The sequence below is a fragment of the Pteronotus mesoamericanus genome, unplaced genomic scaffold, assembly GCF_021234165.1.
Source record: "Pteronotus mesoamericanus isolate MK-2021 breed Mesoamerican mustached bat unplaced genomic scaffold, CSHL_Meso_final contig_98, whole genome shotgun sequence".
Taxonomy (NCBI): Eukaryota; Metazoa; Chordata; class Mammalia; order Chiroptera; family Mormoopidae; genus Pteronotus; species Pteronotus mesoamericanus.
The window spans coordinates 5,739,528-5,800,942 of NW_026555295.1; the positions used below are offsets into that span (position 1 = coordinate 5,739,528).

General features: G+C 37.2%; 1 protein-coding gene across 2 annotated transcripts; it reads right to left on the bottom strand.

Moving 5' to 3' along the window:
* Positions 1-2,475: 2,475 nt before the first annotated feature.
* Positions 2,476-35,000, bottom strand: ACTR2 (actin related protein 2). 2 transcript variants are annotated; one of them, XM_054586878.1, is made up of 10 exons: positions 34,821-35,000; positions 27,581-27,691; positions 25,537-25,551; positions 21,408-21,623; positions 18,521-18,593; positions 16,897-17,033; positions 14,798-14,947; positions 12,138-12,283; positions 8,527-8,659; positions 2,476-5,109 (listed from the first exon to the last, which is right to left on the bottom strand). In XM_054586878.1, the coding sequence occupies exons 1-10, from the start codon at positions 34,866-34,868 to the stop codon at positions 4,939-4,941; spliced, it is 1,200 nt and encodes a 399-aa protein (XP_054442853.1). In that variant the 5' UTR covers positions 34,869-35,000; the 3' UTR covers positions 2,476-4,938. The 2 variants fall into 2 exon arrangements, with proteins under 2 accessions (XP_054442853.1, XP_054442854.1); XM_054586879.1 differs by lacking the exon at positions 25,537-25,551.
* Positions 35,001-61,415: the final 26,415 nt, after the last annotated feature.

Genomic DNA, 61,415 nt, shown 5'->3' on the forward strand with positions numbered 1-61,415 from the left:
AATCTCATTGGTGGAAACCGTGCAGGTCAATCTACAAAAAACTATGTAATTGCACGAACCCATAAAGCATTGCAGTTACATTGTATTTTGGTCATTCGACCCTGGCCTATGTCTTAGAGATTTCTATGCGGTACACAATGTATTAATATCCTACCACCGGGGAGTGAGAGCTTTGGCGGGGTCAGGCCCATCAGCGCAGCTGGAGAACAAGCAAATCCTCAGCCCTGGAGTCAAATTTAGTAGGTCCACTGTGGGGCTTGGGAACCGCCACTTTTAAACACTCCACACGATTTGGACTTCATACTGAGAAAGACATTGAATGCAAATTTTACTATTTTTAAAATTTAGGTAATTATACTCTAACTACATCATTTCCTGTAGGATATGTAACATATTAAATCCCACCTAAATCGCTCAATTAAAACAAGCAAATTGGCCTCCCTAACTGATCATCAAGGCCCTTTGAATTGTACTTCATCACCAGTTTTAAGTTTCAAACTTACATTCCTTTTTCAACAGTTCTTAAATTTAATGCCAGAAGCCTTCCTATGTAAATCTAAGGAAACACACAAACATTTGTAGGTATATTGATGATTTGAAATCAAAAGGTCAAGTGTGTATTATCAACCTATTTTTGACATTTGAGGCCAAATTTCTTACTCTTCAAGCACAAAGTTGGCATGAAATATGTAAATAAGGGCTGCTAATATAATTCTCACTTGGAAATCCTTAGTTTCCTAAAGTAAGATGAACCTTGAAATATCTTATGCATATTTTTTGATAGGTCTAAAAAAAAAAAAGAAATCCCAACCCCTGCACACTATCAAGGTACTCATTTAACAAAAAGAGTGAACTAATATTGTGGCAGGTCTTAACTTCAGAATTTCCTGAACTAATTGCTTAAAATGTCCATCTTTATTTGATAGTATTTCAAAAAATTGTAGTTAAATATCAAAATATATAAATTCAAATATTTATCAATATTTATCATCTTTTTTATGAATAGAATTATTGTTCTTGAGTCAGAGTCCGCTTTTTCAAACCCCCATTCAAGGAAGGGCAAAGCAGCTCAGTAGTTTTCTTTTCACTAATTTGGCGGGGGGAGGCATTCACTAGGCAAAAGCTCAATTTGATGGTTAACAGCAGAAGGCACTGTTCTCAGGAGTCAAACGTGGACTTGAAAACTATACTGTATTAACCTTGTGACTGGTTTCTGCACTTCCCAAATTAAACCGGTCAACTGATCAACACAAACATAAAGTACTTCTTCTCTTTCAAGAAAAATTATCTGCAGTCCTTTCCAGTTCTTTTTTCCTCTTGTGGGTGAAAGAAACTGAGTGTGGAACCGAGGCAGGACAGGAATTGTTCTGCCAAAGAGAAGTGAGAAATCATTTGGATTCCCTCTACCCAGTCAGAGATCTTCCATCTGTACATGACACAAATTGGAGTATTTACAATAGATACGAATATGCTTTCCCAGGTACTCCTCACTTCTGCCACTTACCTTTGATGTATATAGCATTTTCAATCTTTTAATAGGTCACAAAATTTGAGCTGAAGTTAAAAAATGAACCTACAAATACCCCATGTACTGTGGGCAGCTGGCCAGTTAGTATAAGGTTGGACAGCATGTTAAATACTGAATTAAAATCAGTCCTTGAGTTTCCCGTTCACTTTAATTGACCATCTTCTTTGATTCAGGTTCTAAAATTAGTAGAGTTAATAAATGCATTCAATTGTACAGTGGGTGAAGAAGAAAATTGAGACTTTCATTCCATCCACAAAGACACTTCATGCAGTGCCCAATATTTTCTTCCTGTTAACATATGGAGAAAGCTGTCACACTATATGTCCCACAACTAAGGAGAGGCTGAATAAGACACCAGAGGGAAACCTCAGGAGGTCCTGGGGGACTCTGGCCATGGAGGTAACAATGGGGTTCAAGCATGCCAGTTTCTGAAGGAAACACAAACACCTGAGTCTATTCCCCAGCCCCATCCTCAAAGGCAAGTATAAAAGCAACAAAGGGTCAGTTTAATTTTCATCCTTCTTTAGTTATTTTGTTAAAAATAATACACCTAAAAGTCTGCAGATGAGCTGAAATATCCTTGGAAAGAGGCATATTACATGCAGGTCTATCTACCATTCCTACTATTGCAAAAGCCACAGCATATTGTCTGGGAAACTAAACAGTCTCTACTTGAGGAAAAAAACAATCTCTAATACAGCTGTAGCTCTAATTTGCTCTTATTTCATTTGTCCCTTCCACTTCTTTTGTGTTTAAAATCATACCAGAAATTAAAGAGGGTTTTTTTTGGTCAAATAATAGAACACTGAACTTGGCCTAACAACTAGCATACAGTTGTTGATCCATTTGCACTACCAAAAATAAAAATGTAAGAAAATGAAACTAAAGAGAAAAACTAAAGAGAAAAACACAGACAAAATTCAAATTACTTTGAAAAATCTGATTTTATTTTCTGAATCAAAAAGTGTAGTCATGTTAAGTTCAGAATGTTTAACTCGCCACTGAGCTCTCAAAATACTTGCCTGATACTGTTAACAGGGCTCAGAACTGTGTAAAAGTTAACGTCCAATACCACATTTTAAAGAAAAAGATTTAAATATAGGGTCAAGGTATTGGTAACTCTAATTTTAAAATAATTTTAATCATTTTTGGAAATTTAAATGACAATGGTTTAAGAGCTAAAAATCAGATCTCTTTTAAAATAGAAAAAATTTGAGAAACTCATACCAGACAATTCCAATTAAACATAACCCCCGCCCCCACCCACCCCCCAAACTACTAAATGCATTATTTCATCTTGGAATAGGAAAATTATAAAATGAAAATTTAAAATTATACTATATATATTAATATACCATTTTAATGTCATGTTTGCTAGCAGATTATGAAATTAAAACCAGATTCTACATTCAAGGGACAGATGATAAATGCTCTTCCACTGTTTTATTTAAGAGCCCATCCCATTTTTTGTTGTTTTCTGCCCCCGTATTATAAAGTCATGGCCAAGGGCCAAGAGTCAATCCATTTACCTGAAATGAACAGCTTAGTTGGTACTGGTCCTATATTTGTGTCCTTTAGACAGTCCAGTACTCAAAACGCTGGGGGGATTTCTAAGAACATGATTCAGGAACACTTTAGAATTCCAAAGTACTCTTGACATCCAGGTTCCTAAAATCTAGTAGATGTTATTCATAGGCTATTCACATGTACTGAAGCATGTCCAGCATGCAGGCAAACTTCTTTTATTTGTTCAAATTGAGGTAAAACAGAGAAAAAATACTTAATATTAACAGAAGCTGCATAATGAAAACTAAAATAAATTGACTTTTTCAGTTTTCTCACAAGAGACTTTCTGAAGCCAATAATTTCTCCAATTTGTTATCCAAAAAAAATTTTTAAAAAAGCTTCTCCTTTCAAAGCAAAGCTCTTTTTTCATTAATAAAAATCTTCTTGAAATGAAAAAACAAAAACATTTTTTTCAGAATCTGCATTTTGTACTTAGTGCAATACAATTTATTACTTTATTTTTCGAATTTAGAAAGAATTCAGGCCTGAGTACTATTTGATATTTTTTTCAGATACCAAGAAATTCTGACAGGATTCATAAATATGATTTTCTGAAATAGGCAGGGAAGTTTGCTAACATTTAAAAATTACCAAATCTCTTTCTTTCAAGTGTAACATAGGATGGCTGAGATTTAGTCATTATGATTAATTTTTCAGTACAGATACAAATTTAAATCTTGATTTTCTTTTTCCTGGCCAACATTTTACATACTCAAATTTTACTCCACTTCCAGGTTTCAAATCAAACCAAACAGAAAATCACCCAACTGGCAACAAGTCCCACATTTCAATGTTATTTTTTATCCCACAATTATAACCTACTGCCAGTAGTTGTTTATATGTATCTACTTGTTTTTATTAAATAAGCACTGGTCAGTTACTTACTAAAAGAATAATTTTTTTGCAAGTATGGTACTTGGCACTGGGTTACCTTAATGCTTCTGGTATAAGCAGAAGAAGCACTTAGAAAACACCCGCTCTTAAGGACTTTTTAAATCTGTAATTTAAATCGCCAACAGTATTTTTAAAATGTTACTTTTCCATTGATAGATTTTAGGGAGTCTAGTTCCAGATAACATGGTTGATGCTAAAAAATCAAATCCCTAAGCCACATGGTAATGGGATACTATCCTGGTTTTTTGTACCATAGAGAAACAGTTCCAGGCAGACCAAAAGTAAAAGAAAACCTGCCAAATCAAAGTACTGTAAATAAGGTTCATTATTTGAGCAACAAAGCTCAAAAATAAAAAAATCAAAAGACAACATCCCCTCACCCCTACACAAAAATCCACACAAAACACTTTAGTTCTGAGCCTAATATTTCTCTCAAATGTTAATACTAGAGCTTTAAGGTACTTAAGACGGTACCAAGAACTGTTGAAAGCGCCACACTACAGAGGAAATGCCATAAAGGGTTCAGCAGCTGCCCACCCATCCCTCACCACCCCCACCCCAATAACTAGTAAAAGCTCCTGGTAGTTTTTTCTTATGCTAATAAAGGCATACCACCTAGTGTGCTAAAACTAGCAGCATTAGAGCAGTAAAGTGAAAATAGGAAGCCTACAGGAATGATCTAAATGCCTACAGGAAGAAACAAAGCAGCAGACAGGACCCTTTGCCCTCTCCTTGTGTTTGTAAGGAAGTGGTTGAATTAAACAGTCAGATTTACCCACTGAACAAAAACTTAACAAAGCTTCCCCAAGACACCAGAATAAAACCTGACCTTTCCAGTCAAAGGCCAAAGAGAGGCCCTCCTTCCATGTCCTGGAATTTAGTGAGTTCAAAGATTGGCAATAAAGGAAAAAAGAAAGCGTTAGGGGTGTGATGGGAACACGCTTTGGAGTTTATCGAACAGTCACGCCGAGTTTCTCCAGCACGCGGACGCCCTTTTCTTGGTACTCCTGTCGGGTCATCCAGAAGTTGTCTTTGTCTTTCATGATATCTGCTAGAACTGCGCCGCCCAGGAACACCATGTGCTTCCTGCGGGGCGGGTCTTCGATGCGGATCTTAAATTTCTAAAGAAGAAAGAGACGATAAAATGTCACATGTGCACTGTGCTTTCTGCTTTGTAAAAATGACTTTTTCATATATTCTCCTGCTGAATTCTCACAAAGTCCTGTGATATACAGAGGACAGCAGGATTTGGTATCTGAGACATTCTGTAATTTGCCCAAAACTCATAGCCAATGTGCTTAGAAACAGTCCTGATTTACACCTGTTACCCAATCACTGTTAACAGCACCTATCACCAGTGTCCTCCTCTGGGCCCAAATACCAGAGTTCTGTCTGCGGCAGCTCTCCCCATCGGATGGCGAATGAGCCGAGGGGTCAATCACTGAGCCAGCTAGCTGTTAAATGAAGAGTTTGGATAAGAGGATGTCTATGGTTTCAAGGTCTAAAGCTGCTATGATTGTAGTCTCAAGCAACAGAGAAAGATTTAAGTTCTTATAAGCAAAACCCACTTTCTACTGTACCAAATTCAAATAAAATATTCTCAGAATGAAAAAAAATCAAATACAGTCAAAATAAGTCATGGGAATATTGAAAAAAATGAACAAGTAACCAAAATGAAAGACAAGTTGGAAAATGTCATCCTTATGGTCAGTATTAACTGTCTAACAAGGACACACCTCAATCTGTATGGTCAGTTAAGGCTTAAAAAGAGAAATCTTAAAATGATGTAGCAGTTTTGTCTCAAATCCTGCAAAAGGGCTCAAAATAACCATGCTATGCTAAACTCTCTTTATGTCACATAAATGAACGGGAGGATCTGATAATATACGACATAGAAAAACAGAAGATATCAACTCTGAAGCTAACCTGTTTTAATTGTTTGAATTACTATTTTGCTATTAGGCAGGGATCAGCAAACTTTTTCTATAAAGGGCCAGACAGTGAATACCTGAAGCTCTGCGGGTCTCTCTGGCAGCTAGACAGTACGTGACGATAGGTGACACTATATAAAAGAACAGTGCTGACTGTGCTCCCAAAAAACTATTACCAAACAGCCGGTCTTGGCCCCAGGCTGTGGCCTGGCCAGTCCTGCCCTAAGGGACGCTGGGGCTGCCCTGAAGACACTGCTGCCCTTGAAGCTTTCTCAGCTGGCTGCTGTTTCTCTCACATACCTTCTTGACTGTGGAGATTTGATAACAGGACTTCTTACTCTTCACAGCGGCTTCTCCCACACGCTCCCCCCTCCCCCCTCCCCAGCCCTGAACTCCTGTCAGGCTACTCCATCCACGACTCCTGGCCCAAGTCACCCATAGGTCCCCAGGATGAAGGCTCCTCACACCTGCGTGTACTACTTGGGTGCGTGTGCCCTCTCCATCATTTCCTGACTTTATTCTTGGTGACTCTGTCCTCTCTCTCACATGCACTCAGCAAAACTGCAATTCAGGTGATCAGCTCTCTACTTGCACCTGCCCTAAAGCAACTGAACACTATAGGAGAGAAACTCAGCATCAGACTTCACACATATCATTTAGTACAACTGAGCCTCTTAGTCTGCTCAGCAACCCCCTTAGACAGGTCTGGCACAAATAACGCCCCTTTTAATTACAAAGTCTTTTATTACAAAATCATACGCAAGCAATTCTGTAACATAACATTATCACACTGAAGCACATCATATGACATTTTAGATGAAATATTCAAATTAAAACTATAAATTATTACACCCATATTAGTGCCCCACCAACCGTACTCAAGCAGGCCTTCTGCCGGACCCTGTATTTCTCCTCTCCCCCACTCTCCAAGACAGTGCATTTCACTCCTCCTCCTCCTTTCTGCCACCTCCTCCCTCCTCTCAGAGCCTCTTAATCTTTCTCCCTTCTCTCAACAGCCTATTCAAACCAGACTTAACAATCCTTTAAGAACAAATCACATCCTATCGTTTCTCTGCTCAAAATCCAACTTTCTATTTCAGTAAAGCCAAACTCTACTGTGGCGGAAAACCCCCTGCATCCCGACTGCCTCTCTGACCTCACTCTCTAGCCCTCTCCATTGCTCACAGGCGCCAGCCCTACCTGCCTGCTCCCACCGACTTGGGGCTTTTGCACTTGCTGTTCCTGCCTAGAAGGTTCTTCCCCCAGAGTCATGCGGCTCACTTCCTCACTCCATTCAAGTCTCTGCTCAAGTTTTCTCACCAGAGAAGACTTCCCTGATCACTCTACGTAAAGGAACACACCATCTCCCCAACTCCTACCACTTTCTAACCCAACCTTACTTTACCTCTCTTCTGAGTGCTTATTACTACTGATATATTCTTCTTAAGCAGGGATTTAGTTTTTGTTTACCACTGTTTTGTTTATCTCAGCATCTAGGCCAGCGTTTGCCTCCCAGGAGTTCAACAAATACAGGGTGGGGCTAACAGGCAAAAGTAGGACATTTAGTTGTTCATATGGAAAATAATTGATGAGTAATAATATAAGAATAAATTCTATGTTTCACATACTCACAACTGTAAACCTACTTTTGCCCCACCCTTCATATGCTGAATAAATGATCACCTGAAACTGACTTTAAATTATATTTATATTGCAATAAAATCAGACGAGTGATGTACTTAGACAATATGGCTCCTTTTCAGGCCTTTAATTTGTTTAATGTATGTGTTCATACTCAACTTAATTGCACCAATTTTGAGTCACATATGAGAAATGTAACATTAGTGTCTCCAATGTGTATTCTTCTAATGTGTAATCTCATTATCTAATACAATTGATCAAAGTCAGTGAGACAAACCTCAGAGATTAATTCAGAATTAAACGACTATTGGTTGAGAGCACAGTATATAATGCACTTCACACAGTGCCGTTTATAGAAAAGAAAATCAATGTCAAACAACTATCGATGATTACATACTAGCTAAAAAATTTCCTTCTACTATACACATCAACAACTACCAATTAAAATTTGTTTCAGGAGTTGTGATAGTTGATCGGCATGCAAAAGAATTGGAGACATAATGTTTTATAATCTGGGGAGGTAAGACACGTGCAATAGCTAGAAAATAACTTGAGAATCAGAAATACGAGACAGTCCAGGAGTAGCCCTGAAGGCTTACTAAAAACACCCCAAAACAAAACCAACCAAGTGGTGTATTTCTCCCTCCACAGTACAGAAAGTTCTTCCCATACATTTAGAGACAACTCAACTCTAGGCTACTTGTAAAACAATCTAAAATGTTTGGACCTGGACCTAGTCATTTCCATCCACTGAATACACAGGCGACCACAGAGTATAACCATTCTCGGACACAGCTTATGACCCTGAACCATTGAGCTCTTCCTATCTCTTTAAGGCTGTACTTGACTGCATTAGAAATTTGTTTAGAAAGACTTTCTGCGCCCTCTGGTGGCTGTCAAGATGAAAAAGCCACTCTATTGGGTTTTAAAAGTAAGTTAACAATTGGACTATTGATTGATACTTACAGAAAGTTTTTCCACATCTCCTTTTAAAACTCGTTCTAAGTAAAGCTGTTTTAGTTCTCGTTCCAACCGTGATGGCAGCCCAGGATACATAGTAGACCCTCCAGAAAGCACAATGTGCTTATAGAATTCAGATCTAGAAAGACACAATAGGTATTCATTTGGGGATTCGGATTAGTAAAACAGTATCTCAAGAGTTCTTGTTATTTATGTCAGCCTCAGGGAGGTTGCCGGGAGAATTAAATGAAATTCAGTATGTAAATCAGAGCTGAATGTTTGCAATTACTATTGTTATTTGATTACAAATCTTTTCACATGTTATAACGTTGATGAAAAACTTCTAAAGCATGACACATTTTCTTGCAAATGAAATTTAGTCTTTAAGTAATGACCAGTTTGTATTACAAACTCCCAGCATTTGGGCTGTGTTATTACAGTGCTTCCCTGCAGCCTCTGAAATGCTTATTGTTTAATAAGCATATTCTATGTTTGCAGTCCTGGCTTTTCTTTTTCCATTTGCCTTTTGTGGTTTCCCCTTTTGTCCCTTTGCTTTGAGGCTGTTGATGTTATTTTTAGTTAGATTGGTGTGTTAGCTTCCTATACCAATCCTCTCTTCTTTCCTTAAATATGTGTAGGCTATGATATGAAATAATCAAATCTAAAATAACTGCACATGTAGTAAAAGGAACATAATCTGAGTGAGGGTTGAGGAACTTTTCTCACAGTAAAGTTCAGGAGCTGAGTCACATCTGTTTTGGCTTCATTCAAAATGGTGTCCATGTTTTTACTTCCAAGTTCGGAGTGGCTCGGGCTACTGTTAATTCTAGCTTCGAGAAGAACAGTGTTTTTGTTTTTAATTGCAGAAGTAGGCACTTTAGTGAAGCCTAAGCCAAACAGTTGAAATATGGCTACATGTGATATGCACCCACGAGCATTTATATGTATACTTTGAATATACAGAATACATAAAGAAACAGAATTTTGAGTTGTGCTACTTTCCAATGCCAGGTCTATGGAGAGGGTACTGAACTTGACGCCAGTGTTTTAGGAATGCCTAATTCCTAAATAGGAATGCACTTTTAAATATAATTTTGCTATTAATCATCATTAAATCAAAGGACAAAAGCATCTATCTAATTCCTCTTATGAGAATTTACCATAATTATGATGTCTGGATTAGACTTTTTATCATCTTTCATTAGATTTATAATTTTATAAGCCGATTGCTATTTTTATTAATTTCCATTGTTATCCTGCTCCCCAGCCATCCCACAAAAATTAGGTGGGTATTTAATTCAGGGTTAAATAAACAAGTAAGCAATCACTTGCTTTACAAAATGCTCCTGAGTGAACTCCTCAATAACCTTTGTGGAGAGGAGATCTTTCTAATAACTATGACTCAAACTCTAGATGCAATAAAAGATTACATATCTTTTTTATACAACTAAATAAAAACAAATTTCTGTATGGCTAAAAACACCATAAGCAAGAGACAAATCGTAAATTAGGAGAATATATCTGTAAGAGATAACATAGAGCTAATATAAAAAGAACTTTTAAAAACCAAGGGAAAATAATTACAAAAATTCTATAGAACAGGCAAAAGCCATGGACAGATAATTTACCAGAAGAATATATAAAAATGAAAAATTATGTTCAACTTCACTATCTCATAAGTGAAGCTGAATATAAAACTACACTGGGTTACCATTTCTCACTCATCAGACCAGCATAAAAGTAAAAAGGCTGACAAATGAACAAGTTGTGGGGACACAGGTGACCTTCTATGTTACTGGTGGGAACAATGAGCAATAACAAAACTACATACATTTATCCTTTGACCCCAAAATTCCCCCTCTACGAATAGTTTCAGGCTATACATGCCCAATACTACAAAAATAGAGTGTGCACAAGGTTACTGACTGCAGCTTTATTTGTCAACACAAATAATGGAATTTACCTAACCAACTAAGATTCACTGAATAAACTACGGTACAAATACACTGGGGGGAGGAGGGGAAGGAATGAATGTAACCGGAAAAAAGAATGAGGACAATGTCTAGGAAATGGCATAGGATTAAGATACAATAAGCAAAAAAAAAAAAAAAAAAGGCAAAGTGCAAGAATATTTAATAGTATACTATCTTCTGTGTAAGAGAAAATACGAACCACAGAAAGGATAAATCTGAACACTACTGAGACGACGTACCTATCTATACAAGGGAGGAGAGGACTAGGGTGGGAGACAGGGTGGGGAGAGCACTACTTCTACATATGCTTTTTAATGTAGTTTTGACTATATTGTTAACGTCTACATATTCAAAAACCAAAATTAAAGATGAGCCAGGACTATGTTGTGCCCCAAAAGAGAACGTGCTCAACAAAAGAATGGAGACACACACATCAAAGGACACAAAGCCATTGTGAAGGGGCTGTAATTGGCCAAATAAGGAATAATTTGAGCAGCAAAATACAGTATAATAAATTATAATCCACTAGGGGAAAAAAAATCACGAATCCATACTGATAATAAACAAAACAAGGGAGAAGGAAAAGCACTTCATTTTGCTAGAACGGCCAACTAATAAAATATAGGATGATGGAATTAGAAAATCACCTTCTTGCAAAAATCATAATAAAAATAGATTCAGGCAAGAATCACCAATAAATGCGAAAAGAGGTGGAGGGCAGAGTTTGGAGAGGAACAAGAGATTTACAAAATCTCAAAGTCTTTTCCTAATATTACTTATAAATTAGGAAGGGAGAAAAAGACACTATACAGTAGAGCAAAAAAGCAACTTCATTAAGAGCTTAACACTAACATCTCCAATAAGAAACAGTCAGGTATCACCTCTGGATATGATACCTTGAGAGGGACACATCATGTAAGCACTATTTCTGCCCAAATGCATAAGCTGAATCCAATCATGAGAAACTGTTCAAACCCGAATTGAGAAAAATTCTCTAAAATAATTGGCCTGCACTCTGCAAAGACATCAATGTGATGAACAACTGAGGCCTGGGAGCAGATAAAAGGTGACTAAGAGATGTGCCAGCTATTACGATGTGTGATGCTAGATTTGATCCTTTACTGGGGAAAAGAACAAAACTGTAGAAAGGACATTATTAGGACAGTGAACAAAACTGAAATATGGATGGTAGATAAAGGAATTACCAATAATCAATCTCCTGTACTTGATAACTACACTGTGGCTATCAAGGGAACATTTTCATTCTTAGAAACTACAAAATGAGTTAGGGGTAATGAGGATTTATACATTCATCCTACTCTCAAATAGCCCAAGGGAAAAAGAGAAGGGATAATAAACATGTAGAAGGTCAGTAAAACAGGAAAGTGCATAAAGAATATGCATGAATTCTCTTTATTATTCTAACAACTTTTAAGTTTTAAATTACCTCAAAATAAAAAGTTTAAAATGGCTTCTGAGACACAAGGATATGATGTGGTAAACATCGACTGCCACCCTAACAAAAAATTATTTTGCCTATCTATTCAAAAACGTGCGTGAGATAACAAGCAACTTGGTCATTCCAACTATTTATATTCCATCTATTTCTGATAAATAACTTTGAAACCACCATTTCTAACATACCTGGTATCAATGTCAGCTGCCTGGATTGTGTTAAAAAGCAATTCAGCAACGCCCACTCCCTCAACATTAATCAAGTGAGGCTGGAATAAAGCTTCGGGTGCTTCAAATCTCTCTCCTCCAACTTTGATAATGCGGCCATCGGGGAGCTAGAAACCGAGATTAACCAGGTATTAGTCAGCAAAAATTAAAAAATTTTCCAGTGTTCTCTAGAGCACTAATACTTTTAAACACATACCAGCAACATATTTCTCCCAAAATACATTTTTGAAAAAAAGGTAAAATAAAATACATGTAGATAAATTGTTTTTACAATCATACTCTGCTGCTTTTTAAAATGGTATGTCTTGCCCCAAGGTGCCAGGAATTCCTTGAGGAAACTACCAATGCGCGAGTGCAGGATGTCCCTTCCACTGGTGTGCAGCCGAGCATCAACAGGCGGCATCAATCAGCCACTGATTTCGATCACACCTGGTGTCAATGCCGCCTCTGCTTCTCTTATTAACACATTTGCAATTTTATAAATATTTTTACCATGTAACAAACACATTCAATTAAAAATTTTAAATAATTTCTTTCGCTGAATAATTTCTCTGTGAAACTATTTTACTAGCAAAACACTTTATACCACATGTCAAACTTCTGTCAAACCATTTAATCTGAAAAATATTTTATGATCATGGAAGTATAAGGAACACTGATCTAAACTATTTTTTATTAGGTAATTCTTTTGTATTCTACTTACTAGGTCCTATTAAATTTGAAATAATATTGGACAAATACAATTTTAATTTAAGCAAATAAGATTGAAACGCAGGTCAGAAATCGTTACATGACATTGAGCAGGAAACTCCTTAGTCACGTCTTGTTTACATTTAATTAAAGGACAAATGTTAAAGAAAAACTCCCTCTCTTAAACTACCTCATAATTCATTGGACTGATGTAAGTAACAAGGATGCTTGTGTATGGCTGCATTTGACACATTTCTTTTGAGATAACAGAATTAGTTTTATACTAACATTTCAAACAGTATATTTATTTATAATAATTACAATTATATTTCGATTTCAAAACTGACTTTCCAATATAACTCATACAAAGCAAGTTCTTTAAAACATTTACTCCGTGCTTTATTTACAGATATGTGCAATCATTTTTTAAAAACTCAAAAATTATCTTTTTATAAATTCTATCAAATTTCTTAAAAAAAAAAAAAAAAGTTACTGATCCAAACATTTACCCTTAAAAAAATAAAACCAGCAGGTGAGTTTAAAAACCACATGAAATCACTCAAGACATCTGGAAAAATTCACATGACAGACTGTTTTTAGCAAAATCTCTTTACCTTACACTGCCAGCCTGTCTGATGGTGTGACTTCTCTGGACACTCCGGCTACTGGCCACACTGGGGCCACCTACCCACTCCTACGAACTGTTAAGACTGTACAATTCCCATTTCTTTGCATCAAATCTCATCCTATCCTTTACTTGTTCACCCATACCCCTCTTCACTTATCAGCTGGCTGTTTCTTTTCTGTTACATACATATTTGTAACTTGCCTCAAACTCTTTGAAAAAGGAGGAAATTAATAAAACATGTCTTACAGTTTTAGTTCCCTTGTCCTTTACCTCATGACACTTTCTTCCAAAAAAGGTAGATAAAAAGTTATAAATCTAAAGATGTGTCAAGAAAGCTTTGGCAAAGAATCTCCAAGGCAAATCTGGAGATCATTAAGTTGCAAAGTATTGAACTGCTGACTATGTGAATTAGTATCTTTTAAAAATAAAACAATGTAACTTACACAAAGCTAGAAAGTATTTTTAAAATGACTATTTCATACATATTTGTGATACATAGAGCTTACATGAATTAAATGGTTTAAGAATATTTGCTTTGACTGCCTATTAATTTCATTTTAGTAATAACTAGGTCAAAGATGAGATCTGGAAGTACTTGATACCCAGATGAATATGATAGACTTTAAGATAGCAATACATTAAAAATTCAGGTAGGATCAACTCCCCTGGTGCAAGCTATAACAAGGTTCTAAGTCTCATTAGTTACAATTTCAAGTTCACATTTGTTTTCAGCATCTGATTAAGAAAATACTAAGTCAGGAAAAGACTGCCACCTACTGAATAATTGAAGCAATACTACTCTAGTATGACCACTCTCCAAAGAATGTTTCTAGTTCCATGAAATGCTAGAGTCCTGCAGTCTAACAAGACTGAGAAACAGGTAAACTATTTTCTCAGTCATGCACATTAACAGATTAAAAGCTCTGAGAGGCCTTGCAGAAAAGCAAAACTGACTCCCAAATGACAATGTAACCCCTACTTTAATTTTCTGTAAAGTACTATTAACATTTCAGGGACATAACATTCTGCAAAATACATGTTGAAATGCTATTCCACATAACAGAATCTCAAAATAACATCTCATACCTAATTGTATCTTAATGTGGAAAAGCAATTTATGTTTCTTGCTTTATTTCACATTGTATGAGGTCCTAGAATCTTAATGGAGGAAGACATTAAAGGACACGCATATACATATTAGTACAATCCCAAACAAAAATACTGGATTCCAAGAAAACCTCCTTTAGCAAACACCAATAACCATGGCTGTTCATTTTAAAACCACATATATGGAAATACTTACTGTGTAAGATTCAACTAATACTGTGGTTTCTAAGGCCAGTTTCTGCTCTTGCTCAATGTTATACCCCACATAACACAATTTTTCTTTAATCATGCGAACCGTTTCAAAATCTGCAGAATGGTTGAAGGCATATCCTCGCAACAGAAGCAGCTGACACATAAAAAAAATAGCAGTAAATTCACAATTAATCTGAATGAGTTCAATTTGGCAAAGCTATTATTATTAAATAGGTCACACCAATAACAAATGCAACAGATAGTAGATCCTTAGTTCTTACTGAATATTTCAGAAGCAGGGATAGTACTCTGCCATAGAAGAATTTATATTTGTTTCACAGAAAAGTTTCAGAGTAACAAAATCAAAAGTTCACAAATAATAAACAGGTTAAACAAGCTAGTTTTTAAAAAGGGTACTGTTTGAGTACTTATTCTTAGACAGGTTTGATAAACATTCAATAGTCCAATAATAAATATTATTTTAGTACTAAATTCCTATTATCTGCATTTTTCTCAATCAATACCATATTCATGATATTCCTAGGTCTTAGAAAGTTTTATCCCTAGCCTCTATTGATATAGTTTAATGTCTGACACATATCAGATGGGCAATGACACGTTAAACAAATGAGTAAGAAAATTCAACCTGCTGACAGGAAAAAAAAAAAACCCAACCATAGGGAGCAATTGAGATTGTGTTTCCTGGCAGATCATCAGCTTGGCACAAAAAACTTATAAAAAGTCAAGAGAAAGGAAAAAGAAAAGAAAGAAAAACCATGATATGCACATAAACACAGTGAACTTTTCATATAAAAACTCTTAAAATGCAAATCCTCTATTCTTTGTGTTTATGTTCAGAAGAACCCCCTTGGAAATTCCTTTGGTGGTACCCCAAAGACAGAATTTTGGCCTAGAGTAAGTATATTGTAACTCTCATTAACTCAATCTCATTATTACTCTCAATTGAAACTAAAGGAACCCACCATCGAAGCGAAGACTTAACACAACCCAATTTTTTGCACACACACCGCCACCATACACCAGAGTTTCTCGATAGCACCATACACCGGAGTTTCTCGATAGCAGCACCAATGACATTTTGGACTTTGCAATTCTTTGTTGTGGGGGCTGTTCATTGTAGGATGTCTTACTCGTAGGATGTTTCATAGCATTCTTGCAGTTGTAAGATCCAGAAAATATCCCCAGACATTGCAAAATGTTTCTGTAAGGGAGCATCATCCCTGCTTGAGAGCCACTGACCCAGAGAAGATATACTAACCACAGAATTCTGGTACAGACAACACTCTAAACCTTTTTTAACATTAAAAAAAATACACATAATGTTTTAAAGAAAATAATAATTACAGCCAGAAGTAAACTTTAAAATAGTAAACACTGAAAATTGAATATATTCCATGAAAACTACTAAATATTAAAGTCAAGCACATCTGGGCCCTATTTTTCATCAAATATCATTAATTTGCTATCAGTATATTTTGCAGGGAAGGACAAGAACAGCCAACCCAACCAAGGTTACAGCTTTAACATATATCTATTCAAAGAAAGGTTTTATGGGAGAAAAGGCTGCCTACGTTGTTCAAGGCAGTTTCAGGGTCTCTCCTATATTTGAAATACCTGTCTACCCCTTCCTTAGGAATAGCAATATAATTATGTAATAAGATAATATATTCTCATTAGTATACCTGAGATCATGTGTATAACTCTCATACGGATTTTTAAGTGAATAATGGGGTAGTTGGGCCATTTCTCTAGTGATGAAGATTTGCTAGAATCCTGAGATGATACATTCAACTTTGTGTTAAGTCAAGTAAACACAAACTACAAAATCTAATTTCTTTTTTAATTTATTTTTTAGAGAGAGGTGAAATGAGGGAGAAAGAGAGGAAGAAAAGAATCAATGTGTGAGAGAAACATCCATTGGCTGCCTCTTGCACGCCCCCAACAGGGGGCCTGGCCCACACCCAGGCATGTGCCCTGACCAGGAATAGAACCAGTGATCTTTTAGTTTGCAGGCCGTTGTTCAATCCACTGAGCCACACCAGCCAGGGCCAAAATCTAAGTTCTACATTTTCTTTTACTTACCTTGATAAGATATCTGGTAATATCTCTCCCAGCAATATCCAGTCTTCTGGTAAGGTGAGGGAGAGAAAAGCCTTCATAAACTGGGCAAATGTGAGTCACACCATCTCCAGAGTCCACTACTACTCCAGTCAATAAACCTGTATTAGAATTGTGATGTTTTATATTATGCCAAATCAGAAAAATCAAAGCAGCAAATTTCAAGTACTAGTATAGAAGCCAAACAAGAAACTTCACCAATGGTAATGGTATAGAAGCCAGCATTTCTTTGTTATTTTGAAATGTGTTATTAATGCAGACACTAAAATCAGTATTCTCTTACATGTCCCTTGTGACTTTTAGTCTAATCATGTGTTACCCCAGAAAATGGAAAGAAACAGACCCCGAGACCCAGGAATGAAAAACACCCGTTCTCAACACTCAGTGCAATTCTTTATTTTTCTTTTCATCTTAATCTTGATGCCCACATATAGCTACACATTGCCCTATCCTCTACATTAAGCAGAGTGTAAGGTACATGCCACACTTAGTTCCCCTAAGTATTTTCTAAGTATCTACCTGTAGTACTAAAGACAACTTTTAAAAACACAGTATGTATGTATTTTTACAAAGTGATTTTTACTAATCCACGAATACAATCAGATTTAACATTAAAGGGTGTTTCCTAAGTATGTCATACACACAGCTTAAGTACTACGGCTTGAGACTTAGCTCAGGGTCACCTCCTTCAGAAACCTTCTCTAATTTGCTGAATCAAAATTATCTGTTTCTTCATCTTTTTCCCAGATAGACTTGAGGTTATGTTTACATTTCAAGCATCTAACAAGGCTTGTGGTACCTATCTGACAGCTCCACAATTCTCAATAAGACCATCAAAATATAAAGAGCTCTCCCCCACATGGCCAAGACTTTAATCCTCTCCTAAGTATGTTTTTAAAAATTCATTTGAAGAGGGTGGAGGGAGGGGTGTGGAGAGAGAGACAGAGACAGAGACAGAGACAGAGAGACAACAGACATCGACTGGCGGCCTCCTGTGCCCTGACCCAGAATCGAACCCACAACCTTCCTGGTGTACAGGACGATGCTCCAGTCAACTGAGCCACCCAACCAGGGTGGCCAATGTTTTATTTCCGAAAGATAGGGAGGCAGCTGCTCATAGCAGCCCCAAGAAAACATAGTAACCCCCTTCATTAAATCTATACTTCAAAAGTTAGGAGGGCACTCCCAAATGTCTACCTTCTTCTTTGTATTTATCATGTATCTCACAAGCATGCTTTTATATGAACCTTTTTAGATCTGTATTATTTGTTTAACTGCCAATTCTGAGGGCAAATTCCATGTTCATTCTCCACTGAATACAAAATTTTTATTTTAAAATATCCTAAAAGAGGGAACCTGCTACTTTTTAAAAACCAAGAAATCCTTTTATACTTAGGAAATTAAAATGTATGTATTTTATTTGACAAATTTTAGAAATTGTGAAAATATCTGAATACATATTTGAAAATATCTAAATAAGTATATAATTACTGTGCTTTTACAACTTACTGAAAAAGCAAATTACTTTGATATAAAACATAATAAATGTTTGCTGCATTGATCATTCTAAAAGTTAAGCTTCACCTACCTTGAGCATATAAAGTCAGAACTGCTTGAATGGCTACATACACACCAGAAAACTGGTAAGTTTCAAACATTACCTGAAAATGCAAAAGGAAAAAAATATTGGTGCTTACAAGTTACATATTCAATTATTTATATTTTTGGCCAAAATACAATCAAGAGACTTAAAGAGTTCTCCCTTCTCTTCAGCTCTCTTCACCTCTATTAACTTCTACTGTTGCAGAGCTCCAATTTTAGGGGCAGATTTTTAGATACATCCTGAGTCCCCAAGCATTTCCTAAGTGCTACAAAAGCAAAGATTTCTGAGTGTTTTAGTTAATGGCTAATTAAGAGTGAAAGAAAGCTTTCTGTATTTGATGTCCCTTAAGAGAATTATCTTTTAATTCAAAGACAAACTACCTCCAGCAGTTAAAAAAAAAAAGTAGGGCAGAAAGACAAAAAAATGCAGCAATTCCCCTGAATGCTGGCAGATACAAAACTGCCTAGCTGCTGAGCCCGCCTTCCCGACCTGAGCCAAGGCTGCAGATCCACTCTCAGCTCAACTACACCCCAGGGAGGAGTTTCCTAGAGTCCTCTCTAGTCAAAATCATGCGTCACTCCCTGCAATTCAGGTTGGCTGGCAACATCGTGCAGGATTTTTTCTGTCAACTATACTAAGCATTCCTTGACTAGTAGGGCTGACTACCATTCTGAATATCTAGATATTTAGAAGTTTTACAACTGACCACAATTACAATTATACAGATTTTAAATTTTACAACTCTGAAACACATATTCATCAGTAAGCAACTAGACATTCTAACGAGTACTCTACTCCATCATCCTTTATTCCCCCTCTCCAGGGATGAAAATGCCCTCTTGCAATTATGAACTTGAAAGTCTGTGAGAATTTTTTACTTATAAGACCATTAAAAAGTATTTGTAGTACTAAAACAACATTCTGGATTTAAAGTAGGGTATTATTAGCCATAGCCAAACTCGCACTCTCAAGGAAAAAAACAAAGAGGTATTAAAATAAGGTGAGACCTTAGAGCATAGAGACCAATTCTTGTTATTTTTGCACAGATGTATCTCAGTCAAATAGTAAAAGGGATCCAGGTATAACGTCATCTCCCTAACTTTTTATCTGAAAGACATTTTTGGTTTTCATTTAGACATCACGTCCCATTCCTAAAGAGCTTTCTGTGTCTAGAAACCTTTCGGTTTAATGCAAAAATGTCTCTATGCTCTAATTTTGAATATGTTGCTAAAAAAATAGCAATTACAAATGACCACTTATCCATCACAAAGTAGTGGTTGTCAATAATTCAGAAAGTATAAAATAAAGTACATTAATATAACAAAGCCCGTCTTTCACATTTTTAGGGGCAACTAGAGGGGGAAAAAATATGAACCATAAAGAATGACATGGATTCTGTACCTAAAACCATGATTTCACATTTTTAAAACACTTAATACAAAAACTGAGTTTTAACCCAGACTTTAGAAATATTGTCTAAAAAACAATCTCTCCTAAACCCCTTTCAAAATTTCCATCAACATCTAAACACAGACACAGAATAATACAAAACATTTATATTAAGCAGTAACCGAAAGCTACCGGAATACAAAGTTATTAAAAGTTCCTGCCTCATATAACAAAATGAAAAACGACCTTGAAAGGTTACTTACCCGAACTACTAAGAACAGGGACTTCTTGCTCTCCAACTGCCTACCCCAGCGACCTTTCCATCCCCTCCTCCTCTCTCCCGGCCCGTGGCCCTCTCACCACTGGCCACTCTCGCTTCCTTGGGGAACCATATTATCTGTACCCTGATGACTCTGAAGTTCATATCCTCAGCCTCATACTTTTCTCTCGAACCTAACCACCGTCCCCCACACAGACGTTTCTGCTTACATGTCTAGTGAGGACCCAACACGTACAAAACTGAACTTCTGATCTATCTCTGCCCCCACTCCCAACCGCGTTCTTCCTATCTCAGTCTTTTCCAACGAACTTAGGATGGTAACCCATTCTCCAGTTGCTCAAGTCAGATTCTTTGGGGTCACCCCCTCCCTTACCCATATCTAATACATTAGAAAACTCTTGGCCCTACCTTCAAAACAGAGCCACTTCTGGCCACTCCTCATTACTTCCACTGCGATTACCCCCAATCCTAACAATGGTTATCTTTTGCCTAGATAGTTGAAAAAGTTTCCGAACTGGTCTCTCTCCTACCCTTGCCTTCTCATGATCTCCTCTCAACACAGCAGCCACAAAAACCTAAATCGGAACATGTCCCTTCCCTGTAACAGCCCTTCATTTTACTCAAAGTACAAGTCTGGTTCCCTCTAAGAACCTAGGTGATCTGGGCCTGTTACTTCTTTGACCTCAGCTCCTGTTGCTCTCCCACACTAGCTTCCCCGCTGACTCTAAAATGCCAGGCTTGCCCTCATTTTAAGACCTTTGCTCTGACTCCTCCCTCCGCCCGAAATGCTCTTCCCCCACAGACCCTAGCTAACTCCCGTACTGTCTTTGCTTAAACATCACCTGCTCACACAGAGCTATGGCCACACCCTATGTATAAATGCTACCTTCCCTCACTCCCCACCACCTCTTTTTTCCTCTTTAGCATTTATTATCTTCTAACAAACCACTCCATTATTAAATCACTTTTTTTGGGTCTGTTTTTCCCTGCTATATGTAAGCTCCATGGCAGCAGGCTTCTGTTTCATTTACCAATATAGCCTACTTAGACATAATGATTAGCACATTGTTAGGTGCTCAGTAAACAGGATCTGGAAGACAACAACAATGATTTTTATTACCTTTATTTTTACAACAACAGTGAAAGAAAGCACATTTTCAGGAAAAAGAAAGAAACATACGCATATCCTATGTAGAAACTTACCTCTACAATCTTCTCTCTGTTTTTGGTTGGGTTCATCGGGGGCTCTGTGAGTAAGATTTTACAGTTCCTGGTATCTATGTTAAGTTTCTCCGGTCCAAACGTATAGTCCCACAGGTGTTTCATGTCATCCCAGTTGCGAACTATGCCATTTTCCATAGGGTAGTTAACTTCTAACATTGAGCGTAATTCACTTGCCTCATCACCAACCATAAGATCCTAGAAAATTATAATATCAAAGCTTTTGACCAGTCCAATTTTGTATAAAATGCCTTCAGAAAATTATATCCCCATATTTCAAACATTCGGGAATAATTAATTTTAATCTTTGTGGCTCTTTCAGATAAAGTATTTCATTCCACAATTTAAAAAATCTTTTCTTTCAAGAACAATGCCTTGCAAAGTTTAATGCATTTTTATGTACAGTGTGGTTTAAATTAGTAAATTGACCTTACCTTTAATACATATGTTTCCAAAAGAAGAGCAAGAGCACAAATAAACCCCACATTTTCATATTTTGGAGGGTTTTGTATGAGGTTTCATCTGTTTTTTTTGCTCAAATGTTAAAAAAATAAGGCCTGTGATATGTGAAATAGCACATCAGGGGGAAAAAAACTTGTAGAAAAATGCTCAATGCATGCAGCACATTTCTTTGTACTAAATAGCAAAATGACAAGTGTATGTATTATAAAGCATAATGAAAGAAGCAAAAAAAATGATTCTTTAATACACTACAATAATGCATATATGTACCATATAACTTGTAAATTTCATAAACTACCTACATGTCTAAATTAGAATTGAAATGAAGTTTTTTTAACATGTCTCACCAAAAGGAATGAAAACTTGTAGATATAAAAAAAATAAGACACAGGGAAGCAATTCTTTAAAATTAGAACTCATGAGCAACATTTTTTATCTTAAAGTGTAAGATTAGGAAACTATGTTATTACACACAAAGCAGAATACTCACAAGTCTTGTCTCCAATGAGCGCATACTTAAGATCACCCATATTTGAAAAGCAAAATTTTGTATGTAAATAAGGCTAATGATGTCTTAGAACTTTAACTTCTTTTAGAAATCAGCTAATAAAGATATTAAGTAATCCTAACTTCTATATGTGCTGATGAATTTTTAAAAACTAGCACCAGATATAGTAACTATTTGCTACAATACTTTAAATTTAAAACATGGGGAAATGACAAGAAACAGCAGAATTAACATGTCTTAAAACAGAGGTTTAAATATTTATGAGTTTAAAACTTTCAAAAGTAACAAATTTTTTAAAGATCAGAGGTAAAACCATAGTAAAGGCTCTATTTTTAAAAAACACACAGGTTTCTGCAATATCTACTGAAGCAACAACAAAAGGGTAAAACAAAGTAGATACTAGAAATGTTCTCTAAAGCTTCTGTGTTGCAACCAGTTCTTTTATAAAGTTAATTTACCACAACTTTATACTCAAATTTCTTTTTTTAATTTTTAAAAAAGATTTTTATTTATTTATTTTTTAGAGAGAAGGGAAGAAAGGGAGAAAGAAAGGGGAGACACATCAACGTGCGAGAGAAATACCGATTGGTTGCCTCTCACACGCCCCCAGCTGGGGACCTGGCCCACAACCCAGGCATGTGCCCCATCTGGAATTGAACCAGCAATCTGTAGGCTTGCAGGCTGGGGCTCAATCACTGAGCCACACCAGCCAGGGCTACTCAAATTTCTTAAATATCAACAATTTGGAATCATCTGATAGAGAACTGCAAAACTAAATATCCGTATTTGTGAATTCAAGGACATGCATATACTGAATTACTTAGGGAGAAGTATACCGATACTTTGAAATGCATCAAAAAACAGGACAGACTGATGGGTGGATAGATTGATAAATACGTGTTATATCAGTATAGCAAATATTAATGTCAGAATCTAAATGATATGTGTATGGGTTGTACTGTAAAATTCTCTCAACCTTGCTCTATATCCTAAACACTCTTTAATAAAATGTTAAGGGAAATATCTATACGTACAAGTACATACCGTGATTTTCCCTTGTATAATGCGCACCCCCCTCCAATTTTTGAGGGGGGAATAAGGATGCGCATTACTACATGAGTAGTATCTGTTGCTGTGTTTTGTAATTATCTGTTACATAAAATTTCTTGTACCATATGTTCAAAAATAAATGCTGAAATTATTTTATAATACAAAAAACAAGTATCAATAAATAAATAAATAAATAAATAAATAAATAAATAAATAAATGCATTGAAATGGAAGATTTTTTCCCCCCCTAAAAGTTTGGGTCAAAAACATGGGTGCACATTATACACAGCAAAATATGGTATATCACTTTGGCCATTAACAAATATAATTTAATACACAATTTTGTTACTTTCCTTTATACTATATCTTTGCGTTCTACAAGGTAATACACTAGATAATTAGATGGTTTATATAAATCAATATACATTCACAACATTTCAATAGATCTCATTAGAATATTTACTTTTAATACATGCAGGAATAGGGGCTTGCCTATGTCTGACCCAATGCCAACTAAAAACAAAAGCCTCATGTGTATATTTCTAGGACATACATACTCTAAAGCAGGGGTCCCCACCCCCAGGCCACGGACTGGTAAAAACTGTCTTCCATGATACAGATCCCTGGTGCCAGAAAGGCTGGGGGCCGCTGCTCTAAAGGACTAACCGAAAGAAATGTCTGGCATTGAGTATCTGAACAAGACAACATTTAAAATGGAAGAAAACAATTTTTAACTTATTAAGTTAGCGCAAAATTTGAGTAGCTCAAGCTACTTAAATTTATCTGCATCTAGAATTATAATTAAAAAAATCCTAAAACATATAATATGCTTCAGAACATTTCAACTTCCAAAAAACCAAAAATTTTAAGAGCTTTATGAACCTCGCCCTCATACCTCAGAACCAAGTTACAAGTGATCAGATCAGGCCTTAGATTTTTACCACCCACCTCATCAATGGACCTCAAGCCTAAACCATCACCTATTACCTGAAAGAATGAAAAATTATAGTAACTGTTCTGAGATACTGTTTCAAAATAATTCATATATTATGAAAAGCAAGCAGTATAGATATTTGCCGAGAATCATTTGACCAATGTCACTTAAAAATAAAAAACTGAGCAAACACACTTTGAAACCACAATTAAAGTCCTAGAAAGAAATTCCTTAAAGAACATTGGTGAAATTAAATCTACATTATTCTCTGCAAGCAGACTCTCAAATCTCCTTAGGATTTTAAGTGAAAGGCCTGATGTTTCATTTAGGATAAATACAGGAATTTCTACTTTTAAATGTTTTTGCTTATTCAAAAGAAAACTCCTCAAAGTTTCTGTTATTATTTAATATATATATCATTAGAAATGCCTGATAGTCATCTTTTTCAAAGTTGCTTACAAATATAGAACTTAGACTAACACAGAAAAATATTACGAAAGAGTAAATTGTCTGGGATGCACTCAGTAAGTTTCTAGTTCAAAATATAAAAGTGCCACATTTATTTAGGGGGGAAAGCCATTGTTTATGGTAAAGCCTTATAAGACTTTCATTTTTTAAATTCATCCTCAAATAATATTGTAAACTCTGCTCATCAATAGGGATAGTATAGGAAATCCCTACCCCCCCCACTTTACTATCTATATTTCATTTGCATATTAAAATTTTACTCAGTTTATTAAAAACACAGGATATTCTACTGGATTCAAATATATATACAGGCTATGTATGATAGGTGATGTTCAATTTAACATCAATCAATATAGTGAATTTATCCAAATGTAGTAACTTCACCCCAATTTTCTGGATCACACATATCCTACACAAAGCCACTTGGTTTCTAATGTTATGCACACACCACATTCCAGTTTAATTATAACATTTATCTATAAGAAACACAAGGAAAACAGTTCAAAACTATGTTAGTAATCAGTTCTGGTTTGGTCCATTGTATGCAATCAGGAAAGTATAAGATGAAAGTAATTAAAATTAAAACACAGAAATACCCCCCTCCCCAATACTAAGGGGACACAAAACAACAACTACGGTCCCACCAAGCAAAAGTGGAAAACAAACAGCATGTGTGTAACCTCACTTACCATCTTTTTGTTATTCTACTTCAACAGGTCAAGAAAGGTGAAGAGAGAGAAGGTAGAAGTAAGAGTCAGAAAAGGCCTAAATAAAATCCTCACTGAAATTTTTAAACATACAAGCAATAGAGAAAAATTAGGTTGAGGTCAGATGCAGTACCACTATATTTTACGGAGTTAATAATTAGGGCCATATTAACATGGACAGTTATTACTCCTAAATGAAAATAATTAACTTATTAAACAATTTAAATTTCCATTTTTTAGTCTACCACCACATTTTAGCTAGTAAGACACAAAAAGTATAAGTCAATCCACTGGACAGAGAAATTCCAAAAAGTCAAGTTTCTTTAAATTCATTACTGAATTTAAGAACCTTAATTAAGGAAAATAAATGATAATAGGAAAGATTTAGCTGGATAAGCAAAGGGTAAGTTTAGGATTGTTTTTCCAAGCTCTAGCAATCAAGTTAAATTTGACACAGGTCTCTGTGTTTTCTATCAGAAGAACAATTTAACTTGAAAGGCTTAAAAGACTAAGCAGATTTAACAGAACTGAGCCAACGGAACACAGAATGACCAACCATACAAGTAACGTTATTGGGAATTCCTTAGCAAAAAATGTCTCATTAGTATATTGACTAGTTCTCTTCTATCACTTGGCCTTAAAAAGCAAGAAAGTCGGAGTTAAAAGATATATAATTATCTATGCCTATGTGGAAGAATAACAATAGCTGTATGTGATATATCTTAATACCTCAAAAATGTTAATAAAGTACATTAAAAAATAATTCTTTAAAAGTCTGATTCTGAATGAAAAGACTTTCAACTCCATTCAAAAGCTTATCTTTATCACTATAATTAACTAAATTTTAAGTCAAAGTTCCTTTAAGACTGAATTCAATCAGAATGAAAGGAGTTCACAAAAAGAGAACAAGGAATCCCGTAAGTTCCCCCTACAAAAAGACTCCAAAATAAATCATGTCGAGCATCCCATCTGATTATCTGTAACATAACAAGAGGCCAGAATAATTCACTATTTTAAGTCTTTAGAGAATTAACAAAGATCCTAAGTTTCAGTTTGTATTTTTATTCATTGTGTAATTTAACTCTCTAATCCCAAGAGCAGAGAGCTTTCAAGTAGCAAATCTCTACCATCTATTACCGCCTTCCTAGAGAGTTCAAACAATGTTCCAAAGAGGTTCACCTTAACTCATATTTCAAATGACTCAATCTAACAGCTCACCGAAGTCTTGCCAGAGACTGTCCAGGTAGGACCAACAATGCTAGCTTGTTTACAAATAATTCAATATGCCCCAAAATTCTGCATTTGGTACAGCCTGACCCCTAGGCCATCTACAGTATTTAAATCAATTGGTGACCACAGTCCTTTTGATTGATTTGCTTTTTTCTTCTAAAATATAATTCCCACTTATTTCCAATCCCTTTAATATGGAAAAAAAAAATCCATCATTCTTAATGGTGAAGTCTCCATGTCAAGTACAGTGAGTGGGCAATGACAGATAGCCTTCCTTCCTTTCTCTTTCTGCTAAAATAAATAATGCAAGGCCAAATAAAGACTTGCACGGCTTCTTCCTGCACGTTATGGAAATCAGTTATCCCGTTAGTGAAAAGAAGAAACAGTAAGATTTACATCCGGAGTTTTCCTGACTAGCTATATAAAAAGGCATGGGGATCAGGCCATGAGAACATGGGAAGGAAAAGTCTAAGGTCCCAAAGGAACATATATGACAAATATATGGAATTGAAAAACATAAAAATGCCAGGCTGATTTCTTTAAAAAATTATAATTCACATTCATATAAAAATCTTAAGTATTTTACTACACTCAGAGAGTAATGGCACCAAGCCATACTTCTAAGTCAGATGAAATTAACTTCAGTTTTTGTGCCTTTCTTCAAGTGTTAATATAAATTAAAAAAATTCGAAATTCTGCCCTCCCTCTTTGCTTTTCATGGCATCATATTTTAAAACTAAATTCAAAGAACATTTCATAGGTTTCGATGCTTATTTATCAATAAATAAAATATTACCTTGATTTCAATGTTTCCCACTTTGGTGGTTGATCTGATAATAGGTCTTCCAACCAAAGCTGGGAAGATGTGTTCTGGAAAGTTAGAGCCTGCATATCCACACTTCACAAACTGGAAGAGAAGAGCAAGAGTGGGTTAGTCAAAGTATTTACTATATCCATTAAAAACAGTATCTGAAAAATATCACTTTGCATTTATACAATATTTTAAACTTTTGGTGGTTTCAAATCACCCAAACTAGTTATCCAATCTATCACATCTCATTTTACATCCTTTATGGCACTGACTACTAGGGGAGCTCATGTGTATTCACCAGTCAACTGCCTATTTAGTGCCTCAGTGCCCCCACTACAGGGAAAGCCTCAGAGAGCAGGGAGCCCAGCAGCGCAGGTCATGCTGGAACCTGACGCTTCAAAGAGGTCCTGCACACAGTGGTCACACAAGGAGTATTAGGGGAATGGACAAATGCACTCAACAACTGCTAAGAGCTTTTGAGAGAGAAATGTCAGAAAGTGAACAGAGTTAAAGTTTTAATTCTAGGGCACACTTCCATTCATCTCTAGCAGTTCACCGAAGCAACCTCATTTTCCAAAATGCGAGAGATCAAATGGCATCTGGACTAGCATCATGTTAAAATTAAAATTGATTAGGTATTTTGAGCAATTTGGAGTTCAGTATTTAGATAAATGTTATTTAGTCATAGCAGGTGACATAATTTCATATTCAGATAGTGCACTTCTCCAATGAGGGCATATCGTTGATTCTAATGATACTTCCATTTTATGCGTGAGGAACTGTTTTGTATACTAGGAGATTAAACAACTAGTAAAACTGAAAATAGAACCAAGGATTTTTCAATTCTTATACCAATAATATAGTCTGTTTAGCATTATTTTTAAGAGTAGATATTGCAAGAAAAACGCAATTAAAAACTTCAGGGTGGAAGGAAGAGTTAGCAGGGAGGCTGTTGAGAAATGTTTTGGCTTCAGCTGCTGCCTTTTGGTAGCACAGATATACTGCTGATGGCCTCTCAGCCACCAGGACTCCATCTCTGACACACTGTCAACATAGCTTTTTGGTGCTGTGTGGTCGTGGTGGAAAGAGAGGGCTCTGGAAACCTGGTACCCACCAGTGAAGTGATTCTCTTCCCTGCAGGGGCCTAAATTTGGGAGCTTTTAGGTTACCTCTCCTGTGTGCTACCCCTCCCATCTCCAGAATGTAGGCGTCTGCTGTGTGCGGAGGAGCTCTGGGAAAGCGTTCAGGCCAGCGGCAGCAGAGGCTGGGAACGGGCTTGTGGAGATGAGTTGAGCTAGAGATCTGCATCTTTGGCATTCGGCATCACTGCCTTCTGTTTCTGGTGGGGAACCTGGCTCCTTTGTCTTCACTGGGTTCTGATGGAGAAGGTGAAGGACTCCCTGTTCTTGCAAGGGCCATACTGGGCGGCTCTGCCCTGCCTGGGACTGAGGCCTAAGCTCTGTGACTTGCTCTGAAAACCAAGTACCAGAGCCTCCATCTCCCTCTTTTTATTCTATCATAATTATAATTACTAACATCCTTGTAACAGAAATAAGTCTGTACATAAGAAATAAAAAAAAAAACAACCAGCCAGGGTGAGAGGAAAAAGCTATAAAAGAAAGGCAAATAATCATAGTCTATACCCTCCCCTTAACATGTCTTTATTCATTGTAAGCCCCATTGTGCACAGATTTTTTTTTTCTTTTTTTTCCTTTTTGGTATACTGATGAGTCCCAAGTGACTAGAACAGTGCCTGGCACACAGTAAGTGCATATTAAATAAATTAATCCACAAATATTAAAAATTCTGCTGATTTCAGAGTATGATAGCATGACTATTTTAACATAGAGAATATGTTTAATAACGAAAACAAGTCTAGTTCTACGGCACTAGGCACCACACCTTCTCTCAGAAGAGCTGAGAAAACCAGCATCTGAATGTGACCCCCCCCCAACAGTAACAACACAAAGGTGGGCAGAGACTATCAACCTACTCTTTGACAGAAACCTACTGTGTACAAGGAACTGTTTTGTTTGATGGTGTTAAAACTCAGCAAAAATCTTAAACTCATGGACTTTTGACTAACTGTCTAAAATATAAAATGTTTATTTCGTTTGTGAACCACATTTAATTATAAATAGCCTAGAACATTCTGCTATCCAATGTCAAGTGAACTTCAAGTCTTTTATAAACAGGGCTTTTAAAATATGTAGTCATGACTTAAGCAGATTAAAGCTACTTTTATGAAAAAAATCTGTCTGAAATTAGTAAATTTCACATTCCCAATGCCACCTGAATTCCTATGCTCTCAGTTCACATTTATATTTTAGAACCTACATAAAGCATACTATTCAGATGTGTTTTCTTCCAAACCAACAAAACCTAGTCCTAGTCAGTTTACCATTGAGCCCCCAAGGCCAGGTCATTTTTCAGGTATAGCTACCTATTTCTGAAACTCTAATATAATTCTTACTGAATTACCTTTCAAGGTAGAAGTTAATGTGATATAATGGCATATATAATAATAACCTGCTTGCTCATTCGTATCTCTCCATTTGAATAGTTGATAGTGAAGCACCCTAAAAGAATGTTGAAATAACAGAGTTCAAAAGCTCTAGCCAATTTTTCCAAAATGTTTTCTGAAAAAACTTATCAACACGATCCAGAAAAAGATGGAGATAATTATCACAGAGGAAAAGAATAATACCTAGTATTTTTTTAGTGTATCAAATGAAAAGAAAAAGAAACCTCTCACACTCTTTTCTAAATCATAAACTCTCTTTTGTTTTTAAGTCAAAATCCAGTTCACTTGATATGAAATGAAATGATATGGAAGGGCAGGGAATGTCATTATCCTGACCATACTGAAATTTCAACAAAAATAAAATTTGTCATGATAACCGGCCTAATGTATACATATATTCCAAATATAGAAAGTAAACACTTTCTGGATATTAAGTTCTTATGTCTACCTCAAAGTAATGAATAGATGTGGACAACCGGCTGGGTCGAAAGTGTCCATACTCTACGCTAAAAATGCTCACTTATATGAATATAAATGTAATTAAAGAAAATTATAAAATGAATGACTGAAAAAAGAATCATTAAGTTTGTAAAGGCCATTTTTGGCATATTAAGTGTAAACAAATCACTTAAAAAAGGAATCTTAATAGAAGTTGAAGGTGGAAGAAAACGCTTGGGAAGGGGGCAAGGGGCGAAGGGGCGTGAGGCAAGTCCCGGGGCAGGGGGCAGGGAGGAGGCCGGGAAGGCTGACATGCCTCTCCTTACTCTGAGCCACACATTCAGAAATATGCAACGTGGCAAATCTGGAAACAATCACATCACTCAATACTTTTTTATTATAATTGCTCAAATAGGAAGTTCATATCTTAAAATTCTCGTCTGAGTATATCTTAAGGGAGAAAATATTTGCCAAGTGCCTGAAGTAGACAAAAATTGACACCCTCCACCCCTAAATAACAAAAACCAAAACCTACCATTCCTGTGTTTTACAAAAAAGGGAAATTTGGCCTTTAATTTAAAGATATCACTCACTTGTTAATTAAATTATTCTGCTAAAGTAGTAGTTTATTGGAAGCATTTGCAGCCATAGTAATCTAGGGCTAGCATTCCTACAGGGTATTAGATATTCATTAGGTCAAAATGGGAATAAGCACACTATTTCACATTATTTTAAATGTGAAAGCACTGACAGCTATAATAACAAGAATATAACCAAAACGACCTATTTCTCAATAGTATAAACTAATAGACAATCTGGCATTTCCTTTCTTGCAAAAAAAATCAGTATTTTAAAAATTTAAATCTAAACCATTATGTGATAAAATGCAAATAAAATATTCTTTTCTGAACTACTCATCTGGTATCATTTTAACCTTTGAAATTCCTCCCCCACTCATCATTTTAAGACTTGGAGACTTAGTTCTCTCATTGTGTGCAGTAAGGCTGTGTTTAAGAAATAGATTTTTACCATATATAGCTTCCTCTTCATAGCACTGTGGTTTAAACTGGCTCTCTTACTTCCTACTGAGTCATCAAATGGTAAGAACATGAACAGTATAATGTTCTTTCAAGCAAAAATGAAAAAAGTTCATCTATATTTGTTCTAAAAGTACCTTTCTCATCTCAAAAAATAAACAGATTTCTAAAGCTTCACTTGAGCTTACTGTATTTGTATCTGCTGGTACTGATGCATTAATTTAATTGTACAGTGATTTTTCTGATCTTATACAACCAAAATATTTATGCTATTTATTCCAAAGCATTTTGCAGGGTAACCCAAACTGGCTTTTATTTCTATTCCAAACATGTCTGAATTCGACATATGAATTAGCATAAGCCTAATAAAGCAGGTCATACACAACAAATGAGAATTACAAATGAAAATAATTATCCTAGCATTATAAGCTACTTTGTATCACTAGACCCTAAAAACGACCAGTCACGCAGTAGACAGTTGTCTTCATTGTTGTTAGTGAAATCACCCAAGTTTGGTAACAGAATACAGGACACCAGACACCTGGGCAGAACTCTTGAAAGGCACCTAAACCTAAGCAGATTCCCAGATTTTCACCCATCTGGCCGCTTTTGGTGGCTCTATTTTAGGTGGTAGGTTTGAACAGTTATGAGGATGAAGCAAGTACATTAACGGAACTGGATGAGTTTTCCTCTTCTAGGCTGCTCTACTGTGAGAAACTGGTTGAGGGGCCAGTGAGGAAGAGGAGCCAGGACCAACATCTGGTGTGTGATCATAAGAACTCCCCTACCCTTACAACATTTGCTTTAGGGCCTGCCAGCAGAGTTTTAAAAAATATCAACTTTTCACATTGCCTATAATTAAAATTTTAAAATCTAAAACGTGTAAGAGGCGAATTGCTCTAGGGTAACAACTATTCCTACAAGTTTTTGGAAATTAAATTTGAATATCTTGTTTAATATTTAATTGTAAAGGAATCATTATAACTCCAGGTAACTGAATAAAATCAAGATGACCATGAAACAGAATGGAGAATCTAAGTGGTTCCTAATCCTCTAAATTTTCAGAAATATCGCAGCATTCATGACTATGTATTCAAATGTAAGACTACGTTATACATGTCTTCATTTGAAGTTGGTCATGTCTATAGAAAGTCCGAATAAAATGTAAAAATAAGAAATATAACACCAAATACATACACTTTTGTTTGCACTAAGTACACTCTTTCTATATTTCATAGTAACTATCTTTTGTCTTAAGGAACAAGATTCTTAAATGATGAATGGAAATAAGATTAATCAATAATATACAACAGCTACCTAATATTATAAATTAATGAAATAGTAACAAAAATGAGCTCGTGCTTAACATTCTTATTCTAACTGAGTATCACATAACTCATTAAAAACACAGGGTTCTTTACCTTTCAAAAAGAAGGGATCTATTAAAATATAACTGGCTCAGATTTCTAAAAAAAATGTCTAACATATTAAAACAAAATGTTTTAGCCCTGACTGGTGTAGCTCAATGGGATGGGTATCATACTGCAAACCAGAGGATCACCGGTTTGATTCTCAGTCAGGGCATATGTCTGGGTTGCAGGCCAGGTCCCCAGTGGGGGGTGAGGGAGAGGCAACCACACATTGAAGTTTCTTTCCCTCTTTTTCCCTTCCTTCCCCTCTCTAAAAATAAATAAATAAAATATTTAAAAAAAGATAATTGAACAATACACATGTCTTGCTAAAAAACAAAGAACATTTTCCCAATAATTTGGAAGAGTCATGAAGTCCCTCATCTACCATCACTTCATTATCCCTCTTCTCACAGGCAACCATTAGGAACATTTCATGTATCCCTCCAAAACTTCCATATACACATACAAGTTTGTGAACACATAAATATCTTTAACAAAGAGCACACACACACACAGAAGGAAGTATTTTTTAACTTAACAATAAATCTTAGACATCTTTCCATAGCAGTGGATCTGCCTCTTTTTTTCTAAGTATTCCATTTTGTATGGATGTCCCATTATATGATAATACTATTGTTACTCAAGCCCATTCTTAATTTTAGATAAAGCTAGTATAATTACTGTTTGTAAAAGTCTAACAAATTCCATCAAGGAAAGTTTTCTGTCAGTGATTATTAGGTCTTTTCTCCCTCAACAATCCAGTTTGTAAAGTGTTTTAAAGTTCAAGTAAAATCTCTTAAAATTCATGTCACATTTATGGAAGGAGGGGAAGAAAGGTCACAAAATATGCAACTCCAAAATGGTTAGACACCACTGTAATGTAGGAGAAAATGATTACTATGGAACTCATCCAAAATAAGTAACATTTTTGTCTTCTAATTTGCTGACTTGGCTATCCAAAATATATTTTTTAAAAGGAGAGGATGGCGTTTAAAAGAAATAACTCTCAAATATTTTCTAAATCAATGTTTTACTCGGATTTTACAATTATTTGCATTTTAGAATCTTAAAGGCTAGCATTATCTGTACCCAAGGGGGAAAAAAAAGGAGGGGGGGTGCCAAAACTGATTAACTTCCCCCAAGGGCAGTAGAATTAACACTTGGACCCCCTGAGGGGTGCTAGAAGTCCGATCATTCATGGAACAGGGTGGTCCCTGCAGGGCTGCCCGTGAACCAAATCCTCGGCTAGCAGAACGAAAAGTAAATTATGCACTGCCGATCTGACCTCCACTTCCCACAAATGGAAAACAAAAAACAAAAAAACCCTCAAAACTGTGTAAGGGCTGAGGCTTGCATTGACAACACTTCCCTTTTTTTCTTTACACCCATTTCCTGCCTCCAGTTCGGTATCTACACAGGAAGAGGAAGGCCTCTAAGTCTTTCCCCTTTTTACACACCGGAGACCCTGGGGGAACGAAGCCCTTCTCGAACACACAGACCCAGTCTTTCACCCCTCCGACCCTTTAGCCGAACTGCCACGGCTGGAGCAAGGAGCCGATCCCTGCTGGGCAGCAGGCAAGATCTCCGTGCAGTGCCGGCCTCGCCTGCCGCCCTGACCTGGAGAGCAGAGGGGGTGGCAGGCTCGGGGAGACCAGGGACCTTGCTCTCCTTGCCCACGGAGGCTGGAAGAGCTGACCGCACCCCTTGGCTCCGACGGCGCGAGGGCCTGGGGTACATACCCCGAGAGCCCGCGCGTCCCCCGCACCTTCCCGCCCATACCCGTCGCCACCGCGGCCTCCCCGTGAGGATCATACCCCGGTGCCGTTGTCGCACACCACCACCTTCCTGCCCTGGCTGTCCATCGTCCGCCGGGAAACGAATCGCCGATGCCGCCGAACAACCTACAGCTGCCGCCTACACCAGCCACCACCCGGCCCTTTCCTCTTCCTCCTCCTCCCTCTCCTTAGAGCCTCCTTGGGTACAACTTTCTTCCTTCTCCCGGAAGTCACTACTCGGACCCTCCCCGTCCCACCTCGCCCCGCCCGTCATTTAACAGAAGGCATGCGCGGAAAAGGTTGGGACGGAAAAAGAGGAGGCCGAGACTGACAGCAGTCAGCTCCAATAAGAAATGGAGGAGCGCGGGGGCCCGCCCTCAACTCCGACTGCAGTCCCTGCCCATTTGGGTGACGCCATCTGTTTCTGGTTTCCGGCGCTTAACTGGGCGTTGTTGCAAGCTGACCTGATGGCCGTTGCCACCTTATTCCTAAAGCTGCGTTGGAGTGTAGAGCGCTGCTTACCCCACTGCAGAAGGCTCTGGTAGGACTCCGCGCTTGGAATGAGGCGAAGCCAGCCGGGATGCGGAGCAAACTTGGAGGTCCTTGTGGGTCACACCATTGAACCTGGCTTCATGTGCTCTTACTCCTAGGCCTTTTCAGAGAACAGATCTGGAATGGATACACACATTTATTTGAAATCATGCGTTTATACCTCCAATTCCTGCCCAAAGCTTCTTTGCCTAAATTGCACTTAGTTAAGTGAGAGTGGGTGCCTACATTTCCAGCCTCATCGCACACCCACTTTCTTCTTCGAGCAACACCACTTTTTATCACACCTCTTCAGTACATGCACCCATTTGAACCCAGAGCCTCAGCTTTGAAATCAGACAACCTAGATTTCAAATCTGGCCCTGCAACTCGAGAGTTCTCTGATTGGACATACACTTTTCTGTGCGTGGGGAAAATCTTTTTTTCTGGGTTGTAAGGATAAAATTATGTGCATAAAAAAAGCATCCATTCAGTGGTAGCAATTGTCAACCAAACTCAAAAAGTCAGGAGGTTTTAGCTAGAAATAAAGGACAAAGATTCACTCAAGGATCTTAGGGTTTGCAAAATGAAAAACAGGTAGTTAAATCCAGGGTGTTTCAAAGGAGAAAGAAAAGCTGAGAGTTCTTAAAGTTAAAAAGGGCATTCTTGAGAAGAATCAATCCTGCATTCTTAGCTGCTGGGTTGGTCCAAGATGGTAATCTTCCAAGTGTCTAGTGGTCGGGATAATGGGACATTCTTTCCTAAGTAGTTGAGATGCTTATCTATGGAATTAATATACGTCCATACATTGACACACAACTGAAAAGTTTAAAAGTTTAAGTCCCCAGGCTAGTTAAGGCAAGGACAGAATCATTTCCTCATGCCTCAGCCTACATTTTAGTAATTTAGCAGTTGACCATAGTGACTCTTTTATTTCTGTGCTCTCTTCCTCACTGTTTTTTAGTTTCCTACTTTTAATCATGCTCTCTACCTATAATGTTCCTACCTTTTTTCTTTTGAAGTACTAATTTTGACTTTTTAAATAAAGATTTCATTTCTTTTTAGAGAGAGGCAAAGGGCAGGAGAAAGAGATGGAGAGAAACATCATTGTGTGAGAGAGAAGCATTGACCAGTTGCCTGTTCCATGTCCTGGACTGGGGACCTGGCCTACAGCCCATGCATGTGCCCCAAATGGAGATCAGTGAGGTGACCCTTCAGCTTGTGGGATGATGCTTAACCACTGTGCCACACCAGCCAGGGCTTAATATTTACTTTTTAAGAAATAACGTCTATGGTTTTCTTCTAATTATAAAAATGGTACATGCAGATGGTAGAAAACAACAACAATCATATATTCACTTCACTAATGAATATGCAGCAAAATCTCTTGATTATGCAAATTCAGAGATAATACTCTTGGTAACTGTTTCCTGCCTCTATACCAGGTGCATTGTAGTCATTTCACTTTTCTCTAGATAGTGTGGCCAGGGATTTTAGGTGGTTAAATTTTTTTGAAGGTGGGCTTCATTTATAGACTTCAGATGAGATTTTATGTATATTACTCCACACAAAAACATTACCAGCTGGGTATCCCCATTTTACGCATGATAAAATGGGGTTTTTTAAAAAAAGCCTAGCAGCATTATAAGATGTGCGATCTATATATGAAAATTAATATATTTATATATGTCATCAGTGAACAATCTGAAAATGAAATTAGGAAAACAATCTCATTCACAAGAGCATCAGGAAATCTGAGTAGCCCTTGTCGGTATGGCTTAGTGGATTGAGTGCCAGCCTGTGAACGAAGTGGTAACCAGTTCGATTCCCAATCTAGGGCACTTGCCTTGGTTTGCAGCTGCGTACCCAGTTGGGGGTAGGTGAGAGGCAACCGATCAATGTATCTCTCTCACATTGATGTTTCTTTTTTTTTAAAAAAGAATTTATTGATTGATTTGAGAGAGAGAGAAACATCGATTTGTTGTTCCACTTATTGATATATTCATTGGTTAACTCCTATGTGTGTCTTGACCAGGGATTGAACCCTCAACTTTGGTTTATCAAGATGACACTCTAGTTAGCTGAGCTACCTAGCCGGGCTCACATCGAAGTTTCTCTCCCCTTCTTTTTCTCTTTATTCCTCCCTTCACCTCTAGAAATGGATAAATAAAACTTAAAAAGAAAAAAAAAGAAAAAACAAAAGGCAAGTCATAGAATAGGAGGAAAATATTTTCAAATCACATATCCAACAAAGAATTTATATCCAGAATACACTAAAAACATATAATAATAAGACAAACTGTCCAATTTAAAAGTGAGCAAAATATTTGAATGTAGCTCTGGCTGGTGTGGCTCAGTGGATTAGTGCAGGCCTGTGGACCGAAAGGTCCCCAATTTGATTCCCAGTCAAGGCACGTGCCTGAGTTGCAGCCCAGGTCACCATTTGGGGGCGTGCAAGAAGCAGCCAGTTGCTGTTTCTCTCACACATCATGTTTCCCTCTCTTTCTCCCCCCTTTCCTCTCTCTCTACAAAATAAGTAAATAAATATTTTTTTAAAAAGAATACATTTGAATGTTGTAGGGTAAGTGGAGGCAGTCTGGCTTCCTCACCCAGGTTCTCAGGTAAGTAGGGGGAGTAGCTTCTCACAACCTTGAAGGAGTCTGATAAAGAAGTGTTCTCATAGCCTTGATTCTGGGTGCGAAAAACTGCCCCTTAGCCATGACTAGGCTCTCATGCGCAGCTCATGCTAGGTTACCTCACTATTTGGCTCGTATTTGGTTGTGTTCTTTCTAGTATTTAAGAAGGTAGGGACTTCTTGGGGCGTGCCAAAGTAGACATGGGCTTGTGGCCGGTGTGACTCCCCCTAATGAAGGCATGTCAAGCATCCCCACGGCTCCACGCATTTTCTTCCGTTTACCTGAGTCTCAAGTGGACCTACCCAGCCTAGGGAGGCTGCAACACAAATGTATATTTCACCAAAGAAGATTTATGAATGGCTAATAAGCACAAGAAAATGTGCTCAACATCCCTAATCCTTAGGAAAGTTCAAATTAAAATCATAAAGAGATAGTGCTTGATATTCATTAGAATGGCTATAATTAAAAAGACAGAAAATAACCTGTTGGTGATGATGTGGAGAAACTGGAACCCTCATCCATTGCTGGTGGAAATGTGGAGTGACACAGCCATTTTAGGAAATAGTGTGATCATCTTTCAAAGAGTTAAACATAAAATTGTCATACTCAGTATTGCAGTCCTAGGTACATACCCCAGAGAAATGAAAACACATATCCACAGACTTGTATACAAATATTCATAGCAGTTTTACTTGTAACAGGCAAAAAGTAGAAACGATACAAATGTCCAGCAATCTGTGAATGAGTAAAATATGTAGTATGTCCATGTAATGATAGTGTTTGGCAATAAAATGAAACAATACATGATATAACGTGGATGAAGCTAAAAAACATTATACTAGATACAAAACACTACACATTGTACAATTTCATTTACGTGAAATTTCTATAAAAGGAAAATTTGTAGATACAGAAAGCAGATCAGCGATTGCTGGGGCTGGGAGCCGGGTTTGACTGCAAACAGGCATGAGAGAATGTTATGAGGTGACTAGATTTTGGTAATGGTTGCATAGCTAAATTTACTAAAAATCACCAAACTGTACATTTGAGATACTTATATTACACCTTGTAACTTCAACAAAATTGTTTTAAAAATTAAGTTGTCTGTCCAAACTAGGGGCATAAGTGTGCCTAACTCCAAAGCCCAACCTCTGTTTACTTAGGATTTTTGAAAACTTCAGAAAAACAAGCCCCAGTTGGTATTCCAGTTGGGATGACTCCTGGAGGAATAATAGCGTTTCATTTGGACCTGATTTAGCTTCTGTGCTTGGATGGAAAGGGACAGAAAATGGTTATGGGATAATATAATGGCTTTTAAAATACATCCCTGTTTGTAGCTATGCATCACGCTTGAGAAGGAAAACAGTGCCTACTAGTAATTGAAGTAAAACAATAAACATCATGAACTCTTTTTTCCCCAGAATTTATAGTTAAGAATGATTTCCTTTAATTCCCTTAAATGCAGTTATTTGTATCTGCAGTCTGTAAATTAATCAGCACAATGGCACCTTGGGAATGTTTCGAGTAAAACTTTAATTTACTTCAAGGTCACATATTAAAAATTGATAGTGTTACCATATATATTATACCTTATTCTGTACCTGAAGAGCTTGGGAAGAGGACAGCCAGAGCATTAATTTAATTATTTGCTTTAAAATGTCACTAAGTCAAATGATTTATACTTATGCCAGAAAAGTACTTCTCTACTTTGTCAATTACCTAAAATTTTCCAAGTTACTCTAATTTCTGTTGCTAAGATAAAAGTTTACATTAGCAGTGTTTAGTTAGTTGGAAGCAGGTTAACCTATTTTGACATCATGTCACTTTGCTTCTAAATTCTTCAGCATGGTCATCCTAATATTAAATGCATGATCATCCTAAGATTAAATGCATTTACTTACAAAACCATAACATCATAATCATATCTAAGAAAATTAGCAATAGTTCCATATTATCTAATATCCAGTTCATATTCATATTTACCCAGTCGTTCCTAAAGTGTTTATAGCTGTTTTTCTTCCTGAAAGGAGATTCAATCAGGGTTCATATATTGTTTTTGTTGTTACGTCTCTTTAGTCTCTTAATCTAAAATAGACTTCAAATAGACTTCTTATCTTTTTTTTCTTTTTAATGACATTGACTATTTGAAGAGTTCAGGTCATACGGCTGTAGAAATGTTCCATGTTCTGGATTTGTCTGATTGTTTCCCCATGGTAATTAAAATTTCATAAATAATGTTATAGCATTTGATGGTACTATAAACAGGCTGTGTTATGTGGATATTCTTTGCTTTTGGTAATATGAAATTAACATTGAATTAACATCAGAACCAAATAAGATCTTGCTATACTGTAAATATTGCTATTGTCTTGACTTAACTCTAGCCTAGAAAGAATACAGTTGGTATGCAAAAAGAAAAAGAAAAGAAAAAGAAAAGAAAAGGTAGGGATCTGTGGCCAGTGAGTTGGTGTCTTTGCTTAGGAAAGGGAATAAACATTATAAAAGTTAATAAATATGAAATGTTTTACTATCCAGTGTCCTGATTTCATCTAGCCTCTTGCTTACTTTTAGATTCCCTGTATCTATAGCACATCTCAAGACTGGAGGAACATAATTCTGAAGACTTTATGTATGTCTTATACTTTAATAGCTTTAAGTTACTTTTGAATGTAATAATCAATTTATTATTTGTGACTTTTATTGTGGAAATTTTCAAACATACATAAAAGCGAACCCCAGGAGCTCATCACCTAACTTCAGCAGCCATCCGCTTTCTTCTCTTTTTCTTTCATCTATTTCCCTTCACACAGTTTTGTTTGCAGTACTATTTTAAAGCAAACTTGGGCAGCATACCCTTTCTCCATTAAATACTTCTGTATGTGTTTCTAACAGACCTTAAAAAACATAATCCCAATACCATTATTATAGCTGACAAAATTAATAAATTCTTATTTTTTCTAATACTCAATCCATGTTCAGCTTTCCTCAATTGTCTAAAAAATGTCCTCTTACAGTGTTTCTTTATTCAAGATCTACGCAAGGTCCACAAATTGCATTTGGTTAGTATGTCTTTTAAGACTATTTTAGTCTATAACACTTCCCTCTGCCTTTTCTTATACCATTGTTGTTGTTAAAGAAACTAGATCGCCTTGGCCAATGTGGCTCAGTTGCTTGGGCATTTTCCCACAAAGCGGAAGGGCACCTGCTGGGTTTGCAGCCAGGGCATATGCCACAGTTGCAGGCCAGTCTCATTCGAGGCGCATGCGAGAGACAACTGATTGACGTTTCTCTCCCTCTCTTTCACCTTCCCTTCCTCTCTCTCTACAAAATAAATAAATAAAATCTTAAAACAAACTGATAATTTGTCCTTAGAATTTCACACATTCTGTACTAATTGATTGTATCTACAGAATGTTTTTCTTGTTCCTCCAGCCTCCATATTTTTTGTAAGCTTGTAGTTAGATCTAGAAGCTTGATTAGATTTAGGTTCAGTTATTTTGGCAAAAGTATTTCATAGCAATAGTGTGTACTTTTTATTGCACCACATTTGAAGGAGGACAATGTCTGGGTGTCCCTGTTTAGTGTTGTTAAGATTATTCAGCGGATTTTGATAATTATTGGATGATCTATTACAGAATTTCCCATGAACTTGTCACTTAATAGTTTAAGCAGCTGTCAATGACTGTTGGTTTATTGGACCAGAAGACAATCAAGTACCGTCTGGCCCACAATTTCTCACTTCCAAAGTTAACAAGTTTTGACCTAATTAGCCACTGCAGTTGCTTTCAAGTAGAAGAAAGGTAGTTTTGAAACTAGGTTAGTTAAATGATTTTTAAAATTAAAAAACAAACCTCATGGGCACTTAAGTGTATGTAAGATACAATTTTAGTTGGCATTTTAGTTGAGATATGCCTCACTCAAATGGTTACTCTTCCTGCTCCCCTCTACCATATATAAAAATAAACGGCCGATCATGTTTCTCACATCGATGTTTCTTTCTCCCTTCCTCTCTCTCTAGAATCAATAAGAGTCTGTCCTCGGGTGAGGATAAAAAAGAAAAATAGAATCATTCGAATTATCTGGATAAGGTGAATAAAATTTGATTAAATTCAGAATTTTTATGTCTTTAACCTAAAAAAGATATTCTGTTATCTCAATATTGAGATTAAAATCTCATGTTAATAATTTGCTATTGAAAAGAAAAGAGCCCTGGCTGATGTGGCTCAGTGGATTGAGCACCAGTCTGAGAACCAAAAGGTTGCTAGATCGATTCCCAGTCATGCCTGGGTTGCTGTCCAGGTCCCCAGTTGGGGGTGAGCAAAAGATAATTAATTGATATTTCTCTCCCTCTCTCCCTCTTTTCCCTTCTCTCTGAAGATAAATAAATAAAAAATCTTTTTTTAAAAAAAGAAAAGAAACGTAAGGCTTGTGGGGACAGCAATAAATTTGTATCTCTAAGGAAAAATTAAAAAGGGTGTGTTCATGGCCAAATCCCCCAACAGCAAAGTGTGAAACAGCATGAGCTTTTGTCTCAAGCTGTTTCAGGCCTTAAAGACTAAGAAAGAAGTCTAAATAAAAAATATGTGAATTTATGGAAAAAGAAATAAAACCTAGTAAGACTAAGCACAGGCCCTGTTTTGGCCTGGAGGCCTAAGAGTCTGCTTCTTCTGCCTTCCCAGAAGACTTCTCATCTGTATTGTGATCTTTATGAGTCCAGCCATCTTCACCTACAATCCCCAGATGAAACTGTGAACCATCTTCAAACTCTGACTCATCTCCTAGATCTGGATTTTCAGATAATGTGTAGACAGCAAGAGAAGTGAACAGAGAGTTTAACTCTGCCATTGCTAAAGCCGCATAGCCACTTAGTGCAGTGGTTTCCGGTCTTTTCAGCACAAGGATCCCATTGACTACACTTGGCTGCTCTGGACTGTTGCCAGGCAGAGTACATACTCTACGTGTCTGACGTGTGCTGTGATAACATTTGGAGCACACTCTGAAATAATCAGTGTCACTATTATGAAATAACAGTATCACTGTTATTTTGTGGAATATTAAAAATAGCCCTCAGATGCCCATGACCAACTCCCGATTTGTTACGACAATCTATTTTAAAGATAAGTAGATTACGTGCAGAGAAGTTAAATGATAAATAATATACTTTTATCATGGAATAATGAATCTAATGGAAAGGACACTGAACGATTAGAGAACCTGGGTTCTAGTCTTCACTTTAAGAATTAGCTTTGTGATCTTGGCCACTTTTTGAAACTTTTCTCACTTTATACAATTCTGTTTGTTTGTTTGTTTTGACACAAATAAATTCATTATTCTATTGATTATAAAAGATTATTTTATTATTATAATTATTATTTTTTAACTATTCCTAAGACTTCTGGTCAAGACAGTGGCATAGGTAAACACGGCTTGCTTCCTTTCACAACCACATCAAAATTACAACTAAAATATAAAACAACCATCACTCAGAACCATCAGAGATCAATTTGAGCAGAAGTCTGACAACTACAGAATTAAAGAAACCACATCCGTCCAGATTGGTAGGAGGGGCAGAGAACTGGAATGGGCTGGTCCCACATCTACATGTGATAGATAAAAATACAGGAAGGATATCTCTGGAATGAGGAGTCCTTATCCCACACCCGCCCCCTCTATCCCAGGGTTCCAGTGCCAGGATGATAAGTCCCAAAACTTCATGTTGCAAAAACCAGCAGGGACTCAGTTGGTGGAAGTAACTTCTGAAGTCCCAAGAGGTTCCTCTTAAAGAATCCACACATGGACTCAGCTACTCAGACTCACTCTCTCAGAACCCCAGCACTAAGGGAGCAGCTTGAAAGGCTCCAGTGGCATATAGGGAGGAACTGAAGTGTCTGGCATCAAGGCAAGAGCTGGGGGGCAGCTTTTTTCCCAGAAAGAAAGGTAGAAAGAGGCCATTGGTCATTTTATGAACCCTCCTTCCACAGAGCCAAAGAGCCACAGAGCCACAGAGCCAGCAGGCTGGTACCACATATGACACTCTATCAACCTGGCTAACACTGTTTGCACTGGAGATCACCAGAGAACTCGTCCTACTCAACTTATGGGTCCACCCAAGCTGCTTTCCATATGAATGGCTGGTCTTAGCTCATGCTTCACAACTTCCTAAATCCTCTCAAACAAGCAACAGCTGCCTCAGTGAGCCCTCAGCCCCCATAACTCTTGCTAAGGGGCCCTCAGCTAAGGGGCCCGACACTAGCAGAGGCCAGCCCAGATTCACAGCTTGGCTTTGCCTGGGAATCTCCAAGCCCAGCACAAGTAGCAGCCATCTCAGACTGCTTTATAGCTCAGGCAGTGTAGCCCCAGACAAAACACAGATGAGGGCTGACCAGGGCCTGTACCACCCAAGAAACCCCAGAGCCTGAGCACCCAGTGGGCAGCTATAGACCACGTTGGAGCACCACCACCCTGCCCCTGCACAGTTGATACACTATGGAGAGTGGAGGGTGGAAGTCAGTGGTCATAGCCAGTCCTTGCAGCTGACTGGCCCATGTAAATGCCCTCCACTGACCTGCCAATAGCAATCGAGACTCAAACGCAAGAAGAGGGTGTACTTAGCCCACATGAGCAGTGCACCTTGAGTATCCAGCTTGGGTGATAGGGGAGGCTGTGTCACTGGACCCTATAGGACACCTACTACATTAGGCCACACTACCAAGACACGGAGTCATAGCAGCTCTACTTAATACATAGAAACAAACACAGGGAAGCTACCAAAATGAGGAGACAAGGAAATGTGGCCTAAATGAAAGAACAGATCGAAACTCCAAAAAAAGAACTAAACAAAATGGAAATAAGAAATCTATCAGATGCAAAGTCCAAAACACTGGTTGAAAGGATGCTCAAGAACTTAGTGAGGACCTCGGCAGCATAAAAAGGATCCAGTCAGAAATGAAAGATACACTAATTAAATTAAAGAACAATTATAGGGAAACAACAGTAGAGCGGGTGAAGCAAAGTCAAATCAATGACTTTGGACATAAGGAAGCAAAAAACAACCAATCAGAACAACAAAAAGAAAAAAGGAATCCAAAAAAATGAGGAAACTGTAAGCAGCCTCGGGGCAATTTCAAGCAGTACAACATTTGCATCATAGGGGTGCCAGAAAGAGAAGAGAAAGAGCAAGAAATTGGACACCTACTTGGAAAAATAATGAAAGATCTAGCCTGGAAAGAAATAGACATGCAAGTCCAGGAAGCACAGAGAGTCTTAAACAAGATGGATGCAAACAGGCCCACTCCAAGACACATCATAATTAAAATGCTAAAGGTTAAAGATAAAGAGAGAAGCTTAAAACCAGCAAGAGAAAAGCAGTTACCACACAGAGGAATTCCCCAAAGACTGTCAGCTGATTTCTCAAAAGAAACTTTACAGACTAGAAAAGATTGGCAAGAAATATTTAAAGTTATGAAGGGCAGAGATCTACAGCCAAAATTGCTCTACCCAGCAAAGCTATCATTTAGAATGGAAGGGCGGATAGAGAGCTTCCCAGACAAGAAAAAACTGAAGGAGCTCATCATCACCAAACCATTATATGAAATATTAAAGGGACTTATTTGAGGAAAAGAAGAGCAAAACTATGAACAATAAAATGACATAAAATACATATCTATCAACAATTAAATCTAAAAAACAAACTAAGCAAACAAGTGAACAGAGACAGAATCATGGATACAAAGAGCGTTTTGATGGTTGCTAGATTGAGGGCGGGGGGCAGTGTGTGGGAATGCGTGAGGAGGTGAGGGGATTAAGAAGTACAAATAGGTAGTTACAGAATAGCCATGGGGATGTAGAGTGCAGTATAAAAAATAGAGCAGCCAAAGAACTTATATATGCATGACCCATGGACATGAAAAATGGTGTGGGGATTGTCTGAGGGAGGGGCGATGCTGGGTGGAGGGGGGCAAAGGGGAAAAGCTGTGACAACTATAATAGTATATTCAATATAATAAAAAAGAATTAAAGTTATTATTTTACAAATCACAGTTATAACATTGAAATTCATATTCTTTTTTGTTTTTTCATTGGTGACATTCTAACTAGGGTGAGCATTAAGATGATCAGATAGTCTTACCTCTTGTTTCTTTCTTATTTTCCTTCCCTTGTTTCCTCTTTTCTCCTTAATTATCAGAATAACATTCACCATGTTCACCCCCATAATCTGCATTAACATTTCTAGAAATGTGATCACTTATATTTGTTCAGGTAAACATAGATAATTGACACATTACAGTTTAATTAAATTCCCACTGTAAATTACAAATGTAATGTGTTGGCCCATAAGCGAGTGTTGTCATTGATGACAGTCTGGTTATCTCCAATAGCAAAGAAACCTAAATATGCTAGAGTGGACTAACTCATGCTGGAGACCTGTAACATAATTTTGATAACATGACATCTTCATTTATCACATAGTGCAGAGAACTCAAATTTCCTTTTGAACATCTGAATGACATTTTATCTTGGAATGTCAGTTAGCCTCAGAGAAGCAGATAGTCCTGCTCAAACCTGTTTGGTCATTCTTAAGGTTAAATGATTGCTCTTTACTCTTAGGTTAAGATTATGGGACAGGAATATTCTCTGTTGCTGATTTGACCTGACAGTAACAGTGATATAGAAAGAGGCTTTTTTAAGCAATACAGTTATTTTCATAAATTTTAAGAATCTCAAAGAACAAGAGTTTACTAGGGATTTTCTAGTGTTGACTTTGTACAACCTGAAAGTGTAATAATCTATTACTCATTTAGGAAGCATGGAATGAGATCACTAAGCATGTCATCGCATGAAACTATTCCTAAAAAATGAACACTAGTCCATTAACTTAGAGGTTAAGAGGAGTCAAAGGTCTAAATAAATTAAGCAGTAAAGAAAATAATAAGGCCTCATTTTCAGTAGGAACAATAGTTTACTCTTTATTAAGTAACTCTCTTCTGCCACTATGCTAAGCCCTTTTAATATATTATCTAATTTAATTAAATCCACAAGAATTGTGTGAGGTGGATACTATTATCACCATTTTACAGGTAAAAGAAGTGAGACTAAGCGAGTTTAAAATCAACTACCTAAAGTAATTTAAGCCCAAGTCTGTCTGATTTGAAGTCTGAGTTCTTTCCATGATAAATACTCCTTCTGTTTATCATCTGTGGTTTTTTTAAATTAACAGTTAATTACATAAATATTACACGACTAATTTTTCTAGAATGTCACATATTACAGATACATTTTAAGTCTCATTTATGCTCATCATTAATATTAGTTCCCTCTCACCTTCCCCAGAAGTAATATTGTTTTAAGTTTTGGTGGATTTTTAGAGATCATTTAAAAAATATCCATTAGATACACAGAGAAAGCTATTCAACATCGTTAGCCATTATGAAAATGTAAATTAAAACCACAATTAGATACTGCCACACACCTATTAGAATATTAAATAATTAAAAAGAAAATAGTGATCACATCAAATGCTGATAAGTGTGCAGAAACTGGATCTTTAATATTTACATTGTTGGTAAGAATGTAAAATGATACACTCAGTCTGGAAAACAGTCTGACAATTTCTTATAAAACTAAATATCACTTACCATACAGCCCAGAAATTTTATGCTTAAGCGCTTAACCTAGAGAAATGAAAACATACATTCACAAGAAACTATACAGGAATGTCCATAGCAACTTGCAATAGCCCAAAACTGGAAACAACCCAAGGGTCTGAGGGCTGAGAAGGGTCAGAGGAGTGAGCAGGGTCCAGAACTTTATTAGGGTTTTTGTGGGAAGAAATGGGCAAAGCAGGGCAGGTATGCCGAGCAGGTTTAGGATTGGATAGTTAGATTAATCTCAGCAGGCTCTAGGCTGTAGGGGTGCTCTCCAGCTGTCCTGTGCTTGGCCCTGAGGTGATTTAGGGGAATGCTGGCTTGGTGTGCAAGGGTTTGATAAAGGAGATGATTAGAGATGTGGTCTCTCAATTTGATGATCTGTATTTAATATATCAAAGGCATTTTGGGGGCGGGGAGGCAGAGGGAGTCATTTGGATCTCTAGGACTTAGCTGCTGGCCCTGGAAGGGGCAGTCTCTCCAGGATCGAAGCCCCAAACCCCAGAGCATCAAGCATACAGAAAATAAGAAGGTATAGCCAACAGCCTTCCCATAACTGAAACGTCCAGGGAAATAAATTTTCCGGTGTAACTAGGTATGTCACATACAATGTTCTCTCTCCAACTTGCGAGTCCTGGCAGTTCCAGACCCCACTGCCTCCTCCACCACCCCCCTACCCTGGGGTGCCTAAATGGCCACAGCTGTTCTTTTCTACACCCATCCAGCTTCAAGTCCAGAAGGAAAGAGCTTTTTCCTCCAACAGCCAAACAAATATCCTGATCCTCTTTCTTAGTGGCCAGATTGGGACCAATCACTGCGGCCAAGGGGATGGGAATTGCTTAGTGACTTAGGAAGAACTACTGGCCCTCCAACCACATGGATTGAGAACAGAGGAGAGGTGGCTTTCTAGGGGCATTCTGGGGTGCTGTTTTCCCTGGAAGAATGAGGAATAGATCCTGGGAAACCAAAGCAACAGCTGTCCACTACACAATGAATATCATACATGTTTATCCTGGGGTAGCTACTACCTTGTAATTATTGCTGACTTGTGTAATTTTGAGTCTTTCAACCCAGTCATATATGCCATCAAGAACTTAGTATTTAAAAATGTCTTATCTTGGTCTAGGTAGTTCAGGTGGTTAGAGCATCGTCTGGATATGCCAAGGGCCAAATTTGCATGTTCAATCTCTGATCAGGGCACATACAAGAATCAGCCAGAGAATGCATAAATAACTGGAACAACAAATTTCTCTCTCCCTCTCTCTCTCTCTCTCTCTCATTAATAAATAAAAATCTCACTACTCATAGTTACAGCGAAGGGAGGAGGTTAGGGGCTGGGTGAGAAATGTGAGGAGATCAAGCAGAGCAAACTGGTAGTTATAGAGTAGTCACAGAGATGTAGGTTACAGCCTAGGAAATACAGTCGATAATATCATGATAAGTATGTATAGGGCCGGGGGGTGCTTGAAGCATCAGGAGGACCACTCTGTAAAGTTCATTTTTTCCTAAACACTTTGCTGTACATCTGAAACTAATACAGAATAATATTGAATATAGACTGTAATTTAAAAATTAAAAATAAATGTAAAATGTCTCACTAATACTCAAGAGTTGAAGACCACTGTCCTGTAGTTAATATATCAGTTGACAGAGTTGATCTCCTACTTACCCCTCACCACCACGCCCCATCTTAAAATGCTGTCTGCATGTGTCCTGTCTTTCGGTATTTCATCTGTTCTTCAAGATTTCTCAAATCACGGTCAGCAGTTTGGGTATCATGTCTACAAAGTTTTTTTTCTACTACAATGCAATTCAGTTTTTCTTGACATTTAAATTCTGCTCTCATAGGCTTCAATTTCATCTTTAAGGCTTTCATTCTACCAACATCCATCCACTCCTTGCAAGTTATATAGTAGTTACAAGACTCAGGGGTGATATCCATGGAGCCCCATCCTTAGCACCCGCGGTCTGATGGAGTTTAAATCAGTCAGGGTGATTCCAGACCACTTGCAGCAGTCATTAGTTTAGTAGCATACGTCCAAGGCAGCAGCGTGCGCTTGCCTGACCACTGGAATTGGGTCAGGAATGGCCCGATGAGGGAAACATCTTTGTTGGAATATTTTAAAAATCCTATTTCTTTTATTTAGGTGGCATTACAACACTACTTTCACTGAGTACACAGTGTAGCTTAGGGACAAGACATAGATATGAAAAAGTAAGTAATTGCCCCTAACATTCCCTCCAAAGGATTCTTACTCTCCTTTGATTGAGCTCCTTGCCCTGTTCCCGTGTCAATTTAGATGATGGTCATGGAGGAAGCCTCCAATATATATGGGACACTGTAATTTCTTCTCAACTCAGATACCAATATATTTGAGCTATGCATTGATATTTTTGTCTTCAGGAGTTCATACAACATTGTGTGTGTGTGTGTAGCAATATCTTTGCTAGTCATTTTAGTATTGTGGGTCTAAGAAAGATCATAATGATTTATTTTTATTAGCAAGATTGGAGATTTTTACTCTACAGATAGAACTTTAGGAAATAATGAACATGGTGTGCAAAGATTAACTGCTAAAGATGCTCTTCAAAGTGTTTTGAAAACATTTTTATGCATGCTTTGTAATAATGTTGCAAATAAGCATCTTTAGTAGTTAAATCTTTGTATGTGTAATTATTCCTTAGGATACGAACTTCCAGAAGCAGAATTGCCTTATATGCACATCCCTAAGGTCTTTGCTGTGGACTATAAGCATCTTAGCTTTCTTTTTCTTAAAAAAAAATAATATATATATATGTTATTGTTGTTCAAATAAACTTTTAACTATACTTCTTACCTCTGGTTTCCCTTTCCCTCCCTTCCATCTTTTGTTTGGTAAATGTATCTCCCTAAAACATCTCATCATTTTACTTCCCTGCTGAAAACTCTGACAGCTGAGGACTTTCACAACCCGCCTCTGCTCCAGATGCCTACTCTTTTCTGCACTGGTCCCCTGTATGGATCTTTCATTTTAACGTCCACCTATGCCCTATTTCCTATTATGCCTTGTAATTTCCTATCTTCAAAGGAGGTGGGAATTGCATAATAAAGAAAATAATAGAATGAAGGATAAGCAATTTAGTTTGTCAAAACCCTCTGTAAATCTTTCCCCCACCTGCTTTTCTCCACTTCACCCAAACTGTGAAGTTGTCCTGCCTTTGGTGCTAAAACTGTCCAAGTACATGCTGTGATCTTCCCTCCATTCCCGTCCATCCTCTCAACCTCCGCAGCGCTGAGGGCTATTCCCTCTGCTGCCTTCCTGCCTCCTCTCTCTCCCGTCAGTGGCTGGGCTCATCAACGCTGCCCTTTCACGTGTTCACTTCCGTCTCCACCGTGTTCATTGCTTCCCTGATCTCCATCTGTAGCCCTCTGGGTTCTACGTTTTTGCTGGCTGTTTCCAACTTTCTCTGTTTCTGCTGTCTACCATTCTACACTCTTCCCCCCCCCCCTTTTTTTTGTTTTCTTTTCTTCCTTTGTTGTATTTTGTGTCTCTCAGATCGATGCCTCCTAATTCTTGTGTGAAGAGACAGGACTTCACAGTACTGAGAGCGTGCCTACCTGACATTTTCAGGTGTTGTCTTCCCAGAGACCATCAAGCAAAACATGCTTTTACATTCTTCTAGGCTCTTTTCATGATTGCTTTCCTTCCTTTCCATTCCTCCCTTACAGACCCTGCGGCTGTTCCCGATGCTCCTGTGCCCTGGCCTCAAAATAATGAAGACCTCTACCTACCTCAGAGAAAGAGTTCTCATCCAGAGGGATAAATTGAGAAGATAACATATAGTAAAAACAAAAGGTTTTAAGAGAGAAGAAACATTATTTGTTTCATAAGATTTTTTTCAGTCTCAGTTTTGGTTTCTAAAGCACATTAGAAAAGAAAGCATACCCAAATTCTTGAGTGTTATTAGGTCCATGGGGAAGTGATACAAATAAGCTTAAAAAAAAAAACCCAAAAACCCTCATATAAAGTACAGCCAAATTGTTACCAAGTCTGGAATTGTGACCATTGCTAATTTTAAAGGGATAACTTAAAAATAAAAAGATAAAATTTGATTAGAGACTTCAGGTCTAATCAAAGGAGACAAAAACAAAATTCTCAAGACACAGCAGACAAGTGGATTTTTAAAAATTGTTTGAACTTCAATTCACTATCTTGGGTCCTTACTTCCATTAAGAAACCAGTTAAAAGATAAAGCAAATGAGAAGAATTAGACTTCTTTTATACAAGTTTTTCTGAGGCTAAATTCATATGAAAATCTATCATGTTTCTCTTAACTAGAACCAGTTTTTATATTATATCCATTTGTAATAATTTAAATTTCTGTATATATAATAAAATAATTCTCTTTTCATTTGTTCCTTTGTTCTTTGTTCATGGAGTTCTGTTTGAAGTGTTGTAAAAAGAATTTTGAAATCAATATAAGATAATATAACTACTGAATATAAGGAAGACAAAAATGTGATTTGGTGAGAGAAAGAAAAAGGGAGGAGAGAAAATAATCACATAGAAAAATATTGTAATCAATATATTTTTAAAAATATTTTATTTATTTTTAGAGAGAGGAGAAGGGTCGGAGAAAGAGAGGGAGAGAAACATCCATCCATTGTCTCTTGCACACCCCCAGCTGGAGACCTGGCCCACAACCCAGGGATGTGCCCCGCGGACTTTTGCTCTGCAGAACGATGCCCAAACCACTGAACCATGCCAGTCAGGGCCATAATCAATATTTTTAACATTCTCATTGTTCAAACATCATACAGGATTAAATTATTTTTTAAAATCTCAGAGTCTGTTAGGTAAGGTTAGCTGCAATCACTATATTCTTCATTATTTTTAATTATCGTTTTATCAATATTCTTTTAGAAATTTGTAACTCAATTATTTTTTTAAAGCTTTATTGATATATAATTTGCCTACTGTACAATTTACCCATTTAAAATGTACAATTTTTTAAAAATTTTTATTTATTTTCAGAGAGAGGGAAATGGAGGGAGAAAGAGAAGGCGGGAAACATCGATCGGTTACCTCTTGCATACCTCCCATTAGGGATCTGGCCGGCAACCTAGGCATGCGTTTTAACTGGGAATCAAACTGGAAACCTTTTGGTTAGCAGGCCAATGCTCAGTCCACTCAGCCACACCAACCAGAGCTAAAATGTACAATTCTATCAATGAGTTGGAGGTGTACAAGAGGCAGCCTATCAATGTTTCTTTCACACATCAGTGTTTCTCTTCCTCTTTCTCCCTCCCTCCCCCATCTCTAAAAATAAATAAAATCTTTAAAAGAATAATAAAATAAAATGTATAATTCAATGGCTGCCCTTGGCTGGTGTGACTCAGTGGATTGAGCACCGGACCACAAAGCAAAGGGTCGCTGGTTCGATTCCCAGTCAAGGCACATACCTGGGTTGTGGGCCAGGTCCCCAGTAGGGGGTGTGCAAGAGGCAACCACACATTGATGTTTCTGTCTCTCTTCTTCCTTTTCCCTCTCTAAATAAAATAAATAAATAAAATATATTTTTAAAAACTTAAATGGCTTTTTAGTATAGTCACAGAGTTGTGCAACCACCATCACAATTAAGTTTAGGATATTTTTTTGCCCCCCAAAGAAACCATCTATCCCTTTGATATTCACCCCCAACTCCCCCCAGACCTAGGTAACCACTAATATACTTTTTATTTCTATAGCTTGCATCCTCTGAACATTTCATATAAATGGAGTCATATGCCCTGGCAGGTATGGCTTAGTTAGTTGGAGCGTTGTCTGTAACTGAAAGGTTGTAGGTTTGATTTCTGGTCAGGGCACACACCTAGGTTGCAGGTTTGATCCCTGGTCTCGGCCCTGGTCCCCGGTCTGGGCGCATTCTGGAAGCAACCAGTCAATGCTTCTCTCTCGTATCGATATTTCTTTCTCCCACTTCCCCTCTCCTTCTCTCTCCAAAAACAATGAGAAAAAATGGTCTTAAGTAAGGGTAAAAATAATAAATAAATTAATTAATCCATACGTTTGATGGTCTTTTGTGACTGACTTCTTTCACTAAGCATGTTTTCAAGGTCCCCTCATGTTGTAGTATGTATCACTACTTCATTTATTTGTATCATTGAATAATTATTTATGGGTATAACTCTTCATCCATTTATCAGTTGATGGACATTTGGGTTATTTAGACATTTAAATTATTATAAATAATTTTGCTATGAACATTCATGTACAAGTTTTTATACATATGTGCAAGCTGTGCAAACATTTCTTTTAGGTAAATACCTAGGAGTAGATAGACTGACTGGATCACAGAGTAACTCTATGTATAAGGAACTGCCAGACTGTTTTTCAAAGTGGCTGTACCTTTAACATGCCCGTAAGCATTGTACGAGGGTTCCATTTTCTCCACATCCTTGCCAACACTTGCTATTATCTGTCTTTTTTATTACAGCCATCCTATGATTATGAAGTGGTATCTTATTGTGGTTTTCATTTACTTTTACCTGATGGCTAATGATGTTGAGCATTTTTTCATGAGTTTATTGGCCATTTGTCTATTTTCTTTGGAGAACTGTCTATTCAGAGACTTTGCTTATTTTTAATTGAGTGACTTGCCTTTTATTATGAAGTTGTAATAGTTCTTTATATATTCTAGATACAAGTCCCTTGATCTGTTTTATCTCTTGTTGTTTGTGCTTTTGATGTCATATCTAAGAAACCATTGGCAAATTCAAGGTCTCAAATTTTTGTCTATGTTTTCTTCTATGAGTTTTATAATTATAGCTCTTATACTTAGGTGTTTGATCTAATTTTAGTTAGTTTTTATATATGATATGTAGTAGGAAATGAACTTTATTCTTTTGTGTGTGGATATCCAGTCATCTTAGTACCATTTGCTAAAAAGACTATTTTTCCCCACTGAATTGTCTTAGAACCAGTGTTGAAAATCAATTGTCCATAAATGTGAGAATTTATTTCTGTACTCTCAATTATATTCCAGTAATTCAAATGTCTATCTTTATTACAGTATCATATAGTAGCTTTGTAGTTAATTTTGAAATTGTAAAATGTGGGTCCTCCAGCTTCATTATTCTTTTTCAAGATTGTTTTGGCTATTCTGGGTCCTTTGAATTTCCATATGAATTTTAGAATCAGTTTGTCAATTTCTGCAAAGAATCAAGCCAGTGTTTTGATAGGAATTGTGTTAACTCTGTAGATCAATTTGAAGAGGATTGACCTGTTAAAAATATTAAGTCTTCTGACCCATCACTATGGGATGCCTTTTCATTTATTAAATGTTCTTTGATTTCTGGGTAGAGGAAGAGTCTTCAACTTCTTGGCCACACTGACCAGGAATTTAGCTTCTGCAACTAAGAGATGGGGAAGATGAAGTATGCTGGTGGCACTTCCTGGTGATCCACCGCACCCCTTGACTGTGAATTAAGAGGAAAGAAAGACCTGTCTTTTTTTGCAAATCTGCTTGGAGTGGAGCTCCAAGCAAGCTGAATTGGAAGAGAGAAGAGAGTGTGCAGGTTGTGGCTCAATTGCCACAGATTTTTGCTGTTCATACTGAAATTTAGTAGATTTCCTGAATAAATATTTCTTTTTGACCTTAGGACAATATTCAGAGACTTTAAAGGGGTATTTTTTGTACTTTTCAGCATTTATGGTTATTTTGCTGTGGAACAGAGCCATGATTCACCTCATGTTGCCATTCTGGAAACAGAACCCCTTGAATTTTAATTTTTGCAAACAATCTTAAAATAATTAAAGTAACAGAAGTTACGCAGGAAACAGTTCTTTTTTGTAAATGAATATTATGCTTTCAATTCTTCTGCAAATAATTCTATTGGCTAGATTAACAAGCACTGTCCTTTTAAAAGCCACAATTTACTGTATTTACATTTACAAGCCCCATATACAAAACACATATTTCTTCATTAGGTGGACTTGAACAGATATTTAAACATAAAGGCAGGGACGAGTATAAAATACAATGAAACTCTAAGTGAAGGTTTATGTTTATTTTAAAACCAATATTCATAGCTAACTTTGTCCAAATCAAACTTTCATCTCTTAGGTTGAGTTCATTTTCCCAGGATATGTATTATTTATCCTGTACCAACAATTCCTTCGCATGAGGTTGTATCAAACATGAATTGGGTCTTGGCCAGGTGGCTTGGTTGGAGCATTGTCCCATACACCAAAAGGTTTCAGGTTCGATTCCTGATCAGAGCATGTACCTGGGTTGCGGGTTTGATACCCTGTTGGAGAGGCAACCAATCAGTGTTTTTCACATCGATGTTTCTCTGTCTCTGAGTTTCTCCCTTCCTTTCTCTCTATAAACATATCATAATGAATAAATGTACCCTTGGGTAAGGATTTTTAGAAATATGAATTAGTAGTAAACATTCATTTCACTTTAATGAATTATTAGTTCTTTTCTTAGGTTTTTGTCTGTATTTTGACAAAGCATAACAACAAGAAACAGAGCATTTCTTTGTAAACTTAGAAAACCTACAAACTGTACTGATTCCTATTTTCTTGAAAGTTGGCCAACCATCATTCAGGACATCTTAAATACAGAAAACACCAAAACATACTTGACCATTCCCCCTGTTAAAAACATAGAACACATTAAAGTAGAGATGGCAGGTTTTACTGATAGGGAGAATGCGGGGTGTGAGAGAAGACAGAAGGGTGACTTGGTGAATTTGGGCCTGAGCAACTGGAGGCCATTAAATGAAATAAGCAGTTCTTTATAGGGGAAGCAAGTTTTGGGGTAGGGAAGGCTCACCAGGATTATGTTAGTAATTAAAATGTCCAGGCTAGTGTCTTTATCCCAACTCCACACACTTACCTGTTTGAACCTTCTCCCCTTTTCTCAGCTCTGGCCTCCTTTAGGGTGGGAAGGCAACAGTGTGGGAAAGGGCATGGTCAGCCCTTCTCCAGAAGAGACCTTCTGGGTCTCTTTTCCCACTTTGGTTCTCTTCCTCTCCAGCTCTTCTTGCAGGATGGGAAGGGACAGAAAGATCTCACTGACAGGCACTTTGTGGAGGTGCACTCTGGTGGAGGACAGGTCCTTCCTGTCACAGGCCCTTCTTCGGCTCCTCAGAGATTCTTGTGCTGGGCTCTTTGATGACAGCTTCCAGGACCCTGGAAACCCCATTCCTCTGGCTCCCACTTTAACTGCTCCCTTTCATCTTTCCAGCCACCTCTCTGTTGGGATCACACGGTGGCTCAGGACTGGAATTAGGCGTATAAGAACCAGAATGCTTTGCCCTGCCCTCAGAGTGAGCGCAGTCCACATTCAGTGGAGCCTGCTCTTCTCTCCCACCACCTGCCTCTTTGGTCTGGAGAATTTTTTCAGGACTGGGCTTGGCACTCACCTCTGTGCCACACAAACTCCAAGGGGCACAGGTCAAACTCTCCACGGTTTCTCTTGGAGTCCCCTCTTTTGTTTGACTAACACGAGAACACATATATACCAGAACACAAAACAAAACCCTAACAATATCAAGTGTTAACAAAAAATGTAGAACAACTGGAATTATCATATATTGCTGGTAGGGGTGTCTCTTTGGAAAACCTTTGACATTATCTACTTAAAGTAACCTGGCAATTCCATATCTAGGTAGACACCCACTGCATACATACATGTATACAATAGAGAAAATACAGAGGGGTGGTCATAACAGTATTAAAGTCATAAACTGAAAACAACCCCAATACCCATTAGCAGGAGAAGAGATTATTAATGGTTACATATTTTAAAATGAAATATAAAAAAGAGAATGAACTACGGCTACCTGAAGTAAGGGTAAATTTCACAGGCATATGTTAAGTCAAAGAAGCAAAATGAAAAAGAGCAGATACTGTTTAATTCTGTTTATATGATGTTCAAGAAGAGACAAAACTAATCTGCTTTTAGAAATCAGAATAGTGGTTAGAAGGAAGAATAGTGAGCAAGTGCTGACTGGGAAGTGGGCAGGAGGGAGGTTTATAGTTATAGAATATTGCATATCTTAATCTGGGTGACTGTTAAAATTTGTAAGGTAATGGGTTCATACATTCCTAAAATTTTATCTAGATGTACAGTTAAGATTTATGCATTTTTTAACACATACAGGGGTGGGAAAAAGTAGGTTAAATTACCAGCCGTTATTACCTAAAAGATAAATCGTAAGATACAAAATAATAAAAATAAGACAAATAACAAATAAATTATACAATAATAAATAAATAATAATACAAGAAAAAACTCTGGGTTTCACAACTGTGCTCACAACTGTAAACCTACTTTTGCCCACTCTGGTCTGTCATACTTCACTAAGAAAGTAAAAACAAAATTTATGAAGAAATTAGTGTTCTCCCAACTATTTATTCATTGCATTTTCATCATTTAATAACATAAATAACAGGATTATTTATAAAGGGTGCTTTAGTTGTGAGGATATTCTAAGCCAAAAATCTTGTCAGAGACATTTACAAAAGTGAAAATACTAGGCCTTAGTGAAAACAGCCCCCTGCCTTCGCTGTCTGTGGTGACAGTTTTTGCTGAGCTTCTCAGGGTTCCACTTAGCGAGAAGCTCAGCTTCCAGAATTTACCAGCAGGTGTCAGCCCTGTACAAAACCCACAGCTTGCACCTCTGTCCGTTGGAACTTTCTTCCCGGCTCAGTTAAGCGGTCCTGGCCTTACTTGGGTTTCTCACGTCACTGCCACCCAATGCCATGATCATAACATGAACCAGAAACTTCCCTGCCTTCCTCGCCCACTCAGACACACTCTCCTGTCCTTCCACCTTCTCAAGGAACCCTCCAAAACCACTCCTTTCGCCTTATCAAGCCCTCAGTCCAGTGGCCAGATGTTTCTCTCCATCCTGCAGCCCCCTTCTCTCTTCACTAACCCCTCATCTAGCCCTGTCATCACGGGTCATCCGTGTCATCGGTTTTGCAAACACCTTCAACTCCTTGACCACGTCAGATCCGGCTTTTACCCCATTAATGATCTCCCATTGCACATGGCACAAAATACAAACCTATTAGAGGGCCCCCAAAGCCCTGCAGGCCCAGCCCCGGTTGGTACCTCTCCCACCTTGACTCGAACACTACATCCCACCCACCCAATGCTTTCAGTTCTTCCCTCCACTAATATGGAAGTCATTTCCCCCAAGTCCACTCTTGTTCTCTCTCCTGACAAGGTTTTTACTTCCTTCAAGACACAGTTTAAAATTATACTCATATTTATATACTTGCTTTTTTAATGTTTGTCTTTGACTTTAGACTATGTTCTCCCCAAAAGCAGCAACCATTCTGGTTAGCTCATCTTCTACACAAGCAGTGCCAAGTACTTGCTGGATGCACAGTAGATGCTCAATACGTTTTTTTTTTTTTTTTAATTTATTGATTGATTTTTAGAGAGAAAGAGAAATGTTGATTTGTTGTTCTACTTATTTAGGCATTCATTGGTTGCTTCATGTATGAGCTACCAGGCCAGGGCTGCCATAAGTATTTTTTTAATTAGAATATCAGTCTAGACCATGCCCCACATAGACAGGGGACAGATACGGGTCCTCTATTCCTTGAGAAAAAATAGCACTTTATATTTATGTAATATTTGTCCTTTCACAACATTTTCTTATCCATTATTATAATAATTGCATGAGATAGATTGCATAAGATACATAACCGTTACATTTCCCATTTGATAGAAGAATGAGGCACAAAGAGAGTTGACTGAACTGTCAGAGTAAGGACGAAGCCAAAATCTCTAACCTACCCATCTGTGCATCTTAATTAGTATATGTAAATGTTCGCTCTCTTTCTTTTTCTTCTTTTTTAAATGCTTGGTTAATAGTTAAATGCTCAGGCTCTACGGACAGGCTGTCAAGTTTCCAAATCCACATCCAACACTTAATTCGCTGAGTGACCTCGAGCAAGTTACCCAATTTCCCTGAGCTACAGTGTCCTCACATATTCACTGTAAAACTTCAGTACAATGTATATTCAAAGATCTTTCCATTTATCTTTATCTTTATATGTACAAGATATTCATATACAGTGCTGAACATGGGACATGGGGAGCACTCAATCCATATTATTCTTTATGGAAGCTTTTTGAGAATAATGATTATGTTTAATACTCATCTGTAACTCTAACAATTAGCACGGTGCCTTTCACAGTGATATATAACACAAATGTTCGACACGACCTTCCAGCAACATTGGTGTTCTGTTTTCGTAAACTTATCCTTATCTGGGAATACTGGTGACTTTGAAGCCTGGGGAAAAGGTGTAATATAATACCCTTGGTGTGACCATTTCCATGTGCATACCCTTTAAGACCTGATAATTAGGAGCAGGTTTCTAGTTGCCTGTTCTCTATTAGTTCTCTCATTTTAGAGTCCATTTTCCTGCCCTTCTTTGGAAGAGTATAATTAACATGTATTTCCAATCCTCTCCTTTATTCTGGAATGGGTTATATAATATAGCCATGGCAGTTACTGTAACATGACTTAATAAGGCATTGAGCTGATGGGTTAATCTCCACCCCCGTAGGACATGGTAGATAATTAAAGAGTGGGATGCAAAGTAAGCAAGTCAGTTCACTTTATGATATTTTCTAAAGAAGTTTATTAGAATGGAAAAATTGCATGTCATTTGAAAACTCTTTTTATGCAGGATAAAGTGATAATTTAAAATAAACCTACAAGAGAGAAGTAAAGGTCATGACCTTTTATTTAATTTGGCCCTTTCAAAAATATGTTATGCTATAATATTTTTGTTTCCTGCAGTTATTAATACAAACATAAAGGAATAATGGCCTATGATGACGCTTATAAAACATATGAGTGCAAATTTAATGGAAAGTTTCTTGGAAAAAAGAACACAAATGACTAATGGGTTGCAATTTGTTAGAACTGACTAAAGTATTTTTGTTTAATTATGTATGATGATTTTTTTCTCTGTCTTTGTCATCATTCATTAACATTTATTACATGGTTACCTGAAGTTATGAATCTGCAGTAACAATGTGTTAAAAGTACAGTTAAAGCATCCTTCCCTATTCTGTTGCTTTTATAGAATTCAATAAACTATTAACAGTATAGAACAGAACAATCTCTATCTTAATGTTCAAGAATCCAAAGTAATGAGGTCCAGCCTTCCAGTTTTAGTTTAAAAACTAAATTAATTAGCTTCAATAGATTCACTTATACCTATAGTGCATTTTTTAGAAATGCTGACTCTTTCCTTTTATTTATGAGTTTTCAAAATAATGAATTGATTCTCTAGTATTTTCTAAAGACGACCAATGAGTTTTTCTTAATCTATAATTTTAAACTTACTATTTAGAGGTACTTAATATGTTTTAATTCATTAGAGCTATTATTCTTATGATTATTAAATTGTCCCATCTTTGGTCAATGGTAACATCTTCCAGTTTGCTCCTCATTTTGACATGACTCTGTTAATCATTAATAACTTCTTTGCTTTCTGGTAGGATAAGATGGTCCAGTGCTCCTTGCGCATATTTTCTACTTCAGACCTGGAATTAGCCATTTCTCCAAGAAACTTGGTTCTTTTGAGTAGAAACTATATTTAGAAATTATAATTCCTAAAGACATTCCTTCTTATTGAGTTAGTCATTAATTGTACGCTTCTTCAGAAAGCTACTTTTACTGAAAATTCTAATTGGTCCATTTAATGTACATTGCATCTCATCCTATCACTGCAAATAAACCCATGTCTCTATGGTCAATTAATATCTGACAAAGGGAGCAGAAGCAAAAAATGGAATAAAAA

What these genes read in the sequence shown, in the direction of transcription:
- ACTR2 (XM_054586878.1), bottom strand. Translation starts at nt 34,868, where the DNA reads ATGGACAGCCAGGGCAGGAAGGTGGTGGTGTGCGACAACGGCACCGGG. An exon ending in TCTGACTTTATATGCTCAAG is followed by an intron (nt 17,034 to 18,520) that starts GTAGGTGAAGCT and finishes ATTCTAATACAG; the next exon opens with GTTTATTGACTGGAGTAGTA. An exon ending in GCAGCTGACATTGATACCAG is followed by an intron (nt 8,660 to 12,137) that starts GTATGTTAGAAA and finishes GTGTCTTTCTAG; the next exon opens with ATCTGAATTCTATAAGCACA.